Genomic DNA, 72,089 nt, shown 5'->3' with positions numbered 1-72,089 from the left:
GCTTCTTGTGCACATTTCCATACCCCAAACTAACTATTTTATTAGGTGAGGTACGTGTCTCTAAGAGAGACTTGAAATTATAGTGGCTTGAGCATGAGAGTAACTTTCCATGTGTCAGCAGTATACGGCTGATATAGTAACTCCAGGTGTTACCCTACCACCATTCCCTCGTGGCTCCCCTTCACTCAGTCGGCCTTGGAACCAGCAGAAAGGGGGAAAGAGCACAACCTGGAAGCTGCTCACATCACTTCTTCTGATATCTCATTGGTCAGCTCTTAGTTAAATAGCCCCATCTATCTGCAGGAGTGGCTGAAGGTGGAGTACTTATTCTGGGCAGCTGTGTGCCCCATAAATTTCTAGAGCCTCTACTACTGCTACACAAAAGATGAATGTAGCTGCAGCTAGCTTTGCTGCTTTAGTCTTATATTTACACAATAATTAAGAGCCCGAAAGAAGTCACTGCCATTTTAAAGTTCCATTTTGCTGTATTTCATGTGACAAATGATTGGCTGTTGCATTGAGAATAGAGGCCGTTCCGTCTTCAGACACAAATAATAGGAATCTACTATACATGGTTAGAATATTGTTTTCTGTGGCAAATATCCTGCATATGCTACGACTCTTCTTTTCTGAGCCCACAGTAGACAGTACTAATAAATCACAGCCTTCTGTCCCACTGAACTCAGACTTGGCCTTAAAACCCTCTATATCCTTCTCTAGACAGCCTCTACCAATCAGGTAGTGTTGGCGTGTCATCGGCAATTTATTTGCCTTTCTTGGCTTAAAGTTTTACCATTTTTCTTTTTGGGCCTTTGACACCAATCTTATCTATAGATGGTGACATGGCAAATTATGAATTAAATGTTGTTTTTTGTCTTTTAAGTCAAATATCCTCTCTTAAGTTTTGTTAGATTTTCATCTTGTTATTTCCAGATCATGATTAAATCTCAATTTTATATAACTGACTTTAGTTACAAAACCAAAGTTGAAATAATTTTATTCAACCTCTTAATTTTATAAATAGAGAAATTGGAACCCAAAAAGATGAAAGGATTTACCCATGGGCATATAGCAGCATTGAAACTAGACTCCTGAACCCCTAAGTCCTATGCTAGTACCTTTTCTTTGCAAAGATCAAATCAGAAGTAAGAAGAGTAATTAAACATCAGCAATATTTGTGGTGATAATTGGGTTGATGGATTAACAATGGAACTTTAATTTCTCAGGTTTCCTTTTTTTTTTTTTTTTTTGCATTTGTAAGCAAGAACCAACATACCTCACCTTTTCTTATGTAAAAGAAAATGCATTCGCATTGTGAAAGATAGGATTTGAAGACTGCTTTCTAGGACATTGATATTTCCGTTATACTAAAAGAATGGTGAAGCTGTTCTTGTAATACCTTGGCGTTTCCCGTTTTAATAGGATGCGTTTATGTGAGATTGAAAGTACTGACTTTTGTAGGACATTTTCCAGATGATTTTATAATAGCAATTTGAAATCTTTTTAGCATATTTTGACCCATGGGTCTATTAGGTTATGTTGCTTCTCAGTTTATTCAGATCCCTTTGTTCAACTCAAATTGTTTGCGTTCTCTCAGGCAAGGCTATACACTTCGGTTCTCCTTATGTGCAAACAGTTTCTCAGCAGGAGTGCTCCTTAAAAGGCGACTCTACATGAAACATGAAAACTCTCATCAATAGGCAGGTGGAGTTAGATTATCTCATTCTTTCAAGAGCAGGAAAAAAAATACCTCAGCAAAAATAAGTTAAAAAAAAATGAGACCAATTATAGACCAGGCCAAATCTAACTATAGTGTCTATAGCTAAGAAAGTATATATTAACTAAAACCAGATTTTAAAAGATTAACTAAATCTTCCCATTAAACTTCAAGTCCATTAAGTTCCAAGTCCATTAAGTGCCAAAAATTATGGCACTTTCACATGACAGAGAAAATTAGCCCAGTACAACAGATCAAGGGAAATTTTGATAAGGGGCATTTCTTGATTTAACTATTAATTAAAATGCTTGAAACACTGAAGAATTTTCCTCTTTTCATCTTTCAATGTTGAGGGAAGAGCCTGAAAGCAGTAAAACTTCATGACTGTAACCAAAAGATAGAAAATAATGTCAGTGTGATAGACCTAAACCTTGAGCTTAGCTGCATTTACCAGACCTGGAAAGTTCTGTGTCCTCTGACACACAGGGAGGACAAAATCCTCCTTCATACTGAAACCAAGCTCAAGTAAATTCGGAAATGCCTACTCATCATTCGCACTTTCCTTCAATGCATGGTATCTATTTTTATTTTGCTAATTCAAATTTGGCCCAACGAAACCTTTCTGAATAGATGAACAACTACTTACGTGCCCATGAGGCTCCTTCAGTAGGTTCATTTTGTTAAAAACAAATATTTAATGAGCATTTACTATGAGTTAGGAAACGTGGTACCTAAAGCTGGGAAAGTAAAGATCATAGCCCTCAGAAGCCCACCATTTCATGTGCTAGACAAACAAATGAGCAAATAATTTCAGTTTGACATAGTTCAATTGCTGTGGAAGCAGCAAATTCTGCCCAAGTATTAACAGAGGAAATAAGGCTGGAGCTGGCTGAAAGGCTCTGAGACTTCGTGAAGCAGAAAAGGTAGGCAAGAAATCAGAGGCAAAAACAATACATATAAAGGCATGGAAGTGGGGGCACCTGGGTGGCTCAGTTGGTTAAAGTGTCTGCCTTTGGCTCAGGTCCTTTGGCTCAGGTCCTTTGGCTCAGGTCGTGGGATTGAGTCCCACATCAGGCTCCCTTCTCAGCGGGGAGCTTATTTCTCCCTTCCCCTCTGCCTCTCCTGCTTGTACTCTCTTGCCCTCTCTTTCTCTCAAATAAATAAAATTAAATTAAAAAAAAAAAAAGAAAGAAGAGCATGGAAGTGTGAAAAAGCATATGGCCTTTGGTTGTAGAGTGTGGTAGGGATGTAAGGTAGGGGAGAGGGTGTGGCAGGGAATTGTGTTCAATAATTTAGCAAATATGAATTGAGTGACTCTTTAGCCTGGGCACTGTGCAGGAATAAATGCAGCTTTGTACTTGAGACATTAACAAAGGAGACACAGGTCACAGATAAATTACATTTGAGTGAAGACATAACAACAGAAGAAGTGCCAGGTTCTTTTTCTTCACAAAGAAGTAACAGCATCCTTTTGTTGGCAGGAATACCTGCAAAGGTGAGCAATAGCACATACCGCCTGTTTGCAAGGGCCACACAGTATAGTGGGGGTGACAGACATAGATCAAACAGTTACAGCAACATGTATACGCCAGCAACTGTGACTAGTGTCATCCAGAGAGTACAGAGTCCTAGAGACCTATAGTGGGAGATTATGTTCTAATCAGGGAGGGTAGGGAAAATTATATTTATCACCCCTCTTCTTACACAATAATTTCTGCATGCCTGAATTCTTAATTTGCTTTATCTTAGAGTTCAAGTAGGTTGTGAAAGAAGGTTACCTGGGTAACAGCTTGTCAGAGCCCTTGCATCTCTGAGAGAATATTTGTCTTCCACTTTCATAAATGACCAATAACACTAATATAGAAAAGTCCAAAGTTACAATTTCCTTTCTTAAAACTCTCCTAGAATTTGAGTCCTTGTCATATGACAATGTGATTTAGAATTGGTGTTTCCTCTTTAGGTACATTTATTTTTATGACTGAATCTTACAGTTTTTATTTAAAGATTTTTTAAAAATTCATTTATTTGAGAGAGTAAGAGAGAACAGCAGCGGGGTAGAGGGACAGAGGGAGAGGGAGAAGCGGGCTCCCTGCTGGCATCGGGGATCAATCCCAAGACCCTGGGTGGCAATTGCTTTCTTTGGTATTTCCCCACTCTTTGGTATTTCCCCCAAATGAACTGAAAACTTACATCTACACAAAAACCTGCATGATGTTATAGCAACTTTATTCATAGCTGCCAAAAGTTGGAAGCAAGATCAATGGATAAATAAACTCTGGTACATCCAGATAATGGAATATTATTTAATGCTAAAAAGAAGTGAGCTATCAAGCTCTGAAAAGACGTGGAGGAAGCTTAAAGGCATATTACTAAGTGAAAGAAGCCGATCTGAAAAAACTGTGCACTATATGATTCCAATTATATGACATTCTAGGAAGGGCAAAACTGTGAAGATAGTAAAGGATCGGTGATTGCTAGGGTTCATGGGGAGGGAAGGAGGAATAGGCAAAGCACAGAGGATTTTTAGGGCAATGAAACTCTCCTGTATGATGTTACAATAGTAGATATATGCCATTATACATTTCTCCAAACCCATAGAATATACAACACCAAATGCCGTATTTATTAGCATAATACTCTCTAGTTCCGTCCACGTCATTGCAAATGACAAGATTTTATTTTTGATGGCTATGTAATGTTCTCTCATGTATGTATACACCACATCTTCTTTATCCATTCCTCTGTCGATGACACTGGAGAAGGAGACAAACCATAAGAAACTTTTAATCTTAGGAAACAAACTGAGGGTTGCTGGAGGGGGCGGGGGTTGGGGGATGGGGTGGCTGGGTGATAGACATTGGGGAGGGTATGTGTCGTGGTGAGTGCTGCTGTTGTGAAAGACTGATGATTCACAGACCTGTACCCCTGAAACAAATAATACAGTGTATGTTAATTAAAAAAAATTTAAAAAGAGAAAAACACAAATTTGTCTACCAGAATCTTCTTAGAATAATACCATAAAATTAGAGATTACTCAAATATCAGTAGGGAAACAGTTACTTAAAGTACATCCATACCTACCAATGCATGGGATACTATGGATTTGTGTTTTAAGAAGTGATTTTGTTTTTTAAGAAGTAGATATACGTATATGGATATGAAAAATGTCCATGACAAATCGTTGGGCAGAAAAAGCAAGATAAAACAAAACAAAATAAAACAAAGAATATATAAACAATATATATTGTTTATATATATATCTATATATAAACAATATTGTTCATATATATATATATATAAACAATACCAAGCTTGAACCCAAATTTTAACTATGGACTTTGGGTAGAGATGACGTGTTAATGTATGTTCGCTGCCATGCAGGATGTTAATAGTGGGGAAGGCTGTGCAAAGTGGGGACAAGGGGCATGTTGAAATCTCTCTACCTGCTTAATTTTGCTGTGAACCTAAAAGTGCCCTAAAAAATAAAGTCTATTTTAAAAAATCAAAACAAATGAATGAAATTCCCTGTACATAAAAAAAAATCTTACTAGGAAATCTATATTTTGCCCAAAGTACTATATCTTCATAGATATTTTGGCAGTAACCTGCAATTGCTGTTTTGAGGAAATTTAGATGTAATCCTCAGCCAGACCTTCCCTCTACTTTTATAATTGTCTTTATTATGGTGTAATCTTTATGTTTCTTGAGGATGCAAAGCAAGGCCCTAGGGGAAGGGTTTGAGTGTTGTCATAATCTGAATTCATTTTCATTCTACCTACAAATCTTTTAAGATGGGGGTCCACGAATACATAGCTCTCTCATATAATTTATGAGTTATTTTCTATGTAGGAATTACCAGTATATTTCAAGTTAAAATGAATGTACTCTTACAGTCCTTGCTGCCAACAGATGAAATATTTTTAAGTGACATATATTTCTTTCTTTGCATCTTATCCTGGAAACTTGTGTCTCTTCCCTTTAAATATGTGGCATTTGGTTCCCAGATTATTTTTTTCACCTTTATTTTTTTGAAGATTTTATTTATTTGTTAGAGAGAGAGAGTACACAAGTGGAGGTGGGGGGCAGAGACAGAGGGAGAAGCAGGCTCCCCCCTGAGCAGGGAGCCCAATGCAGGGCTTGATCCCAGGACAGTGGGATCATGATCCCAGCCAATGGCAGACGCTTAACCAACTGAGCCAACCAGGCTCCCCTTTTCTCACCTTAAGATATAATTTACATACTATAAAATCTGCTCACTTAAAATATACAATTCAATTTTTAGTATATTCACAGAGTTGTGTGACCACGACCAAAATAAAATTTTAGAACTTTTTATCACTACCTTCTCACCAAAAATCTCATATACATTACCAGTCATTACCCTTCACCCCTTTCCCAACCCTTGGCAAATAATAATATGCTTTCTGTCTCTATACATTTGCCTACTCTAGACATTTAATATAAATGGGACCATACCTTATGTGGTCTTTTGTGATTGGCTTCTTTCACTTAGTATGTTGTCAAAATTCATCTTGTCTTGGGGCGCCTGGGTGACTCAGTGTGTTAAACATCCGCCTTCCGCTCAGGTCATGATCCCAGGGTACTGGGATCAAGCCTTGAGTCAGGTTTCCCACTAGTGGGGAGCCTGCTTCTTCCTCTCCCGCTATCCTGCTTGTGTTCCCTCTCTAGCTGTCTCTCTCCATCAAATAAATAAAATCTTAAAAAAAAAAGACTCATCTGTTCTGTATAGCATGTATCAGTGCATCACTTTTTAATTGTTAAATAATGTTCCTTTGTAACAATTTGAGGAATGCAAATTTCCAAAGTGACTGTATTATTTTACATTTCTACCCACGAAGAAGAAGGATTTCAGTTTTTCTGTTTCTAATCAGCATTTGATATGGTCTGTGTGTGTGTGTGTGTTTTGTTTATTGTTTTTGAAGGTGCTTACATATTATTTACCATTCTTTTCTCCCAATCTGTGGGTTGTAATTTTACTTTCTTTCTAGTAACATTTGCAGTACAAAGGATTTAGCTTTATGTAGTTCTATTTACCTATTTTTTTCATCTTTTCTTACTTGTGTTTTGGTGTCACGTTTAAGAAACCATTGACTAATCCAATGACATGAAGATTTATTTCTCTGTGTTTTCTTCTAAGAGTTTTATAAGCGCATTCATTTATTTTTGATCCATTTTGAGTTCATTTGTGTATAAGTGAGATAGTCCAAATTCATTATTTTGCACGTGGTTATCTAGTTGTCTTAGTATCATTGAAAGACTACTCCTTCCCCTTTTAATTATCTTGGCAGCCTTGTTGAAATACAGTTGACCACAAAAACATAAGTTTATTTCTGGACTTTCAGTTCTATTGAATTGATGTATATATCTATTCTTATGCCATACCACATTCTTTTGATTACTCTCTCTTTGTGGTAAGTTGTGAAATTTGGAAGTATGGGTCTTCCATCTTTGTTCTTCTTTTCCAAGATTGCTTATTCTGGGTTCTTTGGATTTCATATGAACTTTAAGATCAGCTTGACAATTCCTGTGAAAAAACAGTATTTTAAGAATCACAATGAATCTGAACATCAATTTTGGGATTACTGATATTTTAACAATAAGTCTAATGGTCCATGAATATGGGATGTCTTTCCATTTATTTAGATCCTCTCTAATTTCTTTCAGTAATATTTTATAGGTTGCAATGTAGAAGTCTTGAATTTCTTTTGTTAAATTTATATCTAAGAATTTTATTCTTTTTCACAGTATTTTACATGGAATTATTTAATTTCATTTTCAAATTGCTCATTGTTTATATATAGAAATAACTGATTTTTTTGGTATATTGATCTGTATCTTGCAACTTTGCTGTCATTATTTATATATTATATACAAATAATTTTATTTCTTCCTTTCTAATATGGATGCCTGGTGTTTCTTTTTCTTGCCTAATTTCGTTGGATACAACCTCTAGTACAACATGGAATAAAAGGGGCAAAATCAGAAAAAAAATCTCTGTTATGATTCTGATTATAGAGAGAAACCAGTTTTTCACTATTAAGTATGACTTTAGATGTGGGTTTTTCATTGATGTTCTTTATCAGCTTGAGGAGGTTCACTTCTATTCCTAGCTTGTTGAGTGTTTCTATCATGAAAGGGTGTTTGATTTTGTTGGCTGCTTTTTTTACATCTATTGAGTTGATTATGTTGTTTTTTCCCTTATTTTATTAAAATAAATTTCCTATCTTGAACCAGCTTTGCATTCTTGGGATAAAATCCCACTTGGTTATGGTGTATGATCCATTTATATGTTGCTGAATTTAGTTTGCTGAAATTTTGTTGGGGATTTTTGCATCTATATTCATAAAAGACACTGGGATATAATTTCATTTTATTACATCGTCTTTTTCTGGTTTTGGCAAAAGTGAAATAATGACCATACAGAATTAATTGAGAAGTGTTTTCTTGTATTTTTGAGTGAGTTTGTGAAGGATTGGTTTTCTTCTTTAAAATATTTAGCAGAATTTGGGGCACCTGGGTGGCTCAATGGATTAAGCCGCTGCCTTCAGCTCAGGTCATGATCTCAGGGTCCTGGGATCGAGCCCCGCATCGGGCTCTCTGCTCCTCAGGGAGCCTGCTTCCTCCTCTCTCTCTGCCTGCCTCTCTGCCTACTTGTGATCTCTCTGTCAAATAAATAAAATAAAATCTTTAAAATATTTATCAGAATTCATCAGTAAAGCCATCTGAGCCTAGGCATTTCTTAGTGGTAAGTTTTATTTTTTATTTTTATAATTTTTTAAAAAGATTTTATTTACTTAGACAGACAGAGATCACAAGTAGGCAGAGAGGCAGGCAGAGAGGGGGAAGCAGGCTCCCTGCCTAGCAGAGAGCCCGATGTGGGGCTCAATCCCAGGACCCTGAGATTATGACCTACGCTGAAGGCAGAGGCTTTAACCCACTGACCCACCCAGGTGCCCCTGTGGTAAGTTTTATGTTACTATTTCTGTGTGTTTATTTGTTATAAGTCCACTTAGAGTTTTCATTTCTTCTTGAGTAAGTTTTGAGTAAGTCTTTCTAGAGATTTTCCCATTTTATCTAAGTTATCAAACTGTTGACAAATAATTTTTCATAGTATGCTTTTATAGTCCTTTTATTTCTGTAATGTCAGGTTATTAATTTGAGATTTTCTCTTCTTTAATATATGTACTTAAAGCTATAAATCTCTCTCTGAGCACTGCTTTCTCAGCCTGCCATTAGTCCTGATATATTGTGTTTTTGTGTTTTGATATGTTTGGGTTTGGGCCAGCACAGGAACTGAGAAAGAATGGATGATGAGATAGAAGGAAACCTAAAGAGCTGGTTTCATGAAAGCCAAAAGATAAACATTTTTCAAGAAGAGAGTGCACCTCCAAAGACTAATGTTGAGAGCAAAATGAGGTCAAAGAAGTGAAGGTTTTCCTTGGTATTATGGAAGTTGTTGATGGTTGGTTATGAACAGTTGTGTTGGGTTGGAAGGGAAGACAGAAGCCCTATGAAAGGGGTCAAAGAGATGACTAGATGTGAAAACATAGGCAATCAATATTAGACAACTACTTTCATAAGTTTTGTTGTAATGTGGAGCAGAGAAATATGAGCAGTCTTTGGGGAGGGATACAAGATCACAGGAGCACTTGTTAAAGATGAATCTTAGGGGCGCCTGGGTGGCTCAGTGGATTAAGCCGCTGCCTTCAGCTCAGGTCATGATCTCAGGGTCCTGGGATCGAGCCCCGCATCGGGCTCTCTGCTCCTCGGGGAGCATGCTTCCTCCTCTCTCTCTGCCTGCCTCTCTGCCTACTTGTGATCTCTCTCTCTGTCAAATAAATAAATAAAATCTTAAAAAAAAAAGATGAATCTTAGAGCATGCTTGCATGCTGATAGAAGTGAGAAAGACTAATGATTCAAAAGACTTGCAGAAATCCTTGAGAAGGAGAGAGAGGTTGGGAAACATCCATGTGTTTGCCTTTGATGGGAACACAAAAACTTCTTCCACTGTAACAGGAAGAAAGGCAGAGCATTTGGGTACAGATGCAGGTAGAGGTGATGATGGAAAAAGTGAGAATTCCTGTATAATTGTGGCTAGCTTGTCAGTGAAATATGAACTGAAATCAGCAGTTAAAAGTTAGAATGGGTTAGAAGGAATATTGGAGGTTTAAAAACATATGAAAAGGTGTTAAATGGACCTTTTGAGGAAAATTTGCTTCTAAAAAACATATTAGATTTGCTGGGCATTTTTTTTTTTTTTTTTGGATACCCATTTTGAATTTAAAAGGAGCCCAGTTAGCACAGCTGTGTTTATTTTCTAAGGGGCAGCCTCAGAGTAGGTAGATAGTTTTAAGTATAGTGGATTGTTCTCCCAGATAATTGAATAGAGGATCATAAAGCAGTGATATGCTAAATGGGCTTTACCCTGCACACACAGACATGCCACACTCTTTCACATGCATCGTACACTCCCACGTGCATCCATATACACACACATCACACTTCTATACACACGCTCATCAAACTCACAAGTACTACCCCACTTAATTTTTACAATAACCCTCCAATAGCATTTTACTACTGATTTTGAAGTATCTGAAGATTGAAGCACACTTGTAGTTTCCACTATATGGATCACTCTCCACTCTGTTCTTTTAAAGTTTTCTACATAATCATGAAATAAAGTAGAGCCACTGCTGGGATTCCATTTGAGTCATCCCTTCAGTGTAATTTGCCGTAGAGCTTTTTCCACCTAGCCTACTACTGTCTTGGCTGTCCTGGGACCTCTTCATGCACTGGACCTTCTCCAGACTTTTCTCCACACCCACCAACTACCCCTATTCTCTCATCAGTATAGCTGGATTTCAGGCTCTGCTCCTCACTGGCTGTGTGAACTACTATGTAATATGGGAGCAATAATAATTTGTTCTGAGGATTAAAAAGTATAATGCATGGAAAGTACTCAATTCTGTGTACATGGCATGCATTCAATAAAATGTCGCTCTTTCTCTGTCCCTTAACCTCAATCTCAATATCTCTACCTGTGTTATTTGTTCTGGTCATATTGCCTGAAGGATCTTCATTTAGCTAACCATTTTGTTTTTGTTTTTTACTACTATAATTTAATTCTTGGTGATAGAATTTTAAGTTTAAGAATTGTTTAAAGATTTACTTATTTATTTGAGAGAGGGTACGGGAGAGGGAGAGAGCATGAGCATGAGCAGGGAGAGGGGCAGAGGGAGAGAATCTTCAAGCAGACTACTCCCCACTGAGTGCAGAGCCTGACAGGGGGCTGGATCTCATGACCTGTGAGATCATGTCCTGAGACAGAACCAAGAGTTGGGCACTCAACGAACTGAACCACCCAGGCGTCTCTAGAATTCTTTTTTTAAGATTTTATTTATTTATTTGACAGACAGAGATCACAAGTAGGCAGAGAGGCAGGCAGAGAGAGAGGGGGATGCAGGCTCCCCACTGAGCAGAGAGCCCGATGTGGGGCTCGATCCCAGGACGAAGGGATCACGACTGAGCCAAAGGCAGAGGCTTAACCCACTGAGCCACTCAGGTGCCCCACATCTCTAGAATTTTAAGTTTAATAGTGTTCTTCTGAAAATAATGTCAGAATCTACAATTGACTAGTAGGACTTCAAGTGACAGAAGAGTTATATTTGGAACATATCGATCTTTCCACTTGACTCAACTCCTACAGAAGGACTGACTGATTATCATGAATTAAACTAAACTATAGCACTGAGCACAAAAAATTAGATTTTTTTTCATGTCTTGGTTGTTAGAGTATTTCCCAAGTTAGTGAATTATTAGGTCTTTTAAAATATCACAGGTTTGTGCCATATCCAGAGTCTTCACAATGTAATGGAACAGAATTGCAATATCATAAAATAGGTGTTATGTCACCGACATAAACTCAAGGGCATCTCTTTAAAAAGCATCACCTTGGGAATGTGGTTGGGACTATCACTCTCATTTCCCTTTTCGCTCCCGTGACATTGGCTGTCACACTGGCTCCTCACGTCCCACGTGGTAAGTCACTCTTGGTCTTAGAGGACGGAAGTTTTACATAAAGGGGCCTCGTTTACTACCTTATTTTTTCTGCACAATTATTATTCACTGTTTTATTTTGACCATAAGACAAATGGCTAAGGTTAATCCTGAGTGGTGTTGGAGCAAAATGAACACATTCCTGCTTTTTTTTTTTTTTTCATTTTATTTATTTTTTCAGTGTAACAGTATTCATTCTTTTTGCACAACACCCAGTGCTCCATGCAAAACGTGCCCTCCCCATTACCCACCACCTGTTCCCCCAACCTCCCACCCCTGACCCTTCAAAACCCTCAGGTTGCCCCAACCTCCCACCCCTGACCCTTCAAAACCCTCAGGTTGTTTTTCAGAGTCCATAGTCTCTTATGGTTCGCCTCCCCTCCCCAATGTCCATAGCCCGCTCCCCCTCTCCCAATCCCACCTCCCCCCAGCAACCCCCAGTTTGTTTTGTGAGATTAAGAGTCATTTATGGTTTGTCTCCCTCCCAATCCCATCTTGTTTCATTTACTCTTCTCCTATCCCCCTACCCCCCCATGCTGCTTCTCCATGTCCTCATATCAGGGAGATCATATGATAGTTGTCTTTCTCCGATTGACTTATTTCACTAAGCATGATACGCTCTAGTTCCTAACCAAAGAGACTAAGAATCTATACACAGAAAATTATAAAGTACTCATGAAAGAAATTGAGGAAGACACAAAAAAATGGAAAAATGTTCCATGCTCCTGGATTGGAAGAATAAATATTGTGAAAATGTCTATGCTACCTAAAGCAATCTACACATTTAATGCAATCCCTATCAAAATACCATCCATTTTTTTCAAAGAAATGGAACAAATAATCCTAAAATTTATATGGAACCAGAAAAGACCTCGAATAGCCAAAGGAATATTGAAGAACAAAGCCAAAGTTGGTGGCATCACAATTCCGGACTTCAAGCTCTATTACAAAGCTGTCATCATCAAGACAGCATGGTACTGGCACAAAAACAGACACATAGATCAGTGGAACAGAATAGAGAGCCCAGAAATCGACCCTCAACTCTATGGTCAACTAATCTTCGACAAAGCAGGAAAGAATGTCCAATGGAAAAAAGACAGCCTCTTCAATAAATGGTGCTGGGAAAATTGGACAGCCACATTCCTGCTTTTTAAAAGTCGTACTGTTGAGCACATTCACTTTCTGTGACATATGACATGTAACAGAACTGTTCAGAAGCAAAGCTGAGACCTTGTGCTTTGATCTTTTACAGTTCCCCTTTTATTCTTAGTTCTTAGCAATGGTAGCAAATTATATGTTATTGAAGACTTTATATTGGCATGTGCAAACAATACTATACTTGTACTGTGTAGCAATGGTAGCTCATATTCTGTGTGGAATATAAGCCCCCTTGCAGACATTACATTCATGTGGTATTATGCATGCAAATCCATGTTCCTATGGTTTTGATGCTCTGGGAAGTAGCAGACTGTTTTCTTAATTCTCATAAGTTGAATTTCCCCCTAAAGACTCATTAGGAAAAGACATGTTGAAACATGTGGTGTCATTACATGATTGTTCTCACTTGGCGACAAGCAACAAAAGAAGAAAAACATTTCTGACAATTTCTGAAATGTGATCGTTAGAAATCACTCTCTGAAATTAATGAGATGCTAGAGAAAGCCAAGAGCTTAACAGATCATATCATGTGTGCAGCTTAATGAGGGCTTTAAGTGGGGATGTGATCATGTGCCAAGTGAACACAACAGTTTTCATGATCATCTACTTTTCTCACTAATGCTGCTTAATGAAAATCAAGCAGATCTACCACAATAAACATTGAAATGATTACAGAATATTCTGACCCTCAGGAAATTATATGGAATGAACAGCTAAAGCTTTAGTCTTACCTACGGACCATCTTGTTTGTTTTCTTATTTTAAGATGAGGAAATATTTAAAAAATCAGCTAGAAGGTAAATTCTCCCACCCAAACAATTGAGTCACCCATTTAGTGTTTCTTGTTTTTTCCCATCTGTTGACTCTTGGCATCTCCCCTGCTGCTCCTGGTCCCCACCTGGCCCCGGCTTGATTCTTCTGTTGCCCGTCTGTCTCCATGGAGACAGACTGCTTGGAGGAAGGAACCGTGAACAGTATCCAGAGGCATGCCTCACCGGACCCTCCGTGTGAGCAGCTTCCCTTTGATCGCAGTGCAGAAAGGGGCAGTTATCTCTTCTTAAGACAAGCAAAATGTGACCTACGTTTCTACCCCCATGTATTTCTGCGGATGTAACTCAATAAAGCCCGGAGAGGAGAGATGGGGCACCATCTGTTTTCCATGGTGCTTCCGTGTCAGGAGAGCCGCGACGATTGTCAGGAGGACCCAGAGGGAAGGAGAGAGGGATAGAAGATAAGAGAATGAAAGGGTTTCCAATGAACAGACACCAGCAGTCCAACTGTGCAAGGGAAAGGTTGTTAACTAGACACTGCGAAATATATGGCAACCGTGTATATATTTCCCCATAAAATACACATTTATTCGGAACAGAAAAGTACTAAAATGAATAAAGAATTTGTTTCTTAATGACTAGAGGAACTGGGTCATTAAAAATGCCACAAAAATTGCTTATTTTACAGAGGAGGCACCCAGGTGTATAGCATAAATTTGCCAAGAGCCCAGTGTTATGGGGGGTCTCACACTTAGCACTTTCCAGCCTTTTTTTTGGTTTCTACCCACAGTAGTACTTTTCATGCAAGCACATCAGCACAGTTTTGTCATTAGATTTTTAGACCTATATGAAAAGCTAAACTTGCCTATGGAATAGATAATAGTGTTGAAATTTAAAGAAAAAACATAAGTACATGCGATCGACATTGCGCAAATGCCAATTGTTATCATTTCTGGGTGTCAAAAAATCACTCTGATATTCGAGACACCAGAACTGAGAGCTGAACACTTTCGTTTTCAAAACACACTTGTGCAAAAGATGTCATTATCTTTCTGGTGTGCACTGTTATCTCCGGACACCTGGTAAATCCAGAATTTGATTTTGACTCACTCTATCGCACTGGCATTCACTCCAATTTGCAGTTATATCTTTCAGAATTACTGCTTTTTAAGTTGGACATTTTCCTGCGGTTTAGATCTCTACCTTCTAGATTAACAAAAAGAAGCATCTATAAAGCAACAATGAAAAACATGTATAATTTGTGTTATGGTTTACTGAGCCTCTCAGAATATGCCTGATTTTATCTGCGTCTTAGAGGAAAACTGAAAGATGGGAATAGTTACAACAACCAAAGCCCAGAGAAGTTAAGCGATTTGCCCAATGTCACGCAGCTAGTAAATGACAGATCTCAATCCCAGTTCTTTTCACTTCAGAGCCTACGCAACCCTCCATGCTCATTAATGGTTTCTTAATCCTGAGAGTCACTCTAGTGTTAGATTATAAATCACTAGAGGGCAGAAATCGGATTCTATTGCTCCCCAGGAGTGGTGCCTCCGTATATGTGCTGTGCGCCCACCAGGGTAGAGAGAATTCCAGCTGTACTCATCTACCACAAGACATAATAATTCCTATGAATTTTCTAGGAATGGAGATGAAAAATCTCCTCAGTTTCAGCACTGTTTCTTTGGTATTTAAGCAGTGCCTGCCAAAAACAAGTAATCAGAAACGAGTAGGTCTTAGAATCCCGAGAATCTAACAAAGCTGTTTTTCTCTTCATATTGGGAGGAGGAGAGGGTCTGTTACTGAGATAGTCCTGTTCTCTGCGCTTAATAATGCTAGAGGGCAACAAGAAAACCTGCCTAATCAGCTAGTGACTCATAGGGCTTGTTTATTTTCTCATTGTTAATAATTTAGCAAACATTAATTGAATATTAAGCATTGTGCTCTGTAGATACAAAGCAGAAGAAAAACATTATCCCTAGCATTAAAGAGTTTATTGTCCAAAATATTCACCACCATATGAACTTCTAAAACTGATGGCTCTATCTAAGATTTTGAAAAAGAGAAGCTGAAACCCTGGGAAATCATTAAAACCTGGCTGTTTCAAATCAGCCAGCCAGTGACAAAGCTACATATCTAATATGTCCAGCAGGCCGATCTCCATCACTTAACTACCTTGTTAAAAAAAAAAAATGATTGCATCATTTCAGGATGAAGAGTAATGCCGATTATTGGCTAATTTTGGCTCTCAGTGCTTCATTATCAAATGCCCTTCCTGAGAGCCCTGTATTTCCTGGTGCAAGTATGGCACATGACGTACTTGTAACCAAGGAACTCGGCTCAGCCCAAGTGTTTCTCCCTGACTAACAGGGAGCATGCCAAGTAAACAAGCACTTCGCTACACTGTGTGTAAGAAAAGGAATGGAAGGATTAATTCACTGGCCCTAATATCTTTAATCCAATAATTCACAAACAAACAATGCCATTTGGATTTCAGTAGCTGTAATGGTATAACCATTGTTGACTTTTATTAGTGTGTAATTAACTCTGTAGTGTGTCAAGATGACAGTTGTGACTTTCTGTTCATTCAGAGATGCCCACAGACCTCAGTTTCATGGCTAGTTTGTGATACTCTTTTAACACTTTGATGGCCAATGCCAACATTTGTGACCATGTTGACAGGGAGCAGTGATGGGTATATTTATTACAAGGCACACAGTATGTATGTATGTGGGTATTCATGTATGTAGTTATCGTCAACTGGTTTCAAGTTCTGAGGCAAAGCTGAGTGTGGGATTTGGAGATGGCTGTGGTGGGTCATGGGGAGTAGAGCTGAGTTGTCCCTCAAGCCAGAGTCTCTCAGAGTCAGGACTCTTCCAGCTGGCTTCTATTTTAGCCTGCTGACTTCGGAGATGGTTGAATCAATGTACCACGCTCCTCAGCAGAGGCCTGTCCCAAATGACCTGGTCACCTCTGTCCATGACAGCTTTTTGCTATTCCAGGACTCTCAATTCTTGAGCTCATTCATTGAGACCATTGCCGCTGCTACAACTTTTGTCAATTTTGTGGAACAGCCACATCCCTAGGGACTCCAGCTCCCAGCCAGTCCCAGAACATGGAATTCTGTCTTTGCAGGGCTCGTGGCGGTGCGTGCCTCCGACGCACAGGGACCTCTCCTCTGGGTCTTCTTCCTCTTCTGGCCTCTGAGGCCTCACAAATTTGGGGGCCCCAGAAGGCACCCCAGGTATCTTGCTCGCGGTTGTATCTCTTTAGTGCAGGGCACAGATCGAGCCTGCCACTTGCTATACCCGTGGTACTTTTAAAGCCATCCTTAAAGCCCAGGCCCTTTAAGTGCCGCATGGACCAGAGGTCCTAGCTAGACTGCAAGGACGCATGTCTTTTCTCTCTTTCTTTTAAAAGCCTCTCCTTTCTGTTGCAGTGACTACTTACACTTTCCTCATCACCACTGTAAGATGAGTTGCCTCGTTTTTGGGCCTCATGCAAATAGATGGTTAATTTCCTGTCTCTCTCTGAACCCTGGGCCAAACATACTGTTCCCAGGAGGCTAGAAAGTTGCTTTTGTAAATGGTGGTCTCGGTGTTCACCAGTGTGTAATATGCAGTTAGTAGTCCTAGAATAGAGTGAAAGTTATTAGCCTTGAGGGCCTTAATTGAACTTGAAACTTTAACCTCATTAGCTTTACGCTCAGGAGCACAAGGCAACTGCCTCATATATCAACCTAAAGTTTGTCAAATTCTTGAAAACTTTGGGATTGTTTAGTAAAAATGAGCAGAGATAGAAGCTTAGATGGTTTTCTGGGTAATAGATCTTGTTTCAGAGCTTTTTTTTTTTCCTCCTAGTGCAGCTTGAGAACCACCTGACAGTAATTAAATTATTCTAACATCTCACTCCCATCTCCCACACACATTTTCCCCTTTTGTTTTGTTATTTGGTGGTGTGTGCAATTATCTTCTTTTAAGAAACAAGCACAGCCATCCACAGCTACACGTGTTAGCTGTAAATCTGAACTTGTGGCAGTGGGAAGGAGGCATCCTTTTCCCTTTTTCTCACAGGTTGTAAACTGGTTATTCACATTTTCTTTGATGAGAATTTTAAGCACCGAGTACCGTCTTCATGAGCACATGCAGCAGATGGTGGGGAATATCGTGTGATAAGGAACGCTGGCCAATTTCTTTAGCTATTTTCACCTCCTGAAAACACTCCAAAGAAATGCAACGGCATATTTTATGGGTGTGTCTTTACAAGACCTCTTTCCTTAAAGATGAATATAATTTGCTGATGTGTTCACTTTAAGATAGATTCATTTGGGGGATGTCTCTGCCGTAAGTGATCTTGTAGCATTTTCATATAAAATTAGACTTCTGTTGAAAGCTCTCCTGGGTGTTGCCACCTAGGAATTAACCCAGCTGTTCCTTCTCTTCACTCAGTCAGACTATGAGACAGGAGGAAATGAAGCGAGATATTTAGATGACCCCTAATGACCTTCATGCACATTATCTATGTGATGAAATAATCTGCATAGAGGAAGAAAGCAATTTCCAGGTCACTCAACAGGCTCTACTAGTGAACTAACTTACTAGCCTGGGGGGTCTAGGCCTATTGCTTAGACTCCACATCTTTCTGTAAACTGAATATTACCAATACTACCTCCTTGGGTTTTTGTGAGGTTAATCAGACATTAGGTAGAGCTCCCTCCACCCATAAAAATGCTCAATAAAAAGTAGTGAAGCTGATGGACAAATGATAAGGAAATATGAACACACATCTGGCTGCTATGCCCAGGGCTTGCTTCCTGCAGATGTATCTCAAAGTTTCCTTGTTTGGGGAAAGTCCTCTGCTAGCCAGCAACCCAGCGATTGAAAACACTATCTGGACTTTTTCCTTCCTGATATACTCCCTTATTTCCAACTATTGCTTCCAGGGAGCATGCAGATTCATAAATTGACTCCAAAGTTTAGTTCAGGGGAGTTTAGAGTCACAGAACTTTAGGGTCATGAGAGAGCTCCCAGTGAAAGTGGTAGTGGTTAGCTACAGCAGCAGGAAATTTCCAGGGAAACAGTGGGATAGACAAGTGACTGGATGACATCACTCACCATTTTGGATGTTTTCATGACTGGCAAATTCAACAATCAATAGGTAAAGATAGTATGCTATTATACTATCATCACTATTTCCATTAACACAACCAGCTTCAGTGTATGTGTGTGTGTGTATGTGTATGTAAGATATCTGGCCCCTTCATGTCACGATTTTTATTTGTTTTTATATTATTCAGCATAAAGGACTTTCAAAATTCTTTGTTTTGGTTTATCCTTTTATATATATACACTACACATGTGTATGTACATGCACAAATGTACATATACAAATATATATATAACACATCATGTAATGTGTATATATATATGTATATATATGAATATATACAAATCTTAAATGAACAGAGAATAACTTTTTGGAGTGCGACTTAAATTCTTTGTGTAGATTTGTCCTTGGATTTGCTCTGAATATCCAAATAAGGTTTCAGATGACCTCTAGTAAAGTCACTTTTAATTGTTTCATTTGTATAGACATTTTATCTCTCCAGTCCAACGGTTGTACATATAGATTTTTACATTTAAAATGTTTGGATCAATTTTCTTTAACTTTGGAAAAGTGGTAATAATTCATCCATTAAAACATCAATACTAGAAGCGAGAGTTGGTTGCTTACAAAAAGACAAGAGTGATTTAGAAGAGTAATAAACCAAATACTTTTTCTGGTGTGGATAGTGATCAATAAGCTGATGCAAACACAAATTCAGAGAGGAAGGAAGTCATGGAGGAAGCTAATAAAAGTTTTTATTTCCAAATGACAATTCTAGCCTCACATGTATTTGGAAATATTTCACTTTTTTTGGTTTGTTCAGTGTAAGGTTCTTCTTCCCTTCATCCCTGAAACAGTGAAGTGAAGTTGTTTAAGAGGCCACGTTTAAAAATGCAAATGGCCTTTGATTTGTAAAGCCTAGGTTAATGCCTTCAGTGACTTAAGGCTGGTAGAGAAAGACCTCTGTGGTCCCAGACTAGAAATTCTGAAGAGTCTGAAGCATGAGGCTGGTCTGTAATTTTAGCTCTGCAGTGTCTAATACAGTAGCCACTGGTTAGATGTGACTATTCAAATTTAAATTAATTAAAATTAAATTAAATTTAAAATTCAGTTGTAGTAGCTTCATTTTCAGTGCTCAGTAGACCTATTTGGCGAGTAGGTATTGTATTGGACCATGCTGAGATGACCATGTCTATCACTTGAGGCAGTTCTATTGGACAACACTGCTCTAGGGACTGAGGAGTCCCTAGACTCCTCATAGAGTCATAAGGAGTCATAGAGCATAGAGCAATGTGAATCAGGAGACCCTTTAAAAAGAAAAGACAGGTGAGATACAGTATTATTGACATTATAATCTAACCAAGGCCAAAGTTTTGGATAGTTATATAAGCAGAAGCAGTATAAGAAGTCTCCAGATGGTCCAGGTGGACAGGTAGCTATCACAACAAACAACCTGTGAGTGTTGCAACTGTTCACCAGGGTTCTGAGGCATGCTAGGTCTAGCTGTCAGAGTACCTGGAAGCTAACATAGCATGGCAACCTCATTGTCATCCCCAACTTGTGATTCTGAAGGCACATCTAATATCTAGGCTTACTGTGCACCCAGAGGCCAAAGCTGGGGTGGACATGTCACAGATCATTGATGGGAGAATTCATTGACAAAGCTATGAGCAAAACCGAGGAACTGGGTGCAAGGGAAGCTTCTAGAGGATGGGATGGTCATCAGGCTGGATGCATTAATATGTGACTCAGAGAGGCTCCTGACTTTGCTTACTCCCTAATTTTATCTAGTCTTGGTTCAAGGTAAGACAGAAAAAAGATTAGACTACTCCTTGAGACCACTTTTGGATTAGACTAAATTCTTTGGAACTTTTGGAGACATTTCTTCAGAACTTTTGGAGACGGTTTGCTCTCCCCGTATGCTATCATTCATTCTCTCACTCCTTTACTCATTTACCAAATATACGTTGAGTGCCCATTATGTGCCAGGGATAACATAGGAAGAAAATAGGCAAAATTCCTGTCTCCTCATGGAGGGAATCAGAAAATTAACAGAAAAAAAATTGGTAGACTGTACAGTGTATCAAAGGGTAATAAAGCAATATGGAGAAAAAGATAGTAGGACAGGGGGCTGGGAAAGTTGCGATTTTAAGCAGTCATAGAAGGCACACTGATCTTGAAATACCTCAGGGAAATGAAAGGTGTGCAGAGACCTACAGCAGGCAAAGAGACAGTCTGTTGTAGACACATGAGGGAAATGAGCTCTCACCTGAGGAAAGAGCTGGGTGTTTTTCCCCTCGCTTGTTCCGGGAACAGCAAGCAGCTGTGAGGAGGGTGTGATGGCAGAACATCAATAAAGATCACTTCTGATGGCCAATGAGAACTTCACTTTTTCCTTAAATGATTTTGGAAGGAAGCCTGTGGAGGATTTTGATCAGGGAAGTGACATGACCTGATTTACATTTAAAAAGAATCTAGATGTGATTTGGGAATATTATGCAAAGAAACAAGATGGGAGCAGGGAGATCCGTAAGAGGTTAGTACAAAGATTCAGAGAGTGATGATAATGGCTTGGAACAGAGTGGCAACAGTGAGGCAATATTTCTCAAACATTTTGATCTCAGAGCCTGTTTATATTCACTTCTTTTTTTATTTTATTTTATTTTATTTATTTATTTATTTATTTTTATATTCACTTCTAAGAATTATTGAAGACCTCAAAAAGTTTTAGTTGGTGTGGATTCTATCTATCAATATTTACCACATTAGAAACTAAAACTGAGGACATTAAAAATGCATTTATTGATGGGGTGCCTGGGTGGCTCAGTTGGTTAAGTGTCTAACTCTTGATTTTGGCTCAGGTCAAGATCTCAGGATCCTGAGATCAAGCCCCATGTTAGGCTCTGCACTGAGTGTGGAACCTGCCTGAGAGTCTCTCTCTCCCTCTGCCCTTCCCCCCCAACTCATGCACTTGCTCTCTCTTAAAAAAAAAAAAGAAATACATTTATTGATTCATGTAAAAATGGCAGTGATAAATCTATAATATATTAACATTATTATGAAAAAAATGAATTTTCCAAAAGAAAAAGAAATTTGTGAGATTGGCATTGCCTTAGCAAATCTCTTTTATGTTTGGCTTCATAGAAGACACCTAGAGTCTCATATTTGCTACTGCATTCAATCTATTATGATATATTGTTCTAGTTGAAGTCTATGAAGAAAATCTACTTTTACAGAGATATGTACTTGGAAAACAGAAGAGTTTTCAGTTAATAGTGGATATTCCATGATATTACCAAAATTTATAAGTAATAGTTCTTCAAGTTTAGCTGCAATATGCAGTTTTGTTTCATTGAAACCAAATCAATGAAGTTTTTGTACTCAGTTACCTTAAAATCCATTGGCCTGTTTCAGACTGTGAATAAATCTTTACATACGCTTAATTGGATAACATCATGAACTGGTCATTTGGAAAATACTGAGTATTGAGTTATGCATATTTTCTAAATGTTGATGGGCTTTTTTATTGTACAACATAAAAATCACATTAGCTAGTAATATCACGATCTCATCAAAAACATTTTTAAGTATTGGGAAGATTTTAAGCCCACACTGGTGGATATAAGTTTTCAAAAATTCTAATTTCCCTATGAAATCTCAATTCTACCTTAGCACCAATTTCTGTGGTTTCTTTTCCTTGGAATGACAAGCCCACTTTTTTCATTTTTCAAGAAAATATCTGCAAATAATCAATGTGAGTGACAGTTTGTTTATCAGTAGATCTCTTAAGTCAAAGTGGTTTCTATAAAAAATGTGGTTAGTTCAGCTTGCAACAAATAATTGCACAAGTGTATTTCAGCATGTAACAAAGTGCTTGGTGTATATTTTTCATTTTGTCATCTAGCATGTATTTAGGTGTTGATACTTAATAAAATTAAAATTAAAAATTGATAGTTCCATTAAGGCATTCTCTTTTTTTAAGATTTTATTTATTTATTTGACAGAGAGAGAGAATACAAGCAGACAGAACAGCTGGCAGAGGGAGAAGGAGAAGCAGGCCTCCAAAGGAGCAGGGAGCCCGATGCATGGCTTAATCCCAGGATCCTGGGATAATGACCTGAGCCAAAGGCAGGCACTTAACAGACTGAACCACCCAGGCACCCTCACTAAGGGCATTCTTAAATGAAACTGAGTGCCTCTTCCTTTCTTTCCTTTTTCTTGTGAGCTCATGGCAGTGAGGAATACAAAAGCACTAGTACCACTTGGTGCCACTTGTTTGATTTGTGCTACAGCACCAACAATTTTATACACCATTGTTTTTACACCGTCACTGCAAGTATCGATTCAGTGAAAAAGCCAAATAATATTTGAGTCTTATGAAAAATTTTCCCTTCAAATGATGGGCTCACTCTTTTGGACTGTTCCTTTAGTGGACGTGTTGTTGACCCCCCCCATAAATATCTCGAGGACTCCTAGGAATCCACGGACCACAATTTGAGAACTGCTGCAGTAGAAGATGAGATATTGTCAGCTGTTGAATACCTCTTGAAGGATTTGAAGATGTGGGGTATGAGAAAAATACAGGAGACGAGGAGGATTCCAGGGTTGGTGGCCTGAACAACCGATATTTTCTTTGCTGAGATGGGGGAAGACTGGGAAGGGAGCAGGTGATAGGATGGAGTTTAGAAAGCAGAGTGAGAAGGAAGTGGTGGGTAGAAAAGACTAAGAGCTGGGTATTGAGTTTTCTGTGTTGGGATACCTTGTGTTCTACTTTCATTTTTTATTTTCTTCATTTGGAAAGGTTAGGGTAGAAGAGGATTTAAGACACTCTGGCTTTTAAACAGCTGCAGGATTTCTGATAACTTAATAGCCATCATTTGTAAGTTTTAGAAGCCACCCGACTCTTCTCCATAGCTAATGAGGCTTCTTACTTCTTTCTTGAAGAACACTTCTTTCATTTGGAAAACTCTTTGGTTAGGACTCTGAGAGCAATGGTTTGTAATGTAAGTTTTTGGGTCAAAGAGCCCTTTGAAAATTGGACAACAGATATGGATTCTTAGTGTATTATAGTACAAGTCTGAGGTTAACCATGCAGAGTTAGTGTCAGACTCCACAGGGTTAAGAGCACCTTCCCCACAAAGCTTTCTTACTTCAGATGCCCATTGCAAGTTCAGGGTCCCCAGGCCACCCATACTTCTGACCAACCAGCTACAAATTAAGGGATTTTGAGAATTCACTAGACTAAAACAACTAATAGAATTCAGGAAAGTGTAATTACAAGCACAGTTGTATTATAGAGGATACAAATGAGGACCAGCCAAATGAAAAGACTCTGAGGGCAAGATCTGAGAGAATTTTAAACACAGAGTTTCCATTTTCTTCTCTCTACAGAGTCTGAGTGAATCACCTCCTCCACATCAGTCTATCAGTGTTTTCAGCAACCGGGAAACTCACCTACATCTTGGTGTCCGGAGTTTTTATTGGTGTTTCATTACATGGGCATGATTGATTGAATCATTGGCCATAGGCCAGAGCTCAGTCTGTAGCCCTCCTGCTACCCCCAGAACCTGGGCTGGGTCAAGACCCCTAGCCTTCAGTCACATGGTTTTTTGCTTTGTTGGTTTTTTTTTTTTTTTTTTTCTGGTAACAGCCTCTATCTTGATTCATCTCATTAGTAGAAACTCAGGTGTTATCTAAAGGACTCATGGATAATAAAGACACTCCTATCACTCCAGACATTCTGAGTTTTAAAAGCTACATGTTAAGAACCCAAAGTGAGGGGCGCCTGGGTGGCTCAGTGGATTAAGCCACTGCCTTCGGCTCAGGTCATGATCTCAGGGTCCTGGGATCGAGCCCCACATCAGGCTCTCTGCTCCGTGGGGAGCCTGCTTCCTCCTCTCTCTCTGCCTGCCTCTCTGCCTACTTGTGATCTCTCTCTGTCAAATAAATAAATAAATAAATAAAATCTTTAAAAAAAAAAAAAAAGAACCCAAAGTGAAGTGAGACAAATCCTTTATTATCCTTTACTCCAAATATTGTTTAAAATGTCAGGGGTTAATGGATATCTAGAAAACCCCAGGAGAAAAGCTCCTGGTTAAGAGACAAAGACAAGGGGCCACCTGGGTGGCTCAATGGGTTAAGCCTCTGCCTTCGGCTCAGGTCACGATCTCAGGGTCCTGGGATCGAGTCCCGCATCGGGCTCTCTGCTCAGCAGGGAGCCTGCTTCCTCCTCTCTTTCTACTTGTGATCTCTCTCTCTATATCAAATAAATAAAATCTTAAAAAAAAAAAAGAGTCAAAGACAAGCTTTTCAAATGCAGAATTGAGACAAGTATCCAATTCGCTCTTAAACATATAAGTACATGGAAAATTTCCAAGCTCGTGGTCCAAAGACAGCATTCAGAGAGTCGTGTGAGTGCTTTCATTAATCCAACCACGGATAATTTTGTAATGTTACTAGTTTTTTAATGCTGTAATACGTAGGTTAATAAGAAGCAGTAATTTGTAGGACAAAGTTGTTAGAGGGAGCAGAGGCTTTTAGAAATTCTGATTGATCCAAATATTAAGGGTTACGGAGTTTCTGAACACAGAGCTTAAAATCAGGGTTTTTAAGCAGGTTGCAATGCTGAGTTTAACAATCCCCTGTGAGCAGACCCTCCAGCAGTAGATCAGGTTGCCTTCACGTTGGCACTTAGTACATTTTCGCTGATTTATTGCTAAAGGAATTTTTGGTAAATGAGGTGGAGACTATTCTTTCCACTAACTTGTAGCTGGTGACTGGTCATGTGCATTAGACAAGGGGTCACACCTGACTTGAGAGGACCTTTTCTTGAGGTGATTTGTACTTGAGGTCATGAGTAGTTATTGTACTCCTTAATCTTACGGGTCTTGTGGCACATTTTTGCAAAAGCTCTGGCATTATTTAGCTGGACTAGCCAAATTCCAGGCAAGATAATTGCATTCCTCCTAACTTAAATTCCATTAATTTTTCTAAACTCCTAGGAGGTAGGCATTTTTAGTATTCTATTATTTCTAAAATTTTACATCTTGGAAAACAGACATACTACATGTGTGAAGTGAAGCAGAGAATGAAGATTATTATCTTGGTCAGATAATTGATGTAAAGTTGTTTTAATTTTGCTTCACTTACACAGATAATGAGCTTACTTTTTTACTCTCCCTCAAGAAATGGATTCTTTCTGCCTGGAAATGTTAAGATAGATTCTTTAAAAAAACGTGAAGAGAAAAATCTCCTCTATTGAGGTAAGAATGGCAGGGTTCAACTAAAGAGAAGGTACTTGTATGATTGTTTCAGGGAGTAAGTGCTTTGTTGGGCTAATGTCAGTTTCATTAGAAAGTCATATGGAAGCGAGCATAGCTCTCCATATCTGCTCTATCAATCAGGATTTTAATGATTCTACATAATTTAAATAAATAGAGTAGTCCTTTGGGGGCAATCTATCCTCCTAAGAGAAATTTGTCCACTGAATATGTGATTTTACTTTTCTCTCCATTTCCTGATTTTCAAAAAGACATTGTGTGTGTGTGTGTGTGTGTGTGTGTGTGTGTGTGTGTGTGTGTAAGAAAGGCACCTTTGGTAATGGTAACTTGCATCTTTCTTGCCTCACTCCCTTCTCATCTGGTCATGTCCCTGCCCTTTCAGCCCAAGACTCTATATCCTACTGATGTGGACTTCGTAGTTGGGGATCATAAACCTTAGTTGCTGCAGGATCTTTTCTTGTAGGGACTATATGCCAGCTGTATTGTTCAGAGGGAGTTGACACATATCTACATGATGTTTCCACCATGACTAACTCATTTGATCAGAACAGTCAATTTACATGTCAGTGCGTGGGTGGCCTCACAATTATCCAGTCGCAGTGAGATTTGTTATCATTTATTTTTTTCATGGACAAGCATTGGTTTAGGTACTTTTTCTCCTTTTCACTTGTTTATCCTAGTGATGTTAATGTCTCTCTCAGCATTCTGTGTAACTAACAATTGTCATAGTGGACCAATCATAATCTAGCTGACATGAGCTCATGAGCCTGGTGGTAACAGGTAGCCTACTGCTCCTGCCGGAAAAGTCAATGAAATGGGACTATTATTAGATATTAATGTATAATAATATATTATTATATATTAGAAAAGATATTATTATCTTTTCTCTTGTCATGATTCAAATAAGAGTAGAGATATGGAAGAATTATTTTAAAATATATATAAGATATATATATTTAGTAACTATTTTAGCCATTTATTTTCTTAGGCAAAAAGAGATTGCTTTGTTGAAGATCACTTAGGGGCTCTCCTTCCCTCTTGAGATTACATATATATATATGTGTGTGTGTATATATATATATATATTTTAAAGATTTTATTTATTTATTTGACATACAGAGATCACAAGGAGGCAGAGAGGCAGGCAGAGAGAGGGGGGAAGCAGGCTCCCTGCTGAGCGGGGCTCAACCCCAGGACCTAGAATCATGACCTGAGCTGAAGGCAGAGGCTTAACGCACTGAGCCATCCAGGCGCCCCTGGGATTACTTATATTTTATGGCAACATAATTCTTAGCTTTTGAGGGCAGGAATGATACCATACTTTTAATCCTTTTTTTTAAAAATATTTTATTTATTTATTTGAGACACAGAGAGACAGAGAGAGAACACAAGCAGAGGGGAGGGGCAAGGGAGAGGGAGAAGCAGACTCCCTGCCGAGCAGGAAGCTTAATGTGGGGCTCAATCCCAGAACCCCAAGATCATGATGTGAGCTGAAGGCAGGTGCTCAACTGACTGAGCCACCAAGGTGCCCCAACATATTTTTAATTCTTATAATGCTTTCAACTTAGCTGTAATTTGATAATTAGGGATCCTTAGCTGATGAAATTGATGACTCTTAAAAACAGAGCTTTTGAACCAAACGAGATGAATGACTGATAATGAAAGTTTAGTTATCATAAGAGAAAAATAAAATCGGTAAGAAATTCTACTCCATACTTTCAAATCACACTGTCTGCTCTGATCACCCTTGAATTAAATACTTGCTCTAGAATCTTGGGCATGCAAGGAAATCTAATGTTGGGGAGTCCTTGAGGACTCACATTATCAAAGGACAATAATGGCATCTGATGCAAATTTGATTTTAAAAAATCAAGCAAGAAGTTATTATTTAAGTCTTGTCCTTTTCAAAATGGAATTTGAGGGGTGCCAGCCCAGGTTTGAGGGGTGTGAATATAGATTCTTCCTCCTCTTTTGGGAGGATCTACTAAATGTGCAAAATACTTAAAGGCCAATAATTAGGGTTATCAGTACAATTAATACAATACACTAAATAAGTAAAACACACAGTATACCAGACAATGTTGATGTTATTTAGAAAAACAAGGCAGAGAATGAGGTAGGGAGTAAAGGTGGGTGATGTTTGGGAAATCTCTGAAGAAGAAAAGGAGGCAAGCTATAAGATGTTCAGGCAGAGCAAGTCAAAGGACCTGAAGTAGAAATGTGGTGGGCCTGTCTGTGTAGAAGAAAGGCCAGCATGATTGGAGTATGACTAATAATGCCCTGAAGGACACTGTAAGAATTCTCACTTCTATGAGGAAGCCATTGGCTGAACTTGAACAAAGGAATGCCATAAGGTACTTGGGGGCTGCATTAAGAATAGGCTAGAGAAAGGGTAAGGGAAAGAGGGAGAACAGGTGGAAAGTATTGTAATAATCCAGAGGACAGATGAGGGTGTTTGACTAGAGTGGGAACAATGGAGGTGGTGAGAAACAGTGAGATTCTGAATATATTTAGATGATAGAACTCATGACTTAGTCACTCAGTCACTCTTGTATTTATGTTTAGAAATAGAACATAATATGTATAAAAATAAACCAGTTGATTATTATTTTTCCAAATATAAAGATCCCAAATATTCTAAACAAAACATTTTTTGTGGTATATTTTGAGTTGCAAGTATACTTAAATTTACATTTTAAATTTCATTTGTCTCTAAAAATCGTGATGTATTATTTTAAATTTGTTAATAACATGTTCGTCTAATGTAGCAAATTCAAAGTAACTTAAAGTGTGTCACCTGTTTGAAAAACAAAGTGAGAGATTACTTTCATGTATATGATAAATAGTGATGGTTTCAAGTACTGTTAAAATCCTACCCTTACTAACCTGTTGATTTATTAAAATTAGCTGTTATTTTTACAGCTTTTTGGAAGTATGGTTAACAATAAACTGCACATATTTAAATTGGGCAATGTGATCAGCTTTTACATATATTTATATCTATCTGTGCAACTATAACCACAATCAAGATAAAATCATGTCTATCATCCTCAAAAGTTTTCTTGGACTTTTTTGTAATTCCTCCCTCTTTCTCTTCCCTGTCTTCCCTCAATCAACCACGAAGCTGTTTAACATGACTAGAAATAAGTTTGATTTTTCTAGGATTTTATATGAATGGAATCATATAGTGTGTACTCCCTTTTGTCTGGCTTCTTTTAACCGCATAATTATTTTGAGATTCATTTGTGTTGTCTCAATCTATGCAGTTCATTTCTTTTTGTTCCTGAGCAGGATGTATGTCATTGTATCAAAATTCGTTTATTCATTCACCTGTTGTTAGAGGTTTGGGTTGTTTCTGGTTTGGGGCTATTACAAATAAAACTTTTGTGAATATTTGTATACAAGTGTTTATGTGGATTTTTGCTTCCATTTTTCTTTTGTAAATACCTATGTATGGAATGGCTGGATCATGGGTTAGGTATATGTGTTAACTATTTAAGAAACTTCCAAACTGTTTTCCCAAAGTGATTTTAGCATTTTACATCCGACAAGCATGTACAAAAGTTCTAGTTCCTCAACATTATATCATCTACTTTTCAATTTAAAGTAGTTTTGTTGTGGTTTTAATTTGCCTGTCCCTAAAGACTAATGGTGTTGAACTTCTTTTATTTTTTAAGGTGTTTGGATTTTATTATTAATTTTTTTAACACCTTTCATGTATTTATTTGCTAGCCATACATCTCCTTTGGAGAAGTGTACAAATTTTTAACTCATTTTAAATTGGGTTTTGTTGGGACACCTAGGTGGCTCAGATGGTTGAGCATCTGACTTCGACTCAAGTTGTGATCTTCAGGTCATGGGATTGAGCCCCACATAGAGAGGGCTCTGGGCTCAGCAGAGAGTCTGCTTATCAGTCTCCCTCCTTCTCTTCTCCTGCTATGTTCTCTCTATCTCTCTGTCTCAAATGAATAAACAAAATCTTAAAAAAAAAATAAATTGGATTTTGTTTACTTACTGAATTTGAGAGTTTTAAATATGTATTATGGATACAACTCTTTTTCAGTTCTATGAATTTTCAACAACTTTTTCCAAGACAGTGGTCTGTCTTTATTCTCTTAGCAGTGTCTTTGGAAAAGCATACATCATCAATTTTGATAAAATCCAATGTATAATCTTTTCTTTCATAAATAAATGGTATGGTGTCAAATCTAAGAAATTCTTGCCAAATCTAAGGTAAGCAAAGGTTTTCTCCTGTGTTCTTTTCTAGAAGTTTATAGTGTTACTTTTATGTGTATGATCCATTTTGAGTTAATTTTTGTACATGCTGTGAAGTTTTGATTAAAATTTGTGTTTTTTGCATGTGAATTTTCAATTTTCCCAGCACTATTTTTCTTTTTTTTAATTAAATTAAATTTTTTCAGTGTTCCAAAATTTAATGTTTAGGCATCGCACCCAGTGCTCCATGCAATATGTACCCTCCTTAATACACACCATCAGGCACCCAACCCCCTACCACCCTCTTCTCCAAAACCCTCAGTTGGTTTCTCAGAGTCCACAGTCTGTCATGGTTTGTCTCCCCCTCCGATTTCTCCCAACTCACTTCTCCTCTCCATCTCCCAATGTCCTCCATGTTATTCCTTATGCTCCACAAGTAAGTGAAACCATATGATAATTGACTTTCTCTGCTTGACTTATTTCACTCAGCATAATCTCCTCCAGTCCCATCCATGTTGATACAAAAGTTGGGTATTCATCCTTTCTGATGGAGGCATAATACTCCATTGTATATACGGACCGTATCTTCTTTATCCATTCGTCTGTTGAAAGGCATCTTGGCTCTTTCCACTGTTTGGCAACTGTGGCCATTGCTGCTCTGAACATTAGGGGTACAGATGGTCCTTCTTTTCACTACATCTGTATCTTTGGAGAAAATACCCAGTAGCCAGCACCATTTCTTTTTTTTTTTTTTTTAAGATTTTATTTTATTTATTTGACAGACAGAGATCACAAGCAGGTAGAGAAGCAGGCAGAGAGAGAGAGAGGAGGAAGCAGGCTCCCCGCCGAGCAGAGAGCCCGATGCGGGGCTCGATCCCAGGACCCTGGGATCACGACCTGAGCCGAAGGCAGAGGCCTTAACCCACTGAGCCACCCAGGCGCCCAGCCAGCACCATTTCTTGAAAACTATCTTTCTCCACTGACTTGTCTTTGCTCCTTGGTAAAAAATCAGTTGTCCCTTTCTATGCATATGTCTATTTGTGAGTTCTATATTTTTTCATTAATCTGTTGTACATCTTTATCCTAAACCATGCTGTCTTAATAACCTTAGATTTATGATAAGTCTTAAATTCAGGTAGTCTTCCAACTTGTTTCTTTTTCAAACTTGTTATGGCTATTAAGTTCTAGGCATTTCCATATGAGTTTTAGATGATCTCATCAATTTCAACACAAAATTCTGCTTTGACTTTGATTTAGATTATAGTAGATCTTCAGATTATTGTGGGGGAGAATTAAAGTCTTAACACTATTGACACTTTTGACTTAAACAAGTATATTTAATTATTTAAATCTTCTTTAAATTCCAATTATTTAAATCTTCTTTAAATTCCCTCAGCAAGGGGCGCCTGGGTGGCTCAGTGGGTTAAGCCGCTGCCTTCGGCTCAGGTCATGATCTCAGGGTCCTGGGATCGAGTCCCGCATTGGGCTCTCTGCTCAGCAGGGGCCTGTTTCCCTCTCTCTCTGCCTGCCTGTCTGCTTGTGATCTCTCTCTGTCAAATAAATAAATAAAAAATCTAAAAAAAAAAAAAATTCCCTCAGCAATATTTTATGGTTTTTAGTGTACAGTTTAACACATGTTTTATCAGAGTTATCCCTATGCAATTGTAACTTTTACTAATATAAATGATATTATTATTCTTGGATAGTAATTTCTGATTGTAGGTAGATTTAAAAATACAATCATTTTTGTATATTGATTTTGTATCCAGCAATGTTCACTAAACTTGTTGATTTTAGTAGGATTTTTGAAATTCCATCTTTTTACATAGATGAACATGATGTCTGTACATAAAGATAATTTTACTTCCACTTTTCCAGTCTAAATAACTTGTATTTTTCTCTTGTCTTATTGCACTGGTTTGAACCTCTATATATTGTTGAAAAGAAGTGGTGACCATGGATAGTCTTATCTTACTCTTGCTTTTAGGGAGAAAACATTCAGTTTTTACAATTAAGTGTAATGTTAACTAGGTTTTTTTACAGTCATCTTTTACCAAGTTGAAGGACTTCTATTACTTGTTTGCTGAAAGTATTTTTGTTATGATAGATGTTGGGTTGGACAAATGAGTCTATAAATTATATGTTTTTTTTAATGTTATGGTGAATTACATGTTTGATATTCAAAAGTTAACTACTTGGTTGTGATTGTTAATACATTGTTGGATTCAATTTCTAACTTATTTTTTTTCAATTTTTGCAAGTTCAAGAGAAATATTGGTCTTGTAGTTTGTTTTTCTTTTAAGATTTTTGTCCACTTTGGGTGTTGGAATAATATTAGTCTCCTGTATTAATTGGGAGTTATTCTCTCTTCTCTAATTTTCTGGAAGAGATCATGTATACTTTGTATTACTTCTTCTTTAAATGTTTGGTAGAATTCACCACTGAAGCCATCTCGGCCTGGCTTTGTCAGAAACTTTTTACATACAAATTCAATTTATTTAAAAGATGTAGGCAACTTTAGAACTTAAGGAACTAGAAAAAGAAGAATAATTAAACCCAAATCTAGCAGAATAAAGGAAATAATAGAGTAAACAGTGAATAACAATATAGAGACTAGAAAGACAATCTAGAAACAATGAAAACTTAAGTTGGTTCTTTGAAAAGGTCAACAAAATTTACAAACCTTTAGCTAGATGGACTATGGAAACTAGAGAGAAGGCTCAAATTACTAAAATCAGAAATGAAAATGGGGGCATTACTACTGATTCTACAAAAATAAAAAAAGTATTGTAAGAAAATACTACGAGATAAATTGGATAACCTAGATGAAATAGACAAATTCCTAGAAACACAAAACCTACCAATATTATATCATGTAGAAATAGAAACTCTGAGTAGACTAATACGTGGTAATAAGATTGGATCAAAAATAAAAAATCTCCTAATAAAGAAGAGGTTTTAAATTAATGGCTCACTAATGAATTCTATGAAATATGTAAAGAAGAACTAATAACAACCCTTCTCAAACGTTTCCAAAAACATGAAAAGAAATACTTCTTAACTCATTCTGTGAGGCCAGCGTTACCCTGATACCAAAGTCATACCAGGACACTATGAGAAAACTACAGACAAATATACATTATAAACATTGATGAAAAACCTTTCAATGAGATGCTAATGAACTGAATTCAACACACATTAAAAGGCTCATACACCATAACTGAGTGGGATTTATTCCTAAAATGCAATAGGTCAACATATAAAAATCAAATGTAATACACCATGTTAATTGAATAAAAGAAAAAACCCACAGGATCATCTCAATTGGTGTAGAAAGAGCATGTGACAAAATTTAGCTCTCTTTTATAATAAAAACCCTCAACAAACTAGGAATAGAAGAAAACTACTTCAGCATAATAAAAGCCGTATATATGACTAACTTACAGTAAACATCATATGCAATGATTAAAGACTTTTCCCCTGATATCAGGAATAATACAAGGATATTCATTTTCACCAGTTCTGCTTAACATAATACAGGAAGTTCCAGCCAGAACAATTAGGCACAAAAAAGAAGTAAAAATAGTCCAAATTGAAAAAGAAGCAAAATGATTTCTATTCATAGATAATATAATCTTATATATAGAAAACCTTAAAAATTACACAAAAACTGCTAGAACTAATAAATGAATTCAGCCAAGTGGCAGGATAGAAAGTCAACACACAAAATAAGTTGCATTTCTATACACTTACAATAAATCTGAAAAGAAATTACAAAAACAATTTCATTTATAATAGTGTTAAAAAGTATAGAATATTATGAATTAACCAAGGAGAGGAAAGACATATAATGAAAACTAAAAAAAAATTCTGAGAGAAATTAAAGAAGACATTTATAATGGAAACATATTCCATGCTCATGGATAGAAAGACTTAATATTGTTAACCCAAAGCAATGTACAGATTTAATGAAATTCTTATCAAAATTTTTAATGACTTTTTTTTGCAGATACAAAAAAAAAAACACCTATCCTAAAATTCATATAAAATCTCAAGGGGACTCTGAATAGCCAACACAGTTTATACAAAAAAAAAGAACAGAGCTGGAGGACTCACATTTCCTGATCTAAATATTTACTACAAAGCTACAGTAATTAAAACAATGTAGTACTGGCATAAAGGCAGACAAATTAGACCAGTGGAATATAATAGAGCCCAGAAATAAGCCCTTGCATAGCTAGTCACATGATTTTTGACAGGCAGGTCAAGACCATTCAATGGGGGAAAGGAGAATCTTTTCAACAAATAGTTCTGGGAAAACTGGTTATCCATATGCAAAAAAATCAAGTTGGACTCTTATGTAATACCATATAAGAATGAATTTAAAATGGATCAAAAACTCAAATGTAAGATCTAAAACTATAAAACTCTTACAAGAAAATAGAGGGCAAGAATTTTATGGATTTCAAGATTTCAATGATTTTTTGGATGCAACACTAAAGGCAGAGACAACAGAAGAAAAAATATACAAATTGGACTTCATGAAAACTAAAAAACCAGTCCATCAAAATCAACAAAACAAAGCAAATAATCCACCTAAAGGGGGAAAATATTTGCAAATCATATGGCTGATGTAGAATTAATATCTAGAATGCATACAGAACTCTTAAACTCACTAACAAAAAAGCAAACAACTTAATTCAAAAACAAGCAAAGCACTTGGATAGACATTTCTCCAAAGAAGGCATACAAATGGTCAATAAGCACATAAAAAGATAGGTAGCATTACTAATAATTGGGGAAATGCAAATTAAAACTCTAACAAAATACTACCTCTCACTATTAGTATGGCTAACTATCAAAAAAGCCCAGAAAATAACAAGTGTTGACAAGGGTTTCAAGAAGGGATATTTATGCAGTATTGATGAGAATTAGATAAAGTACAGACACTTGAAAACAATATTGTGTTTTTTCAGAATGTTAAAAATAGAATTAACATATGATCCAATAATTCCACTTCTCGATATATATACCCAAAATAATCGAAATCAGGGTCCCAAGGAAATATTTGTATATCCATATTTGTAGAAGTATTATTCGCAATAGGTGAAATGTGGAAGCACACCAAGAGTCCACCAATGGATGAATGGATGAGATAATCTGGTATATACATAAATAAACGATTATTTAGCCTTAAAAATGAAGGAAATTCTAACATATGCTACAGCATGGATGAAACTTAAAGCCATTATGGTAAGTAAAATAAACCAGTCATGAAAAGACAAACGTTGGATGATTCCATCTATATGAAGTACTTAGAATACTCAAAATTATGAAGATGGAAAATAGAATGGTGGTTGTCAGGAGATAGGGGGAAAGATGAAATAGAGAGTTGTTATTTAATTAATACAAATCTTCAGTTTTGCAAGGTGTAAAGTGTTCTTGAGATAGATGGTGGTGATTATCACACACTATTATGAGTATTTTAATACCACTGAACTGTACACTTAAAAATGGTTAAATGGTAAATTTTGTGTTATGTCTATTTTACTACAATAAAAAAATTGAAAAAAGAAGACAGAACTATTCAGATTATCTATTTTTTAAAAAAGATTTTATTTATTTATTTGACAGAAAGACAGCAAGAGAGGGAAGAAAAAGCAGGGGGAGAAATAGGTTTCCCGCTGAGCAGGGATCCCAATGCGGAGCTCAATCCCAGACCCTGGGATTATGACCTGAGCCGAAGGCAGATGCTTAACCGACTGAGCCACCCTGGCACCCCTCAGATTATCTATTCTTAAGTGAGCTTTGATATTCTGTGTCTTTCAAAGACTTTGTCCATTTAATTCAAATTGTTTTTATAATATTTTCTTATTTTAACCTCTATGAAATCAGAAGTGTCATATTCATGACAATGGTAATATTTGGGTCTTCACACTTTTTCTTCTAATCAGTCTGGCTAGAGATTTATTAATTTTATTGGTCTCAAAAACAATTTTTTTCCTGTTTTATTTCATTGATTACCACTCTTTTTTTATTATTTCCATTTCTCTGCTTACTTTGGGCATCTTTTGTTCTTCCAGTTTCTTAAGGTAGAAGTTGAAATCATTGACTGAAGATCTTTCTGCATTTCTAATATAGAGTTTTCATGCAATTCATTTTCCTTTTTGTGGCAACCCACAAATTCTGATTTGTGGTTTCCTTTCTATTCAGTTCACAAATACTTTCAATTTTCCCTTTTGATTTATTCTCTGACCACTGGGTTATTTAGAAGTGTGTTACTTTCTTTCCAAATATTTGGAATATTCTAGAGACTAGAGATATTTTTATTATTGATATCTAATTTTATTTCCTTTTATCCAGGGGATGTACTTTGCATGACTTGGGTACTTATGAGTCTACCGAGAATTATTTGTTTTAGTACTCAGAATATGGTCTATTTTGGCAAAATTTCCATGTGCTCTGAATGTGTATCCTATTGTTTTTGAATAGTGTACTGTAAATATGTCAATTAGGTCATTTGGTTGATGATGTAATTTTCTTTCTCCTTGTTCTCAGATATTGACAACGGTATTGAAATACTTGACTATAATTGTGAATTTGTTCATTTCTCCTTGCATTTCTATTGGTTATTCTATCTACCGAGGCTAACATTCAGAATAGAAGGAGAGATAAAAATTTCCCAGACAAGTAAAAGTTTAAAGAATTTCTCACTACTAAACCTAAGCCTTATGAGAAATGTTAAAAGGGATTCTTTGAGTGGAAAGAAAAGGCCATATCAGGAATAAGAAAATTAGGAAAGAAAAAATTTTCACAGGTACACACAAACATAATAAAATAGTAGATTAATCGCTTATAAAATCAGTATAGAGATTAGAGCACAGAAGCAATGAAATCAGTTATATCTATAAAAATAAGTTAAGGGATTCACAAAATGTTAGGGTGTAAGGTATGACATCATATGCATAAAATGTGGAAGGCAATAGTAAAAATCTGGTATTTTTAGAATGGATTCAAACTTAAGCAATCATCATCTTAATATAGACTGCTATATGCATAGCATGTTATATGCAAACCTAATGGTAGCCACAAATCAATAACCTGTAATAGATGTGCCAAAATAAAGTGAAATGTGAAATGAATCCAAGCATATCACTAAACAAAATCATCAAACCACAAGGGAAGAGAACAAAAGAAGAAAAGAACAGAGAGTAACTACAAAATCAACTGTAAAGCAAGTAACAAAATTGCATTAAGTACAGGCCTATCAATAATTACTTTGCATGTAAATAGGCTAAATACTTCAATCAAAAGACATAGGGTGACTGAATGGATAAAAAAGAAGACCCATTTATATGCCATCTATAAGAGACTCATTTCAGACCTAAGGACACATGTAGATTAAGAGGTAAAGGATGGAAAACATTTATCATGAAAATGGAGCAAAAAGAAGAAGTTGGGGTAGTAATACTTATAACAGATAAAATAGACTTTAAAACAGACTGTAATAAGAGACAAAGAATAAGATTACTTATTCATAAAGGGAACCATCCAACAAGATCTGAGAATTGTAAATATTTATGTAACCAACATGATAGTACCCAAATACATAAAGCAACTATTAACAAACATAAAGGAAGAAATTGATAGTAATACAACAATAGTAGGAAACTTTAACACCCCACTTAACGATGGATAGTTCATCTAGGCAGAAAATCAACAAGGAAGCAGTGGCTTTAAATGACACATTGCACCAGATGGATCTAACGGATATATTCAAAACATTCCATCCTAAAACAGCAGAATACACATTCTTTTCAAGTGCACATGGAACATTCTCCAGAATAAACCATGTTAAGTCACAAAACAAGTCTCAACAAATTCAAAATCATATCATGCATTTTTTTTGACCACAATGGTATGAAATTAGAAATCACAAGGAAAATACTCTAGAAAGAACACAAATACATGCAGGTTAAATATCATGCTATTAAGCAATGAATGAGTCAACCAAGAAATCAAAGAGGAAATAAAAAAATTACATGGAGACAAATGAAAACGAAAACACGACAGTCCAACATTTTAGGATGCAGCAAAAACTGTTCTAAAAGGGAGGATTATAACAATATAGGCCTACCTCAAGAAGCAGGAAAAATCTCAAATAAATAACCTAAGCTTACAACTAAAGGACCTAAACAAAGAAGAACAAATAAAGCACAAGGGTAACAGAAGAAAGGAAATAATAACGAACTGAACAGAATAAATGAAATAGAAACTAAAAAACTAACAGAACAGATCAATGAAACCAGGAGCTGCTTCTTTGAAAAGATCAAGAAAGTTGAAATTGATAAAACAAGATCAAGAAAGTTGAAATTGATAAACCTTCAGCCAGACTCTTAAAAAAAAAAAAAAGGCCTCAAATGAAAATCAGAAATGGAAAGGAGAAGGGCACCTGGGTGGCTTAATTGGTTAGGGGTCTGCTTTCAGCTCAGGTCATGGTCTTAGGGTCCTGGGATCAAGCCCTACATTGGGCTCCCTGCTCAGTGGAGAGTCTGTTTCTTCCTCTTAGTTTGTGCTCTTTCTCTCACTCACTCTCTCTCTAATAAATAAATAAAATCTTTTAAAAAAATTGGAGAGGAGACGGGGCACCTGGGTGGCTCAGTGGGTTAAAGCCTCTGCCTTCAGCTCAGGTCATGATCCCGGGGTCCTGGGATCGAACCCCGCATCGGGCTCTCTGATCGGCGGGAAACCTGTTTCCCTTCCTCTCTCTCTGCCCACCTCTCTGCCTACTTGTGATCTCTGTCTGTCAAATAAATAAATAAAAATCTTTAAAAAAAATTGGAGAGGAGAAATAACAACCAGCATCATAGATATACAAAGGGTTATAAGAGAATATTATGAAAAATCATATACCAACAACCTAGAAAAAATAGATACATTCCTAGAAATGTATAACCTCCCAAGACTGAATAAGGAGGATATAGAAAATTTGAACAGATCAATTACTTGCAAGAAAGTTGAATCAGTAAAAAATAAAAGACCGGGCCGAACAACTTCACAGGGATATTCTACCAAATATTTAAATATTTAAAGAGTCGATGTTGCTTCTCAAACTATTCTAGAAAATAGAAGAGGAAAGAAAGCTTCCAAATGTATTTTCTGAAGCCAGCATTGCTCTGATACCAAAACTGTATAAAGGTACTACAGAAAAGAGAACTATAGGCCAATATCACTGATGATTATAGATGCAAAAATCCTCAACAAAATATCAGCAAGTCAAATTCAATAATACATTAAAAAATAATTCACCACAATCAAGTGGGATTTATTTCAGGGAGGTGGTTCAGTATTTGCAAATCAATCACATTAACAAGTTTGATTTAAAAACTATATGATCATCTCTTCTCAATAGATGCAGAAAAAGCATTTGACAAAGTACAACAACCACTATGATAAAAAGTCTCAACAAAGTAGGTTTAGAGGGAGTCATACCTCAACATAATAAAAACTGTATATGAAAAACCCACAGCTAATATAATATTCAGTGATAAAAAACTGAGAGCTTTTTCTCTAAGATTAGGAATAAGATGAAGTTGTCCACTCTCACCACTTTTGTTCAACATCATACTGGCAGTCCTAGCCATACCCAGACAAGAGAAAGTAATAAAATCATCTAAAATGGTGAAGAAGAGGTATTTTCACTATTTGCAGATGATATGATACTATATATAGAAAATCCTAAAGACTCCACCAAAAAACTGGAATTGATAAATGAACTCAGTAAAGTCATAGGACACAAAACCAATATACAGAAGTCTGTTGCATTTTTATACACTAATAATGAAGTAGCAGAAAGAAAAATTAAGAAAATAATCCCATTTACAATTGCACCAGAAAGAATAAAATAACCTAGGAACAAACTTAACCAAGGAGGTGAAAGACCTGTACTCTGAAAATTATAAAACTTTGATGAGAGAAATTGAAGATGCTGCAGACAAATGGAAAGATACTCTATGCTCATGAATTGTTATTGTTAAAATATCCATACTACCCAAAGCAATATATAGGTTTAATGCAATCCCCATCAAAATACCAACACCATTTTTCACAGAACTAGAACAAGTAATCCTAAAATTTGCATGGAACCACACAAGACTCCAAATAGCCAAAGCAGTCTTGAAAAAAAAAGAACAAAACTGGAGGTATCACAATTCCAGATATGAAGATACACTACAAAGCTGTAGCAATCATAGCAGTATGGTACTGGCACACAAAAAAACCCACATAGATCAATGGAACAGAATAGAGAGCCCAGAAATAAACCTATGTTTATATGGTCAGTTAATCTGTGACAAAGGAGGCAAGAATGTACAATGGGAAAAAGACAGTCTCTTCAACAAATGGTGTTAGTGTTGGGAAAACTGGACAGCTACAAAAGAATAAATCTGGACCACTTTCTAATACCATACAAAAAAAATAAACTAAAAATGGATTAATGGATCTAAATGTGAGACCTAAAACCATAGAAAATATAGTCAGTCATTTCTTTGAAATTAGCAATAGAAGTATTTCTAGAAATGTCTCCTTTGGCAAGGGAAACAAAAGCAAAATTAAACTATTGGGCTTACATCAAAATTAAAAGCTTTTGCAGAGGGAAAGAAACCATTGACAAAACAAAAATGACAACCTACTGAATGAGAGATGAAAGTGCACAGAGTATATCTGATAAGGGGTTAGTATCCAAAATACATAAAGAACTTATACAATCGGGGCACCTGGGTGGCTCAGTGGGTTAAGCCTCTGCCTTTGGCTCAGGTCATGATCTCAGGGTCCTGGTATCGAGCCCCACATCGGGCTCTCTGCTCAGTGGGGAGCCTGCTTCCTCCTCTCTCTCTCTGTCTGCCTCTCTGCCTACTTGTGATCTCTCTCTGTCAATGAATAAATAAAATCTTAAAAAAAAAACTTATACAATCAATATCACAAAAAAATCTTAAATGTCCAATTAAAAGTGGGCAGATGACTTGAATAAACATTATTCCAAAGAAGACATACAAATGGCCAACAGACACATGAAAAGATGCTCAACATCCCTCATCATCAGGGAAATACAAATTCAAAACCATGATGAGATACAAACTCTGAGATAATACCTGTCAGAATGGCTAAAATAAAAAAAACGTAAGAAGTAACAAGTGTTGGTGAGGCTGTAGAGAAAAAGGAATCCTTGTGCACCCTTGTTAGAAGTGTAAATTGGTACAGCCCCTGTGGAAACCAGTATAGAAGTCCCTCAGAAAAATTGAAAGGAAATTACCAAGAAATATCCAGTAATTCCACTACTGGATATTTGCCAGAGAAAATGAAAACACTGGTTTGAAAAGATATCTGCACCCCTATGTTTATTGCAGCATTACTTACAATAGGTAAGATATGGAACCAACCCAAGTGTCCACACAGATGAATGGATAAAGAAGATGTGGTGTATTGTGTACACACACACACACACACACATATACACACTAGAATATTACTCAGCCATTAGAAAGATGGAATCTTGCCATTTGCAACATGGCTGGATGTAAAGGGTATAATACTAAGTGAAATAAGTCAGTCAGAGAAAGACAAATACCATATGATTTCACTCATATGTGGAATTAAAGAGAAAAGAAATAAAACAAACTCTTAAATGTGAGAATAAATTGGTGGGTTTGCCAGAGGGGAGGTGGTGGAGGGATAGGTGAAACAGGTGAAAAAGCTTAAGAGCACACTTATGAGCACTGAGTAATGTGTACAATTGGAAATCATCATAATAAACCTGAAACTAATATAATACTGTAAGTTAATCATACTTGAATTAAAAAAAAAAAAGGAAAAAGAAAATGGCTATTCAGAGCCCTGCTCCTGACACCAGCATATAGGAGGTAATTGGGAGATACTGGGGAAAGTGGGTAGCCCTGAAATGAATCGAATGTCAGAAGAATCAGCTCTTAATGAAAATGTACAAAGTAGATAGTTACAGTCTGAGCACAGAGCAGGAAAAACACATATAAAAACCCAACAAACATGTATGTAGGAAGATATGTAGATAGAATTTCAGTGCTGACTCCTATTCTACAGGTGATTCACAATTGTCCCAAGATCTCTTTGCAGTGGAGTTAAATCAACCAGTGATTCCTGTCATATTTTGCTTCTTTCCACACCCTTCCCACCTCAGTTTAAAAGATACCCTGTACTATGTTTTATTGGATGTTTGGTAACTTCTAATCGTAAAGTTACACTTAATCAGAAATGCTGGATTCACACTGAAGTAATTGACTGGCTAATTACTCTTCTGGGAATGTGGCCTCAGATTAATCATTATAAATAATGGGAAACCAGATAAGCTCATTCTTGTTTCAGAGCTTGCATCCAAAACAAGGAAGAGGAAATAGTATTATTTTTATGGTTTTAGCTTTCCTCACTTTCTAGATGCTGCAGCTGTGTCCTCATTGTATTTTATAGCCAGAAAAAAAAAAAATCACCCCTCAGCAGTTCCTATAATTTCAAATTTATAACTATGTCCAGGGTAATTCACCCGTAAGCCAACTAGAAATAAAAATAGAGGAGATAGGCCCATCTGTTGGAGTGATTTCTTAACTGCAAAAAACATTTCCCTTTCTTTAAAAACAAAGCTGTAAAATCTGTATAAATTCCAATTCGTAAACCATGAAACTCTAATTTTTCCACTTCTCTAGTCACTTTGAGTAAAGATTTTGCATATGTGGGATGTCAAAAATCAACAAAATAGTCCAAGGGAGTGTGAGAAATTGATTTTGACTACATGAAAGTCTTTTAAGTGATGGCAAAAGATTCTTCAGGTAAATTAGGACCAAAAAGAATTTCATGTTGCTTCGTACTGAAAAATCCATATCTTCAGTTAGCATTTTTTTTCTGCTATGTAAGTGTATTTCAACATTTTATGTCATTGTTTTTAGTTAACTAGTTATCTCTCCAGCAATTTTAAAATGAGCCCTCTTTCCCTTAAATCTTTTAGATTTATTAAAATAAGGTCTCACTTAGTAGCACTGATAAGCCTGATAGGGCTATTTAAATAGAGCTGGTTAAGCCATTATTTAAGGGGAGAAATTTCTTATCCTGAATAATAATTTAGACAAGTAATTATTTTGTTTAAATATTCTGGCTCTGATTCTGTCAAATTTCCCATTACTCTTCCTATGTAGAATAAACTCTAGCTGGCAAAAATGTTCTGTATTTTATGAAGAGTGTGACCTTTATTTCTTTTGTGATAAATCAGAGGTTAAGGCATATGGAGTAGTTACCTCTTGGGTAGCCTGAACTCCTTGGATCAAAACCCACACATGTATATCTTGTGAAATGAGAGGTTTTACCACAGAGCATCACATAATAGCAATCTTTTCACTTTCCACAAGCCAGTAAAAGCAAACACAATGAAGGACAAGGGCTTTTCAAATATGTCTTACACCACCACAGAATCATTCCCCATCAGTCTCAGACCTTCTCAGTGTGATGAGCAAGAAGGCTGAAACCCCAAGCAGCTGTGCTATGGGTGTACTCGCCTCCGTTGGAAGAAATGGATTGGAAAGTGCTACTTTTTAATGCAACTGTCATCACTCTTCCTAGGCTTTCTAGATGTCATGGTATATCTTACCAAGTGAACATCTGACCCAGAGGACCTTTAGTTATATTTAAAACCTAGGGTGCCTGGGTGGCTCAGCTGGTTGAGCATCTGCCTTTGGCTAGGGCCATGATCCCGGGGTCCTGGGATCAAGTCCTCCATTGCTTCTCCCTCCACCCCTCCCTTCTGCTCCTGATCTCTCTTTCAAAAAAAAAAATCTTTAAAAATAAAATAAAGCCTATAGCTGTTGAGCAGTCACTTAGGGAGAATGATTTTACTATAATCAGACTATTTACTTACCAGGTTGCTTCTACTCATTTTCATGCCCTTTGGTTTCTCTGTTCTTTCACTTATTCATTTGTTCATTCTCCATAGCTTGGAGAACCCAATGTCAGTGAGATTCAAGACCATGTGAGGAGGCTTAGTTGCTTCCCCCCCTCCTCAAGTTTTTTTTTTTTTTTTTTAAAGATTTATTTATTTGACAGAGAGAAATCACAAGAGAAGCAGGCAGAGAGAGAGGAAGGGAAGCAGGCTCTCCGCTGAGCAGAGAGCCCGATGCGGGACTCGATCCCAGGACCCCGAGATCATGACCTGAGCCGAAGGCAGCGGCCCAACCCACTGAGCCACCCAGGCGCCCCCCCCCCTCCTCAAGTTTATCAAAACAGTAATTGGGTTGAATTTACATCATTACATCATTGAACTTCAGAAACTTCACTAAACACTTAATTAACTAATTAATTAATTTTTAAGATTTTATTTATTTATTTATTTATTTATCTCGAGGGAGGGGAGGGGCAGAAGGAGAGAGAGAATGCCAAGCAGACTCCACACCGAGCATAGAGCCTGATGCTCGGTGCCATCTCATGACCCTGAGATCATGACTTGAGCTGAAATCCAGTGCCATGCTTAACTGACTGAGCTATCCAGGCGCCTCAACACTTAATTTAAACATATGTGTATATACATATGTTCAAAGATGTAAAGATTTGATTATGAATGTAATTTAGGTTCTAGTTGCAAACCTCTTTTCCTGGGACTCGAGTAACTGGCAGAGCATGGGGTTTAAGATCAAAAACTTTTAAGAGTAATTCTGCTAACCTCCCAGACAGTGGGAATACAGGCAAGATTGCAAATAAGGAGAAATTTGTGCTTGGCATATCCCAGATTGCTTGCATCCTTTCCTACTTTCATGATGGGTTCCTCCAAGTTCTTAGAGTCAGCTGTGTAACAGAACAAATTTTCTCAGGAAAGAGTTGATATCAATTGATATTAGATATCTTTACTTTTGTGTGAATTTATTTATTTATTTATTTATTTACTTTTGTGTGAATTTAGATCTGCATATTACCTCTTCCAGAACTATTTGTATTTTTAAAGTTTTTTTTTAAATTTTATTTATTTGACACACAGAGAGAGATCACAAGTAAACAGAGTGGCAGGCAGAGAGAAAGAGGTGGGGGAAAGCAGATTCCCTGCTGACAGAGAGCCTGATGCGGGGCTCGATCCCAGGACCCCGAGATTATGACCTGAGCTGAAGGCAGAGGCTTAAACCACTGAGCCACCCAGGTTCCCCAACTATTTGTATTTTAACAAGAGTGTAGAAATGAAAACCATCTTTTATTGAAGGAAATTCAAGAATAAATAACTATATGAGGGAGCCATTATAGGGATCTGGATCTATTACCAACAATAGCTACTGACTTTGTTACATAGGTTTAAGATTAGTCCTCCCCACAGCAATCACTGATGGGTTAACTGGTATAATGGGATTAATTTCATTTCTATTTGAAGTAAAGCCAACCCTTGGGATCACACAACTATTTGTTTCTTCTTTAAAATTGTATTTGATGAGAGCTGCTCAATGGAAAACATTTCTGAATTAGTACAGAATATATGATTTGTCATAGATCTAAAAATAATGGGAAAGATGTGTTACAAGAATGACTTCAAGGAGGAAATGATTGATCGTAATTAGAAAACAAACTACATACCAAGCACTCAATCACTGGAAATCTTATAGAAAAGGAAACCTCTATTAGGACATAATTATATACCATGCTTAGGCACCTTACATTCCATTTATAGAATCCTTTGTCTTGAAAGAATGACTGGAGAGATACAGAAAAAAAAATATGTATGTTCACATAGGAGACAATGGGAAATAGCACTTTAGCGCATCCTGACTTTCCATCAAATTCTTCTGCACAAGTTAGTTTCCTGTAACAACAGTTTTAACTTTATTCAACTGCACAAAATTCTCACTTCATATATAAAGAAATTATTTTTTTTCCTGTATTTTATTAATTGGTATCCTCAGAGCCCACAGCTTAGGTTCTCATCTACTATCTCTTAAAGGCTGAGTAAAAATATTGTTGAAAACTGTCGCCCAAAATTTGTGTGAATAGTTATAGAAAAAATTAATATGAAGAAAAAAGAAGAGGCAGGGGATTAATGAAATAAAATAAATTCTACCTACCTTAAAATCCAATGTATCTAATTATCTGAAGTCTCTGAGGTGGAAAATATCAAAGTTATCAAATAAATCGGTATCATAGGATAAATTTTGAGTAGGGAATGTTAATAAGTAATTAGATTTTCAGTAGATTGGTCTCTCTGCTTTTTCTTCAACACACAATTTATTAATTTCTCTCAAGCAAACAATCGTCCACAGAGTATGCATTTTACACTTCCAATTTGCTCAGCAAGAATGCACATACACCCTAGGAAGACTACATCTTTTCTACATCAACAAAATTAAGGCCATTGAGACATAGCTTATCAAATAGATGCTCAAGTTAATTTATAAGTTACCTTCTATCTCGCTGAGTTTCCTGAACCTCTTTTAGCTTGGATTCTTTATCTCCTCTCTCTTTTTGTTTATATTAGTTCATTGTAAACTTTTGTTTTGAAAATTTAAGTTTTCCAAATGTAAATCACTTTGTAGCTAATCAAATCTCCTCATTCTCTGCTTTCAAGTAACATTTGATAACTCACTGTGTGAATGTGATTTTTATTCATCTCAGTGGTAGGAACACCAAAGTGTTAAGTGAATAATAATAACTGAAAAACTGTGCCAAATACTTGTGTCAATGTGAAATGCGGCACTGAATATTTTAACAAAAAGCTAATAGTTTCTTCTTTTTTTTCTTAAAGATTTTCTTTATTTACTTGAGAGACAGACAGTGACAGTGACAGAGATAGTGAAAGAGAACATAAGCAGGGAGGGGAGGGACAAGCAGGCTGCCCATTGAGCAGGGACCCCAATGTGGGGCTTGATCCCAGGACCTCAGGATCGTGACCTGAGCTGAAGGGAGATGCCTAATCAACTGAACCACCCAGGTGCCCCAAGAGGTAATGGTTTCTAAAAAAAAATCCCTTCCTTTGGTCTCACAGTCTTCCTTAGCCTTGGAAAGCCTCAGATATTAAATTGGTTATTTGAGCCCTGGAACTTTAGATTGCTGTGACATGAAGCTTGGAGAGGTGCTTGGCAGTTTACAGAAAGGTTAATTTCTGAACAACGATTTATTATATGATTAGGGTCAACATTCTACACCACCTGCTGCACTCAGCTTCCTCTCTTTTAAGAGAGTGAACCTGCAAAGCCTAATCTTTTGATGTTTTGCTAGAGATTATTTCGTATGAGATACTCAACAGGTATCTATTAACCATCTACTCTTCCTCCTCTCACCTGCATTTTCATTTGGTGCAGTGAGAAAGGCACGTAGAACATGCCAGGTTTTCCATTACTTGGAACATTGCCATCTTTTGAGCTAATAGCTTATACAGTGACATAATCATGGAACAATTAATGTAAAACTACATGGTACTTCCTGTGCGGTTGGAATTCAGGGGAGAAAATGATGATACTTGGTAAAGTAAACACTTGTTTTGTGATAGCATGGTTCTATGCTAAGAACTGGGAGAGTTTTGATGGGCAGAAGGAAGGAAATAGGCATTTTATGTGGGGAGATCATCAGTGAAAATATGACTGGCAATGAGCAGAAGGCATAGGGAACCAGGGTGAAGAATGTACTAACTGGGGGAGAGTTGCCTGTTAGGAGCCATGGAAAAATGTTTCAGCTGGCAAAGTCGTGTCTGATTATGGAGTCTTGGAATCCAAACTGAGGAACTCAGGACTGATGGGGCAGCAGAAAGGAGACACCATAGGTTATAAGTAGAGAGGCGACATGATGGAAACGGTGTCAAAGGGAGACCAGAGTGGCAGGTGCAGTGGGGGCTAGAAATCAGGTATAAAGCGCTATTAACAACCAAGGTACTATGTGCAGTAAATAACCAAATACACCATGCTGTGCACCAACAATGTCCTTTGATTTCACAATGATTTATTTATTATACCACCATCCTCATTATCTAAAGCAGAATGCTACAATTTCATATGCCATCTGTGAGCTCCAAATGGTCATAATTAACAATCACAAATGTTCTAAAAAGGTGATGTGCTAAAAATAGCCTTATCCTGCTTGTCAGCAGGCTGCTTCTGTGAGCACTATGACATTCGATGAAAGAGTGACTACAATTTGTTATGCCTTCACCTGACTATATTTTTTACAAAGATTATGAAACTATAAAAATATGCCTCTCTAATTAAACACCTTGAGGTTTAATATTTTGTCTAATGATGAGTTAGGGCAAAAATAGCAAGACCATACCAAAAGTTAAGTTTGCTTCAAATGAGAGCTGGCTAGTGTCATATCTAGAGCATAGTATAAAACGCTTATTGAATGTTGGAAAAATGTCAGTTATTTTGGTGTATTTGTGGCAAGTGTGAAGGGCTATTTCATAAATTTGTCACCAAATATTCTCATTCTTTAAGGAGAACCCCATAAGGAGCCCATGGTTTGGTGCTGAAGGAGATCAACTGCCCAGAGGAGTGTGTATACACAACCCCTGGAGAAGCCAGACAGGCTCCCCAAAACTAGGGTTGAGAGTTTGGAGTTTAATTTTCACCACTGAAAATGGCCATACTTAAGATATGTACTTGAGGTTGTCTAATCTGTTACAACTAACCAGAAAAACAAGGAACCAAAAAGTGCATTATATTTCATGGAATTGAAGGTGCCACTGATTCAGAGATGCACCATTATCTTATTACTACTAAGAAAGATAAAACATTTTAAGTTAAACCATGGCACAGTGCTTCTGTGTGATTTTTGAGAATTTATTTTATACTTAAAGGTAGTGAAGAGACTTTCAGACTTATTTAACATCGTTTAAAAAAATCACGTATCACTCTTTCCTTTATGAAGGAAAAGAAAATGGAATGGATTGGTTAAATTATTTCTAAAACTCTTCCCATTCTGGATTTGCCTCTTCCAAACGACTTTCAACTTTCAACTCAAAGAGTATCAGTGCCTGTGTTTTTCTTTACAGTGCCGTTCACTATGCCCTCAAGAACCTTGATGGTGCGTCGTTTCTTAAAGAATGCTCTGCTATTTCCTCTGGGATTTTCTTCCAATCCACCAATAAGTGTGATGCTGTCCTTCTGTCCTTGCTGTAATTGTTCTTACACGTATTAAAAACATCTAGAACTAACACACTTGATGGGTTACTTAGTGCTTCTCGTCCTTCCTGGTGGAATTTAGTCTCCTGTCCTCCATCTACTCAACTACTATGCATTTTTTTTTAAAGGAATTAATGTTCTTTGGGGGAAATCTCTTATTCTTAGATTTTTGTGGTTTATAATTAAATATGGAGCCAAACATTTGGCCATTGGCAGTCTTGTACAATATTACAGTAATAAGCCACCTTTTGTTACCTAAATTCATGATTTTGATTTCTTGATTTCATGACATTGATAATGTAATTTCAAAGCACACTGGGTTTCATTAGGGTGTCCTGTTTGGTAAAATTCCATTTCATATTTTTCTCAATTAAATTACTTGTATTGGAAGTTAAGTAGTTCCTGTTCAAACTCAGAAGGAAGTGTCTGACAAACTAATTTTGATATTTTAATCCTAGTCCTGCTGTATGCATGATTCATGCATATTGGCCTCTCATTGCTTGAAAATTTTCTTCTTACATTCTGATGGTTTTGACCATTTCTCCTGACTTCACATGCGTTGCTTGAGTGTGATTGTCAATTCTTTTCCACATATTACAGTAACAAAATATAACATAGATTCATTTATTTGCGGGCATTTTCCTTTCTGCATTCCTACAAAGCACTTTGTTGTTGTCTTTGGAAGAAAATACGAGTTTCAGTCATCCACCAATGACAAACTTTGCTTTACTAAAATCATATTTATGTCCCATTTCTTTTTATGTTCCTTTCTTTGTACACAATAGCATTTCATATCAAAGCTGAATCATAGTATAATCTTGAAGACATTCTGAATGGCAATTCAGCTCAGTATGCTTATAGAGCAGTACATATCACTTAACTGAAGTGACAGAATATGAACAACTCTGACCCAGATTGTAAGGCACAGCTACAACATGATTGACCAACAGCTACTATAAGACACAATCAATGTAAGACTTAGGTTGGGGCTGAGTAGCTTCCTGGAGAAAAATAAAATTTGAACCACATCCACTTTAGACAGATTGGGTGAGCCCAAGGAAGGGAGCTGGGGGATGAGCATGGGAGTTGAGCAGTAGAAAAATCACATTACAGGAAGGGATGATGAAATCCCTGTGAGAGAGCTCCCCCCATGAGATCTGGCCAATGTTACCACACTCAGGTTTGTAACAAGGCTTCTGGGTCAATGGAGAGAACCCAGCAACCCTGCTGTCTGGACCCCTCCACCTTACCTAAGTATAAACAGAGGAAAGGAGGCTTCCCCTCATTTTGTATTGGCTGTTGTGGTTATAAAGATGGGCCACAGCTATGTCCTTGGCAGGTAGATCTTGCAGAGAAAAATGCTAGTTAGTGAGAGCATCTTGACTCAGAACAAAAGAAGTTACTGGATGACTGGACTAATTCAAGGATATAAGTCACCTAATGGGACTGTCTAAACAAATATTTATTGATTAAATATTGTATGCAAAGTGTTATTCTTTTAAAAGTACTGAAATTCTTGCCAGATTCCTTCATGGCTCTAACAAGGCCATAAATGTAACACGGCCTCATTTATAGCCACAGAATTGCAATGCTTGAGAAGAATTGCATTACCCCTTCCAGTATTAATTTACAAAGAAACAGCACAGAAATGGATTTTCTCTCCCTTTATTTTTTCTTTATAAATAAATTTTGCAATTAAATCCTGAATTCGAATGCTGCCCTTTATATATAGAGGACTCACCCGTGAATGTATGGAGAGAGGACAACAAAGTTTCAGACTCCAACACATCTCTCTACTGTTGAGTTGTTAATACTTAAGATTTCTCCATCAGAGATTCCTTCCCATCCCTTTTTCTGGCATCTCTATTAATAAATAAAAAAAAAGATTCCAAGAAAGATTAACACAATATATGCTAGCCATTGAAATTCAGTCATTAACACCATAGTGTGAATTATTTTTATGGATGACTATCCTCTTGTTGAAGGGATAAGCTGATATAAGGGCACAGGTTGCTTTAATTAAGGTAAGAGGAATAGAAGGGCATATGAAAGCAGGATTGATGACAACTGAGATAAAACTTAATTTTAAACTTGCTTTAACAAAGAGACCTCCAAAATACAGTGGTTCAAGAAATAAGTTTATTTCTCTTTCACATAAGATTCCAAGGTCAATGTCCAGGTTTATGGGGCATTTGGTTGCATGGAGATTTACTCAGGAACCAGATTCCTTTCATCATGTAACAGCTTTTGTCACCATATATAATGACCTATCCTTTTCAAAACCCTGTCCGAGTCATATGTACCAGACATATAGAGCAACACTGCCCAATAGAACTTCCTGCAATGATGGCAGTGTTCTCTGTCTGCACTGCCCTAAAAGAAACCCCTAGCCACCTTTGGCTATTTAGCATGTCAGATACGGTTAGTGTGACTGACAAACTGAATTTCAAATTTTGTTTAAATTTCAGTAGCTCTATTTGGCTGATGCTACCATATCGGACAGCGCAGACCTGGATAATAGGCAAGTATATTAAACTGTAAGCTCAGTAGGGTGGGGTTTACAGGTATCCTCCTTTATTCTAGTATCTTTCACTGTCCCTGGGCTTTGATAGAGGATTCATTCACCATTTAATCTTTCTCTTGGACACAAACGCAGACATGATCACAAGGCCTTGATTTGCTGGAGGGCAAAGATTTTTGGTAGAATGTGTTGGATAGTACTTAAACTTCTTCCAATTTAGCTACCCTGTCAGCAGGTGTCAATCCTAATGTGATAGAGGGCTAGATCTAGTCATGGTTTTTGTGTTTTGTTTTTTGTTTTCCGGATTTCCATTTTTCCATTCGTCATCCTTTTCAGTTTCTTTGAAAATAACTCATAAGATAACCTTATTAAATCATTGTTTTTCATCATACTAGTGTTATTGACATGGCGAATTGAGGCTCTGTCTTGTGTTTTAGTCTGTTAGAATCACTTGTGTTTTATTTTAAAGTAGTTTATACCAGAAGAAAATTTTTTTCATTTTATCTTATTTTATTTCTTTTCAGTGTTCCAAAATTCATTTTTTAAAAAGGATTTTATTTATTTATTTGACAGAGATCACAAGTAGGCAGAAAGGCAGGCAGAGAGAGAGGAGGGTAAGCAGGCTCCCTGCTGAGCAGAGAGCCTGATGGGGGGCTCGATCCCAAGACCCTGGGATCATGACCTGAGCCGAAGGCAGAGGCTTAACCCACTGAGCCACCCAGGTGCCCCCCAAAATTCATTTTTAATGTGTGTGTGTGTGTGTGTGTGTGTGTTTTTAGAAAATCTGCACAGTCCCTTAGGGAAGTAATTAGCACTAGTTTGGTGACATCATAGTTACATATATATTGGTAGTTAAAATTCACCTCCTATGACAAATGTGGTTTACCACATGGTAGAACACACAGCTTTTGTTTTCCTTTTATTACCAAAATCAGTTTAAATAGTATACTATAGAAAACAGTTTTGCATCAGGGTTACAAATTAACAGTTCTTAGAATAATTAAAGCAAACTCTTATGTTTTAGGAAAAGTTCTTTTCTCTTGTGAGCAAACAGGCTGATACAGAAATTCAACTTTATAATAACAAGTTAAAGAATATGTGTATATTTATTTTAAATTTCAGGATAACAAGTATGTAAAATTTCACTAACATTTTCCTTGCTAATAAGACATAATGGCTAACTAAGCATTTTCCTTCTCAAAGAACCAAATTTGAACCATAATTCATTGTTTCAAGATTTTGTTAAAACTCTGAAGTTTCAGGCTTCAGTTACACTTTTTAAAGATTTTATTTATTTATTTATTTATTTATTTATTTGACAGATAGAGATCACAAGTAGGGAGAGAGGCAGGCAGAGAGAGAGAGAGAGGAGGAAGCAGGCTCCCTGCCAAGCAGAGAGCCCGATGCGGGGCTCGATCCCAGGACTCTGGGATCACGACCTGAGCGAAAGGCAGAGGCTTTAACCCACTGAGCCACCCAGGCGCCCCTCAGTTACACTTTTTAAATCAATGCTATATAGTATCTGGGAGAAGCACCAAGGTAAATAGGAAAGGGTACAAATAAAGTGAGAGGCTACATACACTCAACAAGTACAAACAAAATAAAAGCAGGAATGACAACACACATTTCTAAAAAATAGAATTCAAATTTCAAGGAATCAAATGAGATATAGGAAGTGATAATATCTGGATAAAGAATATAATCTATAAAGACAAAATGTTACCACCATTTTAAACTTTTATATAATAAACAATACAGCAGAAAACACGTAAAATCTCCTAGAAGCACAAGAACTTGATAAAGCAAACCGAGTGAGTATACAGAAGTATACATCAAATTAAGAAGACAGGAAAATACAAAGACATACAATATTCAAAATTCTTATTTTTAATTTCAAATAAAACGTAATATGTTCACTGTACAACAAGTTTAAACGATATTGAAGTGTAAAGCAAGAGAAGAGAACACTGGCATCACCCTTCTCCAAGTCTACAACTTGCCCAGAACAACTTTCATTGTTTTCTATGTATCCTTCCAGAACTTTTTCGTAGCATTCATAGATCTTATCACTTCCTAAAGATAAATTTCCTTTATCTATAAGTAGGATAACAAATTTTTAAAATTATTCCCCTGATCATAGATTTTAAGTTATTCCAAATTTTGTTATTACAGATAATGCTCCAATGAAAATCTTCATTCAGATATCTATGTGCTTATGAGACAAAGAACAAGGGAGTGGAATATTTGAGCCAAAAATATGATGTGGAGCAAAGCCAGATTTGAAAAGCAATTGTCATGAGATGAGAACAATACACCTATGTTCTTATTAAAAAAAACTGAGATTTTGGGGTCTTTTCTGTTATTTTGGCATAGTCTGGGGTATACTGAATTTATTAAGTTAATAACACCCTTCTACTGTTTCACTCAGTCATTTGTTGAAGTCTTCTGCGTGTCACCCATTATCAAATTAGCTTTTGTGATTAAGGAAAGTCAAATTCATTTAAAAGTATTATCGAATTCATTTATGGTGTCTTCTATACTTGCTCAATCAGTTGGTATTAAGATATAATTCCTCCATCATGAAAGTGAGGTGAAATTTATTAAATTTTTTTTAATCTTTCAAAATAACCTGAGTTTTTTTAATTTAATCTGCTTATGTAGACTTTTCTAATAAAACATCCTAGGGATGCCTGGGTGGCTCAGTCACTTAAGTGTCTGCCTTCAGCTTGGGTCATGATCCCAGAGTCCTGGGATCAAGTCCAGCATTGGGCTTCTTGCTTGGTCAGGAGCCTGCTTCTCCCTCTGCCTGCCACTTGCCCTGCTTTTATGCATGCTCTCCCTCTCTCTGACAAATAAATAAACAAAACCTTTAAAAAAATAAAATAAAACTTCCTAGAATAAGTCTGACTTAACCATTATATTATTAATAGAAGGATGAAATTAATTTATTATTGTTGAAAGTACTATGTTTTTGCACTGTATTTGTAAATCATGTTAGCCTATGATTTTCTTAAATATTTTTTGTTCTTGGGCACCTGGGTGGTTCAGTGTGTTAAGCCGCTGCCTTCGGCTCAGGTCATGATCTCGGGGTCCTGGGATCGAGTTCCGCATCTGGCTCTCTGCTCAGCAGGGAGTCTGCTTCCCTCTCTCTCTCTCTGCCTGCCTCTCTATCTACTTGTGATCTCTATCTGTCAAATAAATAAAATCTTAAAAAAAAAAGTCCTTAAAAAAATATTTTTTGTTCTCGTCCCAGTTTGTGTATTTGCATTATGCTAGTCTTGAAAAATTACTTAGAAAATTGTATTTCTCAAGTCTCTGGAACAGTTTAAATTTGATAGGAATTATCTGTTCTTGAAGGGAGAGATCTGTTGGAATGTGGCTGTTTATCATCTTTTTCGATATTGCTTATGTTTAAAGAACATTCAGTTTTTCTATTTCTTTTAAAATCAATCTTGATAACTTCGTATTTTCTATTTCACTTAAAATCAAGGGTCTCTTCCAAAAATTACAAACTATCAAAATTGATATTAAGTTTAGAAGTTTTAATATATAACTTTCTTGCTCATTTTTATAAAATGTTTATTTGATATTTTTCTTTAATAGAAGTATTATTTAGAGGAATATTTTTGGTTTTCTATGGTGTGCCTGGACTCCTCCATTCTCCTTGCCTCCCTTCTCCTTTTGTTTAATACACTGTGGTCAGGGAATAGAGCCTCCAATACTTATTAACACAGTAGTTCCTAACTTTTTAAGTATGAGAATCTCATTTTCACAATTAAAAAGACTGTACACTTCTAAATATGAAGGAATTACCTTCTAATACTAATTGAGAAAATATAAGGTACTATAAATGAATTTAGTAATACTTTTAAATAAATAAGAATTTACTTAATTACAATTAAGGCTAGTACATTTGAAAAATAGTAGTATTATTGATGTGTAGGAGTACCATTTGGTTTATCTGCCAGGACCCTGCTCCTCAGCTAGATTCACAGATCTCTTACAGTAGTGGTATAATCGCTGGTCCCAGGCTCCCAGGCCTCGACTGGCTATCCTGATCTCTTCTGTGAAGACTGATTATTTGTCCCCTGCTGTTTATGTCACCCTCACCCCTTAGGAATTTCTAGGCTCAGTGGTAAAGCGACATAATCCACACATAACACTGTTAAGTTTAAGGTGTACCGTGTGTTATTTCGATACATGTATATTGAGAGATGATCACCGCAATAGCATTACTTAACACCCTTATGTCACAAAATTACATTTTCTTGGGGCGCCTGGGTGGCTCAGTGGGTTGTCTCTGCCTTCAGCTCGGGTCATGATCTCAGGGTCCTGAGATCCAGCCCCACATCCGGCTCTCTGCTCAGTGGGGAGCCTGCTTCCCACCCCCCTTCTCTGCCTGCCTCTCTGTCTACTTGTGATCTCTCTGTCAAATAAGTAAGTAAAATATTTTTAAAAAAACCCACAAAATTACCATTTCTTTTTTGTGGTGAGAGCTTTTAAGGTTTACTCTTTTAGCAACTTTTAAGTATCTAAAACAGTACTATTAATTATAATCATTGTGCTGTACATTAGATTCTGAAACTTGTTCATCTTATATCTGGAAGTTTGTACCTTTTGACAAACATCTCCCAATATCTCCCACCCCTCAATCCCCGTTTGTCACCATTCTACTCTCTGTTTCTATGATTTTGGCTTTTGTGGATTTCATATATAAGTGAAACTGTACAGTATTTGTCTTTCTTTTGTCTGCCTGAGTGTATTTAACCTCAAGTCCCATCCATGTTGTCACAAAGATCAGGATTTCCTTCTTTATCGTGGCTGAATAATATTCATTTTGTGTGTGTATTATACATCATATATTATATTAAATCATATACATGATATAATGGATATATCCTATCTTTATCCATTTATCCATTATCAAAACCACAATGAGATATCACTTCACCTCTGATAGAATGTTCTAGTCAAAAAGACAAGAGATAAGAGATGTTGGCAAAGATATGGAGAAAAGGGAACTCTTGAGCACTGTTGCTGGCAATGTAAATTGGTGCAGCCTTGATGGAAAACAGTATAGAGGTTTCTCAAAAAATTAAAATAGAACCACCATCTGATCCAGCAACCTAGTGATGGGTATATATACTAAGAAAGTGAAATCAAGATCTTGAAGAGCTATCCTCTCTCTCTCTCTCTAATAAATAAATCAATCATATATATATATATATATATATATATATATTTATTTATTTATTTATTGTCAGACCCTTTACACAAAATGTTTGTCATTCTTTCATCGTAAAACAAAGGTGTGTGTGTGTGTGTGTGTTTTACAGCACTGTGTAACTTGCTTACCATACTGTTTGTTGAAACGAAAAACCTTTTTTTGAAGATAGTTTTCTTAGCAGAGTCTAATTGAGGTCAAGAAAACTTAGGGCCACTTCCACTCTTTTGAGGGTCTGATATATTTAAAAAATTGTCGGATATTTGACATTATATATTTGTCAAAACCCATAACACAAAGAGTGAACCCTAATGCAAACTTGGACTTTAGTTAATAATAGTGTATCAGTATTGATTCATCAGTTGTGGCAAGTGAACTACAGTAAGGCTCATAATAAGGGAAATTGAGTGTGTGTGTGTGTGTGTGTGTGTGTGTGTGTGTGTTGGGGGAAAGCATATATTGGACCTTTGTATTTTCTGTTCAATTTTTCTGCAAACCTAAAACTGCTCTAAATATTAAAGCCTAATATAAAAAGTGAATGAATACCCAATTTGGATTATTTACATACATTTTTCTTACTAGTAGAACTATAATTCTGTTGGCATGACATTATACCTAGTTTTAAAAAATGGCATTACCTAGCTTCTGTTGCAGACCAGGTGTACTTGAGAAAGAGGCCTGCTCAATAAGATATATGTGGAAATCATCTGGAGGAAATTTGGGCACAGTTCTTAATGGCAGAGCAAACACAGTTGGCATCTGCCCTTTGACCCTTCTCTCATTCCCATTCCTCTTGCCTAATACGTTGCACAAAGACCTTAGCAAGCTCATAAGGGAAGGCTTGGCTTTCCTGGAGTCCTTTGAGCTGCTACACTGGCCAGGCTTAGGGGTTGCCAACCTCAGGATTTTTTAAATTTCATGAGTAATTCCTATATTATTTAAGCCACTATTTAAATTTTCTGTGAAGGAAGCTCAAATTGTCAAAAATTTTTAAGAATGTGACCTCATCAGTGCATCTCTATGATCACATAACCTGCTTTAGAGGAGGAATTGGAAGCCCTCTGTGAACAAGAGGCCAAAACCAGAGGAACACTCCCTCTGCTTCACCTGGGAGTGGCTGCCCACACTGAGTCCTAAAACATCCTGGAAGCAGCAAGTTCAGTGGATTTCTAGGTGTGCTCTATGGCTGGTATGTAGGATTTACATTTCTTTTTATTGAACTCCTGCACTTGTTCCATTATATTGTGAAATCAAAGTCTTTCTAGGACTTTTCATTTTTTTTTTTTTTTTTTTTTTGGTGGAATATATCTTGGAGTATTTTTTGTACAGCAGGTGAGCTTTTTTATTGCATATATGTATATGTACACACTCATATATACATACACATATGCATTTTATTTTATCTTCTCATTTAAGTGATATAGAATTTTAATTTCGAAATTTTTTCCCTCAGATAATGTTGAAGATTTTGTTTACCTACTCGGCACTGGTATTTATTTGTGCCATTGGTACTCAAATTCAGTGTTCCTGATGAGAATTATGATGTCAATCTTATTATTATTCCTTTGAAGAAATTTGTTTGTTTTACCTTTCTAGAAGCTTTTAAGTTATTGTTTTATTCTTGGCATTCTGAAACTTCATGAGGCTAAGTCTCTCTCCTCATATACAAATATATACATATATTTTATACCTATATAATTGTTACATATAGAATATTAAATATATAATATATAGTTATATAATAGTAAATATATAATATATATTCATATAATGTTATTTATTTATTTATTTATTTATTTATTTATTTCCTGCACCTTTTAATCTTGCCCACACTCTCCCTCTGAAGATGCCTGGGTTTTCTTCTAGCTCCAAGCACAGAATTTTGTCTATTGGCTTCACCACCAGCCAGTACCTTAAGTTTGAGAAAAAGTGGGCTGATACATATTGCCAAAGGAAGAAGTTGCTAGAGATTTACACTTGCTTTGTAATCAAGAGAGAGTTTTTGGAGCGTATGAATGAGAGATACAAGAGGGAAGTTGGAGACTCTTTTTAGAGTTTGACAGCATTGAGATTTGGGGGATGTCTGCCTGAGAGCCATGAAAATTGAGTTCTGGGCCTGTTCTTACTTAATAAAGTCTGCAGAAGATTTCACTTTCTCTGTCTACAAGATGCAGATCTGGAACCATGATGACGCTGAAGGTCCCTGCCAGGGATCTTAAGTTCTACTCAGTAGTTCTTCATAGGGGGATGCTACCACCACCAGGGAGAGTTTGGAAACATAGGAAGTGTTTTTACGTTGCCGTAATGACTGGATGCCACTTCTAGCATTTATTATGCAAGCACCAGAAATGACCAATATTTTAGAGTAAATGGTAAAGTCTTAAAAAAGAAACAATTGTCCAGAAAAAAAAAAGTCAGTAGTGTCCTACTGAGAAACACCATGAGACACAGGACCGCTACTTGTGAGGTATTGTCTCCTGTTTCCTGGAGTCTCCGATCCTGGCCCTTCCTGGAGAAAGAGGGGCCATGACAGGATTCCCCTGGCTGGTTGACAGAGAACCCAACCTTGTTGTTTCCTGGTCTCACAGACGGCTTAAAAGGAGCCATTCCATCTCTCTGACTCCAAGGTCGGCCATCTGTCTTTGTCTAACCATCAAAAACTATGCTGCATTACAGTTTGCACGTTTTGGGGTCTTTTCCCTCTCTATCCAGATAAGTTTATTCCTTTATTTTCACTTTCCTCAAACCAAAGGCTCTCGAGCCCAGATTCATTCCCCATGACTGAAATGGAGGACACATGGTGTAAGAAGCAGGCTCTTTCTGCTCAGAGCCTGGGGACTATCAAAGTGGTTTAGATTAAGGAGACCTCTAACCAGCACAAGGTCTTTGGTATAAGAATTTTACATGTGCTCAGCATACCTGAAGGAAAGAACTTCAGATCCATGAGGTAAAGTGTAGAAGATTAAGAGCCACTAATTGGGTCTCGCCTTTGCTGTGCTTTCATTAGCTTTGTAGGTTGTATTGACTTAAAAGCAATTTGAAGATTCACCATTTCATCTTAAAATATGTGTTTTGTTATGTCGAAGCCTTCTCCTGGCTTGGTTCAAATCCTCCTTAGAGACCCATTTTAACAGAAACAGGCCATTCCAACGGAAATCTAATTATTCAGGGATAAATTTCCACAATTCTGTAGATAGCATAGACTGAAGATCTGAGGCCACCTGCTCCTCTGACTCCACCTGGTCTGCCCCAGCTGCCCTGGGCTCTTTGTGTTCTTCAGCTCTGGGCCTAGCCCACAAGGTCTCTAGGGATCTGGACCCATCTAGACTTACTCCCTGGGCCCATCTAGACTTACTCTAGAGTTACTTCCTCTGAACCCTTTCCCCGCTACTCCCTCTTAGTTTAATTACACTGAACTGCCATGTTTTCACCAGTGAATTTCATCATTCAAAAGTTCGGTCAGGTCTGTTTTTCCATAGGAATGGTTCTCTCTCCAATCCCCCTCTTCCTCCTTAGGAACTCCAGTGGGTCCTTTAATCCCCAGTGTAAGAATCACCTTCCAAGGGTGTCCTCCTTTCTGTTTCTGGACTTATCCCCATTATAACCTGTCTCTTGTGGCCTGAATTACCCCAGGAAGGCTGGTTAAAAGTACAGGTTCCTGGCCTCTAACTGAATCTGAGCTCTGGAGTGGGACTCAGAGATCCACATTTTTCATAAGCTACTTGGAACATGGGAGAAGGGTTTTGAGTGTTGTTTTCTGTTTTTTTATACTAAATCATACACATTTTAAAAGCATTTTCTTTTATTTATATTAGAAAGAGAATGAGAATGAGCAGGGGAAGAGGCAGAGGGAGACAGAGAATCTCAAGCAGACTCCACATTCAGTGCAGAACCCAAAATGGGGCTCAATCTCACTACCCTGAGATCATGACCGAGCCAAAATCAAGAGTTGGGCCACTTAACCACCTGAGCTATCCAAGCACCTCTAAATTGTAAACATTTTGATAGAATCATGTTGTAATATTTAGATTTATATCCATAGTACCTGAATAGTGCCTGACACACAGTTGGTATTGAAAATCTTTTTGTTGAAATAATGGTGAAGCCATACCAAAAATATGATTTAAGACCTGAGTTTGCATCCTGGCTCTACCATTTGCTAGATATATGATTGGGACAAGTTATCAGAACTTTTTCTCAGTTTAATTTATAAATTAGAGATAATAATATCTCTCTGCCAGTGCTTTGTGATAAAAATGAGACCTATATCATTATTAGCCTAATGGATTTTTAGATAGTTTTAAATCTCCAATACTAAAAGGCAAAGAGGAAACTCGCCTGAATGGAGGAATTTCTTTTTGTTTTCTTTTTAAAGATTTTATTTATTTTTGAGAGAGAGAGGAAGAGAGAGCACAAAAGCAGGAGGAGCAGCAGACAGAGGGAGAAGTAGACCCTCTCCCCACCCCCCCACCATGCAGCAGGGAGCCCACTGATACAGGACTCCATCCTGGGACTCTGGGATCATGACCTGAGTCGAAGGCAGATGCTTAACTAACTGAGCCACCCAGGGGCCCCTGAGTGGAGGAATTTCTATGGGATGACTTTTCAAAACTCTGTAGGAATTCAAAATTTTAGGAAATTAGACCCAGAGCTGGGAAGACTGAACTGCTGGATGATTCCAGTTCTCTTGTGGTGGTCTGCTGGGCTGGTGTTTTTCTGGGTATTTTCTGGTTCAACATTTCTGGTATTCATAGTCTTCCCAGATGGTTAGATGATGGTGAACAGGTTGACTAGAAGGCTTGTGTCTACATCAACTGAGCTATTTGTCGTAGACACTGACTTTTCTTTTATTTCAACAATGCATTCATCTTTCCATCCAATTAGCACCAACTGGGCATCGACATGTGTAGAGTAGTAACAGTTACCATTTTATGAGCCCTGATTATGTGCCAGCCCCTGTGCCAAGAACTTTATGTGCTCTCTCTCAATTTTCACAACGTGCTTACAAGATAGTGTTAGCTATCCCCATTCTACACAAGAGGATCTTGGGAATGTAACCGTTTCAAAATGTTATAGAAAGAAAACCTAAACCATCTTACCAAAATCTATAGAAAGAAAACCTAAGCTATCTTACTCTAGAGAGCTCCCTGCTTCCAGTGGCATTGACCTCATCGAATGCATCAGGAGGAAATACACAGTGCAGGAAAGAACATGACAGGAAGAAACACAACAGTGACCGAAACAAAAACCAAAATCATTCTTTTTTTTTTAAATTAATTTATTTTTTTCAGCATAACAGTATTCATTGTTTTTGCACAACACCCAGTGCTCCATGCAATACGTGCCCTCCCTATTTATTACCCACCACCTGGTTCCCCTAACCTCCCACCCCCGCCCCTTCAAAACCCTCAGGTTGTTTTTCTGAGTCCATAGTCTCTTATGGTTCGCCTCCCCTTCCAATTTCCCTCAATTTCCTTCTCCTCTCCATCTCCCAATGTCCTCCATGTCATTTGTTATGCTCCACAAATAAGTGAAACCATATGATACTTGACTCTCTCTGCTTGACTTATTTCACTCAGGATAATCACTTCCAGTCCCGTCCATGTTGCTACAAAATTTGGGTGTTCATCCTTTCTTTTCTGTTTTTTTTTTTAAGAAACATATAATGTATTTTTATCCCCAGGGGTACAGGTCTGTGAATCACCAGGTTTACACACTTCACAGCACTCACGATAGCACACACCCTCCCCAATGTCCATAACCCCCCTCCCCCTCTCCCAACCTCACCTCCCCCCAGCAACCCCCAGTTTGTTTTGTGAGATTAAGTCTTTCTTGATTTAAAAAATCCCCTTTCTCACTAATTCTTCAGGGATTAACAAAGTCAGCTTCTTGTTCAGTTTGTGCTGCTGATCTTCACACCACTGCACAATTTTCTTCCAGCGTTACACATGGTTGTTTTTGGTTGTGGGTTGAAAATGGTGATCGTTCATGAAGGACTTGCACCCTATAGAAGAGACATGGATATTTTAGAATGCATAGCTGATCTTGACGTTTATAAGGTAGGTCAGCAGTTGCTACAGGAAGCCCTCAGGAGGTCCAGTTTTAATATATGTCAGAAAGGGCCTCTTCTGAGGGTGGAAATAGGCTTATATTTATTTCAACTTTAAGAGTATTTTGGACTGTTTTGTCACAACCTCAGAGAATGGTAAAGATAATTATGTTGGCTTTTCAATTTTAAATTCCACAGCCTTTTAATGCTCTGGCTTTGTTCATCAAAGTACTCCTGAATGGGACGCCTCTGAAATATTGTGCCAATTCCAATTTGCTCACCAAGTCCAGTTACTTCCCCACTGTTGTGGTCGAAAACAGTTCCCTAAAGTTTCGCCAGAAGTGGTCTGTCTATTCTTGGTAAGATTGGCTCTTCAGAGTCTCATCAGGGTGTATGGTGATTGTTTCTTATGTGCCTTGTCCAGTTTACCAAGTAGAAAATGTTGTAACTTACTGGGGATTTCTGAAATGTCATAAGGATGATTAATATCTTCTTTCCTGAAATCTGTATTTCAAAAATGTCTCTAAAATGTGGAACATTACTCAGGTGTCTAGTGCTGCCTTTCCCTAATAGATTATTTTAAGCTTTTATCACTCATGACAGAATGGGAAGGGTGAGGTTATCTTATAAATCTTTAGTACAGATTGAGGTAATAAATTAAAACACCATAGTGAGAAGCTTCTATGTTGATTTAAAAAATAATTAAATGGTTGTAGGCAGAATGAACAGTTCCACAGGTCAACATGTAGGGTTTGCAACATCTGGGACATTCAATTCTAAATCTTACTTTCAAAAGAATAGAAAGCAGTTTGTTTTCCACTAAAGTGTTTTTTATATACTTGAAGCTGCAAGGAATAAAATAAGCTTGTTTAGAATCTTTTTCAAGTGAGTAATAAAGAATAAAGGAAAACTAATAGGTGCTAATATATCCTGAGGAGGAAAAAAACTATTATTAATGAGTATTTATTGAATACTAATGAATTCTTAGCACAGGGATGTAATAGGGCATTAATTACTTATCATCATATCTTCAGACTTATAGATTGGAGGGGAAAGTGCCTAATCCTCAAAGTTTCCAAATAAAACCGGTTATCAGGCTATAATAAAATTTTATTTTTACTTTTATGTTGTTTTCATGTTAGAACACATTCCATTGAGATATATGTGATATTTATGAAGGCACAATCACTACCATAGGATGTTCTATTAATATTAATGATAGTAAAATGGATGAGATTTTAGAATTTATCTTACTCTTGTAAAAAATAGACCAGTGGCACTGGCTATGGATATTTTTGATTTTTACTGTAGGTTTGTTAGCATGTAAGCAAATACTTTTGCAGAATAAATAAGACTATGCTCTTCATCCTTAGAAGAACAAGTCAGAAAGAATGAATTCTGACATGGCTTATCGGAAGGCTTTCCATTAAAGTCAGTGCCATAAATAGGCTGATGGTATAACCAGCAGGGCAGATAACTGCCATGGATGATGCCATAAAGAGATATTTATGGTTTCAAAAGAAATCAACTCCAGTTCACAAATCAGAATACATGTTATGACATGGAGGGGGTGGGAAAAGGTAAACAAAGAGATTTATTAAGTGTCAGTTGTGATGAGCATGCAATTTGCAGAGGGAAATCGATTTTTCACATAAATCAGTGTGTTAAATATGGTAGTCTAATAAGATATTCTGTCTGGTATTTCCACACTATACATTAAAATTTTATGTGTGGGGATGTCTGGGTGGCTCAGTGGGTTAAAGCCTCTGCCTTCAGCTCAGGTCATGATCTCAAGGTCCTGGGATCGAGTTCCGCATTGGGCTCTCTGCTTGGCGGGGAGCCTGCTTCCTCCTCTCTCTCTCTCTGCTTGCCTCTCTGCCTACTTGTGATCTCCGTCTGTCAAATGAATAAATAAAATCTTAAAAAAAATAAAATTTTATGTGTGTGTGTTGGGGGGGCTTTCATATTTGAATAAAGATCTGCTTTTCCAAAGGTTTGCAATGAATTTATCTTATGCAATTAGCTTTGTTGCTAGGCAGCCCCAATACCAGTTTTGATGTGTAATTTGCTTGAAACTATTAAAAGTGTTTTGCTGAATGTTTGAAACCATCTGAATTAGCCTCAGAGAGCATTAGGTGTTGCTATTTTAATGAACTGAAGCTTTGCATTTGGGATTAAGTTTAGTGAAACCAAAACAATACAGCACTTTGGGAAATGAAATGTGTTGAATGGAGTTGAAGGAAATGTGATACTCATTCTGTCTCTTTGAGGTTTCTGAGCTTTACCCAGTAGTACCCACCCCCGTCTTAATTTGGGGACGTTTTCTCTTAAAATGTATGCTGTGAAGCTTCTGACTAGAGGGCCTTCCTCTGTTTAAATCTGCCCTGTCTTTGCTTTCTTTCCTCCTCACGGTGAAGTTAGGAGCATTAGGAAGAGTCAAGTCAGGGAGTTTCAGTTTTTCTTCCAACACATCTTCCCGGCTCCCGTCTCAGTGCTTGGAGGACCATCCTGATGTCTTGTACAGTTTTCACCTCTATGCCTAAGCCTTTGGTCAGACACTTGATTTAGACTTAAAATTCTGACTTTCCTAAGTAGTTGTTTTTGATCTCTTTTATGTTCCGGTTTTGAGGACTCTGACTTACCTCACCCTTGGGCTCAGATCCAAAAATCCCAGCACGGTATGACTGGGGTTTGCATATTCTGGGGATTAAATTGGACAACTTCTTTCACTTTATTTTAGAAGGGAATTTCTGGATAACCTTGGCTTTGGGTGACCTATAAAAACTTCTGCTAGTACAGTTTCCAATCTGAGAGGTACTTAGAGAACTCTGCTTTCTAAGTCAAAAGATGTTTTTTACTCCATTAGTTTCTTCTTGAGTATATTTATTGCATTTTTTCTTAGCAGCAGCTGCTTGAATTACAGACTGTCTGCTTGCTACTCGTCTGGGGTTTTGCTGTTTAAAGGTTGAAATCTTACCACATGTAAAGGTTATTCTTAGTTGAGGCGTATAAATACATCCTTACTTAAGGATGTGCATATATTAAGATATTTCTTTAAAAGTTGCCTTATCAGAGCCCTGAATTTTCTTGTGAAAAGGAAAAACAGAAAACATAAATATGGTTCTGGACATTAAAAAAATATAACTGATTTCCCCATGATTGCCATAATTTCTGGTGGTAGTAGTTTCACATAAAGTGATCATTTTGTTTTTGTCATTGTGAATTCTATATCACAAATGTTTAGATTAAAAACTGTTATTGACCAAATGATTTTCTTCGGAATGCATGTGGCTTGGGCCAGTCTATCATCTGGATAGAGTTGATGAATGCCCGAGTATTTCCCTATGAACAAATCAGGGCTGAATATTCAGATTTAGAGGTAAAACCCGTATATTGCTTGGTAATCTAAAGTTAGTAATTCATAATAGTGCATTCTGGCTTTTATTTCTGAATAACCTATTAGTGTGTAAATCCTCTGGTATGATGTTGTCTTAGATGACCAGCCATTAACATCTTAGGGTTTCACTTATCAGATTGTTTTCTAGTATAATCGTTAGCTGAGATGGACTAGTATACACAAGCGCAAAGCTTTCAAAAGAGCATAAGAGAAAAGGTTGACCAGTAGCCTCACATTTTATACTTACACTTTATGTACTAAAAATAGCTCTTTTATTCATATTTGGAGTTTCCTACAATATCCCTTTTCTTCTGTAAAAGATTGAAAGTCCTTTAATGCTTACAGCCAGAAATGTACGTAATTCAGGCTTACGGTTTCATGTAGCCAGATTTTGAACTTCTCAGTTTGGGCAAGGTTCAACTTCGTCTTTAGTAATTAACACGTTGTTGTAATTATGTATTTACTACTCTGTCTCCCTACTGTACTGTGAGCTTCCGTGAGCCCCTGGCTGGTAAGGAATCTGCAACATCTAGCATAGCACATAGCCCACAGTAGATGTTTAGTAGAAAGGTGTGTATGAGGATACACCCTCTGTCACTGGGTGCCTGAGCAGACGCGGATTTGCCATGGTATCTGTTCCTGCTCACGTGAATACAGAGCATCAGAGGCAGCTGCCATTGTATGGGACAGGTAGTTGACGTTATGATGCCCATTAGTTAAAATATTCTTTTTGGACTGGGAGAAATCTGCTCCTTGACATCACTGCTATAGTGAATAAGAATTTCCTCAACAAGTATTCTCTTAACCCAAATGATCAAATCTTGACTGAAGACAAACACTAGGAACTCTTTGATGAACTTTTTAAAAAATTCAGTTGAATATCATGCTGGTGGCTCTACCCAGAATGCAACTAAAGTGGCTCAGACTAATGAAGAAGCAAATATTGGGCAGCAAATATCAGTCTGGTAGAGCCATTTTTTAAAAAAGATTTTATTTATTTATTTGGCAGACAGAGATCCCAAGTAGGCAGAGAGGCAGGTAGTGGTGGGGGGGTGGGGGAAGCAGGCTCCCTGCCGAGCAGAGAGACCGATGCGGGGCTGGATCCCAGAACCCCGGGATCATGACCTGACCCAAAGGCAGAGGCTTTAACCCAGGCACCCCTGGTAGAGCCATTTTAATAGAATGACTACTAGATGCTGTGACATATAGATCTGTAATAAGATAGAATCTATGATAGTAAGTCAGTCATTATTGAAGTATTTATAGCCCATTTAATTCTATAGGTTTCTCATTGCTCTGTACCTTGAGTGGTACGTTTTCTGTATCTCTGCTTTATTTAATACATATTTGAAAATATTCAGTTCTTCTGGGAAGAAGAATGGGATGGATAAAAATTGCAGATGGACAAAATGGTAACTTTTAAGATAAAGGCAAAATTCATAGGGTATTTTAAATATAGATAGTAAACAAGAAAGTAGGTTAGGAAATAGGCAACCTTCTAAGATGCATTAAATATAAATATTAAGTTGTAACCTGTTAGACTGAAAAGGGTAAAAAAACAAGAACGTGTGTGTGTGTGTGTGTGTGTGTGTGTGTGTGTGTGTGTGTGTGAACAAATAGGACTTTATTCCTCTGGTAAACATCTTAGTATGGCTGGACCATTCTGACCAGGAATTAAGTTGGGAGCAGAGTCTGGCTTCTGTTTCTCTTGCTATGGGCTCTCTACGTGGGGCGTTGCAAAGAAAGGGGGTAGTGGAGAAGGATCCGAGGCCAACAGGGACTCTTCCTGAGTAGATGCCAATGCCTTCGACAGGTGGGTCTCTCTGGAGTTTAAACTTACGTACAAGAGTTGGAGGGACCATTCCTTCTTCCTGTTCTCCTGGCAAAAGCCACACCACCTGCCACCTTCTATTCTGGAGATCTAGCCCAGAAAGCTCAGCCGTAAGAGCCAGAAGAGACAGGGAAGCTTTGAGAAGGAGAACCTCAGACTTTGCAAGCAGAAAGAAAGGTGAGCTGACCTCTGGCTATTGACCTTGATTTGAGAGGTGTTTGGAACCACCTCCAAAATAAAGAGGGAAGGACCCCTAGAAAAAAACAATAGTTTTTTTCCTATTATTTCTATTTCTATTTCTATTTATTTCTATTTCTGGTGGCAGCTGGCCTATCCACCTTCCCCATTCCTGAGTGAGGCTGAAGCTGGCCCATGGTAGGGTTCAGGGGGAGATGCTGGCCTAAAAGAATTTATTAATAAATTAGGTAACATTGAATGCACCCCAATGTTTATAGCAACAATGTCCACTATAACCAAAATATGGAAGGAGCCCAGATGTCCATCAACAGATGAATGGATAAAGAAGATGTAGTATATATATATATATATATATATATATATATAGGAATATATTACTCAGCCATCAGAAAGAATGAAATCTTGCCATTTGCAATGATGTAGATGGGACTAGAGGGTGTTAAGCTAAGTGAAATAAGTCAGAGAAAGAAAAATACCATATGATTTCCCTTATATGTGCAATTCTTTTTTTAAGATTTTATTTATTTGACAGAGAGAAATGCAGTGAGAGAGGGAAAACAAGCAGGGGGAGTGGGAGAGGAAGAAACAGGCTTCCCACTGAGCAGGGAAGCCGATGCAGGGCTTGATCCCAGGACCCTGTGATCATGACCTGAGATGAAGGCAGACGCTCAACTGCTGAACCACCCAGCCACCCCTCATATTTGAAATTTAAGAAACATGGGGAAGGGAAGGAAAAATAAAATAAGATGAAAACAGAGAGGAAAGCAAATTGTAAGAGACTCTTAACTATAGAAAACAAACTGGGGTTGCCAGAGATGGAGTGGGGAGAAAGGGGAACTGGATGATGGGCATTAAGGAGAGAACTTGAAGCAATAATGAGCACTGGGTATTGTACACAACTGACGAATAACTAAATTCTACCTCTGAAACTAATAATACAGTGTATGTCAATTAAATTGGATTTAAATTTTAAAAGGTTTTAAAGTTAAGTAACATTGAGTCCAAGTAATCATACTATTGAGTTTCTTTTCCACTGAAAATGTCCTCAGTGGCAAACAAATACATTAGTTTCTAAACTATTCTTATTCAAAATCTCTGCCCGGAACAAGGCAGCCTCATCTTTAAGTTGGTAGCTTAGTCGTTCTTCAAGAAAACAGCTTTATGATATCATATAAATACAGGCAGAACTTGATTGTCCGGCCTTTCAAAATGTGATGGATTGCCTCTTTCCTTGAGAGGTGAATAAATCATCACAACCTCATAAATCTTAGTAATCAGTTTTCTTCCTAGTTTTAAGAATTTCCATGAATAGCTCACAGGGGGTCCATTAAACAAAAATGGGAGAAGAGAAATAGGGAAAAATAAAAAGTGAAAACCAGAGTTAAAGTAAAAAATGAGGAAAGTTTGGGTGAGCCTTTGTGTGTGCCCGGTTCACGGGTATGTAGCATGGTCTCTGAATTATCTTTATCAAGTGGAATTTGGAAACAGGTTCCCAGAGGGAAGGAACTCAACTGGTGCTAAGTAGAATTCGGATTATCAGTAAAGTGTGCTGTGTGGCTTTGTTTATTGCAGAACTCCGGCTGGGTGACTTTGGGGTAGTTTCCACCTTCATCCTGGGAGGAACAACTATAGGAAGATTGGGGCCTAAAATCTACCTGATGATGAATCACCCAAATCCTGAAGCATATTTCTATGTTAACACCCTCCTTTGTCATGTAGACTGGGGTAAAGAAAAGTATTGCTACGAGGTGTCACGTAATTCATATTCAAAGAAAGATTTTTTTTTTTTTTTTTTGGACATCCTTTTTATCTGTGTGATGTCTGCCCCAAGGCTTATTTCTCAGAAGGGGCAAAGAATGGGAGATAAAAAGCTCATTTTCTCTAACTATATTCCTCATATATATTTTTTTCTTTTTGCTTTGATGAGCACCTATGTCCATATGACACCAAAGATGTCTGAATTTTCGTTACAAGGGAACACTTAGGTGTTTTCAGTGGTCACTGGCTTATTTAACAATAGCAGAATTTAACTAAAGAAAAGCATTTTTAATTGAGGATGTGAGATTTCATCATATGCAGTTATATGCTGAAGTGATATGCTTTTGTCACTCATTGAACAAATACTTACGAAGAGCCTATGATGTGTTAAACCCACTGCTAGGCTTTGGAGATTGAGAGGCAAATAGGGTGGATTGTATTTCTGCCATCCTAGAACTTCAAGTCCTATGGAAAGTCACAAATAAGTAGTAGACCATCCAAACCATGGAAGCTGTTTTGTTTAGTGCTTTACTCCCATCCTTTCAATAGAGACTGATATGTGACTGGTGCTCAGGAGGTGTTTGTTAGACGAAGACTAGCAATGAAGTGAGTGCTGCGGCGGGGCAAGTAAAGATGCCATGGGAAATCAGGAAAGTTTTTTGGTTTTTTTTCCCCCCTCAGTTTTACTGAGGTGTAATTGACAAATAACATTGTAATATACTTAAAGTATACAATGTGATGATTTGTCTCATAAGTTTCCAAGTTTCCATGGTACTTGGAAAAGAAAGAAAATGTTCTTTCTTTTCAGTTTGAAAAACCCCAGCATTTCTTGTAGGGAAGATCTAGTGGTGATTAACTCCCTCAGCATGCGTTTGTCTTTAATCTCTTCTTCATTTCTGAAGGACAGCTTTTCTGGATGAAATATTCTTCTTGATGGCAGTTTTTTTCTTTCAATACATTGAATAGATCATCCCATTCTCCCCTGGCCTGGCCACTGTCTCCTGTTTCTGCTGAGAAATCCATTAATAGCTTTCTTAGGGTTCCTTTTTTTTTTCTTCAGTATTTAAATTTATTTTTTTTTCAGCATAACAGTATTCATTGTTTTGGCATCACACCCAGTGCTCCATGCAATACGTGCCCTCCCTATTACCCACCACCTGTTCCCCCAACCTCCCACCCCTGACCCTTCAAAACCCTCTGGTTGTTTTTCAGAGTTTAGGGTTCCTTTTTATGTGAGGATGTTTTCCCCTGTCTTGCTGCTTTAAAAAATCTCACTTTGTCTTTGATTTTAGACAGCTTTGTGACAGTGGGGTCTTGTCGAAAATAGTTTGAGGTTGAAATTTTGGAGGGACCTACGAGCCTCATGAACTTGGCTGTCCAAATCTGTCCTCAGATTTGGGAAATTCATAGCCATTATTTCTTTAAATTAACTTTCTGTTCCTTTCCCTCTTTTCTTCTGGGACTCCAGTGATGGGTAGATACTTTTCTTACTGGAATCCTATAGTTCTTAAAGGTTCTCCTTACTCAATTTCAGTCTTTTTTTTTTTTTTTCTTTTTCCTTTTTTTCCCCCCACTAACTGGATAGTTTCAATTGACCTGTCTTCTACTTCACAGATTATTTCCTTTGGTTGG

This window comes from Meles meles, chromosome 14 (genome assembly GCF_922984935.1).
Source record: "Meles meles chromosome 14, mMelMel3.1 paternal haplotype, whole genome shotgun sequence".
Classification (NCBI taxonomy): Eukaryota; Metazoa; Chordata; class Mammalia; order Carnivora; family Mustelidae; genus Meles; species Meles meles.
The sequence above is the reverse complement of the archived record's forward strand: the minus strand, read 5'-3'. Positions refer to the sequence as shown.